The sequence below is a fragment of the Bombyx mandarina genome, chromosome 18 (assembly GCF_030267445.1).
Source record: "Bombyx mandarina strain Sakado chromosome 18, ASM3026744v2".
Lineage (NCBI taxonomy): Eukaryota > Metazoa > Arthropoda > Insecta > Lepidoptera > Bombycidae > Bombyx > Bombyx mandarina.
Window position 1 is genome coordinate 6934729 of NC_143224.1, and position 72089 is coordinate 7006817.

General features: G+C 34.9%; 1 protein-coding gene across 1 annotated transcript; it reads left to right on the forward strand.

Annotated features, from left to right (window-relative positions):
* The first annotated feature begins 5110 nt into the window (after positions 1-5110).
* LOC114249099 (uncharacterized) lies at positions 5111-51721 on the forward strand. The gene is made up of 4 exons (XM_028182577.2): positions 5111-5673; positions 47986-48045; positions 49286-49360; positions 49452-51721. The coding sequence occupies exons 1-4, from the start codon at positions 5542-5544 to the stop codon at positions 50448-50450; spliced, it is 1266 nt and encodes a 421-aa protein (XP_028038378.2). The 5' UTR covers positions 5111-5541; the 3' UTR covers positions 50451-51721.
* The last annotated feature ends 20368 nt before the right edge of the window (positions 51722-72089 follow it).

Genomic DNA, 72089 nt, shown 5'->3' on the forward strand with positions numbered 1-72089 from the left:
TATATAAGTTATTGTAAAAGTCAGATATGTAAAAAGCAATTAGATTCAGAATTTATTAATATTAGTTACGAAATATTTCGTATTTTAAGTTCTATTAATTTCTTTGGCGATTATCAGAATATATCTTCATAATTTCTTACCTAAATCTCCCAAGCTTTTGTTTAAGTGTGGGTGGTTTAGCTAGCTGTGAGTCTATCTGTTTTTGTACCATTGTGTTTTGTATTTATTATTTCAAGAAATAATCTGACGCTCCGATTTGAAGACGTAACTTTAAATTCAAATCTCAAAATGGTATCTACTCGTTCTTTAGTTCGTCTAGTACAAAGTATCTTCTCTCTCTATCTACCTTGTTAAAAGATTAAAGATATACTACAAAACTGTATAATTAAAAAACCAAGTAAAAACTTTTAAAGACATAAACAGGTCTCAGCAGATGAAAAATTCATTTAAATGCTTTCGATCGTCTCCGCTACGAAAAGATCTGCAAAACTCATTTCGTTGCAAAAATAATGTTATAAAAATAGTTAAATAAAGAAAAATGGTTCCGTTCTTTCTTTGGTGTTACAGTTCCATCTTCTTAACAGTACATTTCTAGGCATAGAGTACTGCGACGTAGAAAAATATTCTTTGTACTTTGTAGTGAAGATAAATTTTTAAATTTATTCCGAATCTAGTATGTTTATTAATCAGAACTATTAATATATTTTATTATCTTTTTATATTAAAATTTAAGAACTCAGGTAGGAAAAAACCATGAACATAACGTAATTTCTCATAACAGTAACAAAATACCAAAACATATTTTTATTACAATTTTGAAATTTTGGAAAAAAAACAAGTTCACCATACTATATTTGTGATTTCTTGCAAGTTTAATAAAATTTGTTCTATTCATTACTTCAATGTGTTTATTTTAATAAGTGATAAAACAATCGTATTAATTACATATATAAATCTGACTGGATAATGAAAGTTAAAAATTTTTTTTAATAATTTTGTAAGAATGATAATAAGAGTTTTATTGTGTTCTCTAAAGTATGATGATCTGCGCCAGTATAGCGGACAGAACGGGTAAAATAAAAATGCTGAGTCTGAAGAAATAAACGAAAGTATGCATTATTATGATGACGATGTCGAATAGCAAGCCTTGGAGATGGCTTAGATTAAAATTTTTGGAATGGTCTGCTTTTTACTTCAAGGCAAGATGAAGCTTATGCAAGTTTAAAAGAAAATTAGTTGAATCGCATTGAATTTAGGTCTCAGAGTGTAGACGATTTTGATAAAATATACTATATATTTAGAGGTTTCAAAATAATCTATAATTCTCTATTTGAAAATAAATATTTAAAAATCAAAAGTAACACTTTTAATTTTAAATTTCAATTTTGAATAAGGTTATTGCATAGTGTACAGTTCGGAGAATGTCAACTGTCATCAATATTACAAAATGATTAAACTCATAATACCAATATAGGCTGATAATGAAGTAACATAGCAATTGTACCATCCTATTTGAAGGGTGGATGAGTCATACTAAAGAACAATAATATAGACGGCATATTTCAAAATACATGGCAGTATTCATGATGCTTATCGGCTCTAGTACCCGCTTTTCACCAGGTGGGCTAAAAGTTCGTTCACCCATCTACGTTGTAAAAAAAGACGTGTGGTGTCGTGGGACACCGGATAGGAACATAGTTCCTTATTATAAAAATATTAGTTTTAAGTTATATTCGAGATATAAAGAAAATAATTATTCGGGTATACATTTTTATTATGATTTTTTTATTGATAAACATAAATAAAAACTACTTTACAAAGTTATCAACTTTAGTTTATTCACAATGATTTATAAAAATATATGATAAAAATATGTTATTGTTTGTACGTTATTACAAAGTTAAGTCGTACACTGTGTGCATTACTAATAAAAATCTTACGTTACGGACGTTTTGTCCCGGTTAGGGTACCCCTCCGCATCGCCCCATAAGGAACCTCGTTCCAAAAAAGAACAGATCGCACTTTGTCGATGAAAGTCGATGAAAGTTTTAATTGTAACAGAGTGTCGGCTCGCATAGTTTCGCAGTTCTCGTAAAATCAATGGAGAAGTGCAGGATTGCGGTCCTGGTTCCTCCTCGGCGTTAGTTTTGTGCATAGGAAGTGAGAGAAGGAAAAAAACAACAGTTAGTTATCTTTCAATTCGAATGTAGTGTAATCTTATTTAGTGGCACGCTCTTAGGTGCACGCTACAAACGCTGACAAATATTCTTATGACATTAAATTCATAGTTTGTTCTATCGACGAGATGTGTTTTTTAAAAACTCATTTTTGCAGTATGCCTACAGTATGCATATTACTGATTTGTGCATTATATTGCACTAACAAATATTTTAAAAGGTAGTAGGTAACAGTTAAATTTAAAATTTAAATTAAAAATTATCTGCGTTGTGCCTAACACGAACCAACCATGATAAATCATGACAGTTTTGATAAAACGGAGTATTGCATTTTTACTTCAAATACATTCATTCCGTTCGTGTTTGCGAGTTTCGCTTTCTGACGCTACTGATACTAGAATACCTACTTTACCAAAATCAGCCTACAGTGATCCTATGCATATCTTTTGTACTATCTCACTTTCTTTATTTTCCTCCCTAACATATATTTAAATGACCGGTATTTCTGTTAGTCAGTATGGCTGAGATTTTCCCGTAGGCGGCACAGTTATCATTGTGGTGTCTTTTAACTTTGGTAGCTTTAGTGCACACATCAGAAAAAGCATAAAACAAATACACCCAAATTACATGTAACGGACATAAATATATTTTGCGTGCTACAGAAAGACATGATTTATAATCACTTAATCTCAATAAACTGCTATCTATCTGTACACGGCCCGAAAACGACCTTCGGATATCGAATTCTCAGTTTTATGAGACCGCAGTACCTTCCAGCAATCGACAATGCGGCGGTTGTCATGGCAGGTTGTAAACTACAGAATTCGGTCGTCAGTTTGTCAACGATATAGACGAGTTTGTGCCTTGTAAGCCCAGACGTTGCAAATAAGGGTTCGTGATTTTGCAGTAGTTTTTTTATTGAGAGCCGAAGCTGAGTGCTGAGATATTGACGACAGTAAAAAGCTTTTGTTCCACGACAATATCGAATATTAATTACATCAGATCTTTCAAAATGACTAATTGTTTTTGTCCGTGCTATCTAGATCAACGGTTAAGATATCGCATTTGAATCTTTATTCGGTTATTGTTGGTACCTACGTATTTTTTTAAGTTTTGGATTCTAATCTGTATATTGTATAATACAACCAAATTAGAAGCTACGAAAAAAAAAACGAATGCATAGAATTTTTTTTTTGAGCAACCTATACTTTGTTCTATGGGTTTCGTGACTTACTTCCAAATATAGAATAAACTTCCTTCCGCGGTATTTCCTGGGTACAGAAACATTTGATTCTTAAAACAAGGTTTGTGGTCTAGGCTTCGGTGAACTAGTAACAGTGCTGATGCTAATGAGCGATGGTGAAGATTTTACTGTCCGCAATAAAAAGTTAAATGACTAATTGCTAAAGTGCTATGAGTGCAGAATGTGTTTTAAGCGTGTACATAAATTTCATCAATGTTGAGCATATTTCGTATTATCGTATTGCAACTGAGGATTATTTTTTTATTAAATACTCCATTACACGTTTTCTAATATATTTTGCGTGGTCATGGTCCAGCGGTACGTATGTACGTATGTCATGTGCGAGAGGCGAAATAATACTAAGCACAGCGTTCCAATACATCGTGAAATTTTCATACTTCCCATGTGAAAATTCAAGAGCGATGAGAGCTAGCTGTTGTAGCCTGTAGCAATATACGGAATGTCAAACATTATTGACAGTTCCATTTATTTATTTATTTATAAATCACGTGGTTAGATCAGCTCTGAGATTCGCGATCGAAGTCTCTTATCTGTGGCATTCTGCAAACTGGAAAGAATGACTACAACGGAACAAACTGGCCAGATATAGGTTCTTTCATATATCAATGCGAGAGTGAAAAAAAAGCTCATTCCGAAGCTGGATGGTACGTGGCATAAAAGATCTTTGGAAACGCACTGTCGATTAACGCAGTGGCTCCAGGTAGTATGGATAAACTCTACTCCGTCGGCGTAGGCGTTATTTAGTAATTAATCCCTTAGTCTCTCTTTTGATACCTATAGCAAGAGATGGAACTTTACTATTAAAACACCAAACAGTCGCACAGCAATTTCTTACTCAATTACATAATAAGAATAGGAATTAAAAAACTTCACATCTCGATTTTGTCGTATCCAAATTACGTGTTCGGTCGGACCCGTCTAGACAGACATGCTGCAGACTGGAAGATTAAAGACAGCAAGATGAATAGAAAGGGCCTAATGTATCTGAAGAAAACGAAAAATGCCGCGACTGAAGACTTTTGCTGTCACGTACAACGTATGCTTATGGTCTTTTTTAATCCTTTTTCTCAGTCTTGGAAGGGCGTTTCTCAGCAAGATTGTTATAAGTCACACAATGTGAGTAGGTACACTTAAAAAAATATTCAATTCGATACTAACTTAATTTAAAAGCATCAAAATATCCCACAGATAAATATAGTGGAATAAACACAGAAAAATATTTCAGTGTCTCTGCGTTAAATTTTATACGAACTTTTATAATCTATTATAAAATTAATGAACTATAAAGACTTTTGTAATTCGGAAAACATAATAATTGATGATGGAACAGCCATTAAGTAATATCGCTTCGTGCTGCTAGACCCATAAAGTCGAACAAACGAGAGAGGCGGGATACTTTTACCACCAAGCTGCCATAAAAACGCGGGCCCTGAATTAGTTTGATTCTTTGTCACCCCTTTTGAACAACCCTAAAATTTTACTACCACCGTCTTTGTCTAACAATAACCACTACATTCCCATCCGTTAAACTGCATCAAAGGAAAAACAACGCGAAACCGCGCGAGATGAAACGAGATAGAACACCGTATATGCAGTAGTAGAGTGGATATAGAGCGGTACACTTAGTAGTAGACATGAATGCGTACTTTGTACTGCGAAGGAAAGAGACAAGGTAAAGCTCCCATGTGTAAGCGAGAGGGCTATAAAAATTAACTAACGGAGGGGAGAGGAGCTGAGCTTCTTCAAGCGGGGTGGTTAGTCCGCATTCGACCGCGGTGGCGGAGCGTTGACTCCCGGGTTTTTACTCGCCGGAAACAATTCGAACTGTGAAAATTATTTTCAAGTGCGTTTATCATCGTTTTTGTGCTGAAAAAAACATTTATCATTGATATGAAAAGTTTGTTACACTTGGAGTACAGTTATTGGTGTCAGGAAAAACTTGAGGACTAATGATGTTATCGTGACGAAGAACAAATAAATAGGGAATATAAACGAGTATAGGGAATCCGTAATGCCCTACGTTTTGACACTCAAGTGACGGATATAATAAACGAAGATTTTAAACAAAACTTGTATTATAAAGAGGGATACCAAAGAAAAATGTGTGCCAAAATGTTCTTGTATAGTTTCTCCTTATTATCACTTGTAATGTCATGGATTGGAGTGTTCGCTGAAGAAGAGGTGTCTTCTCCATTACGAGTGGCACAATGCAGAGCTACTTGCTTACAAAAGGTGAGTTTCGAATGAACTGATTGCATTTTATTCGTAGGAAATCGTCACCGAAACGGCAAATCAGTAAAACATGACTGTTATATTGTAATTACGCCTAAACACCGTCCAATTAAGCAGTTGATTGGTCAGTACAAATATAATTACATTTAAGTCATACGAAACAGTAGTACATAAAAGAAAGATATTCCACTGTGATTGGGGAGGGGGGCTTTTTGAGACCAACGTAGGCTTAATTTAAAACGGCTGTATAATCGTTGCAATTTCAAGAAAAAACCAAAGTTATTTACATATTTATAAAATCCAATTCAGTAATTATTATTATGAATTCAGTGTTTATCGCCGACTAACGTTTGATTTAACTTGTTTGTTATGTGAGATTATAAAACTTTGAAAAAGGTTCGTGTCTAAGCTTAAAAAAAAAAGGATCGAAACTATATCAAATATGTTAGGATTTTAACGAAAAGTACGACGATTTATTAATACATAAAAATGTGTTCACTATTTATTTTGTAGATGAATTTTATTTCGTTACTGAAGAAGCACAATGCCCGTTTTTTTCGAACATTCGGCGAAAAAATATTGGAAAGACGTTTCTCTTTTAATACCGTTTCTCTAGCAATACGTATAAGGAAATTGTTTTTCTTTCTATTATTATTTCTTATAATATAATATTTTTATAAAGGTTCAAAACAAAATTATTGAGTGCTGTTTTTAACGTTTTTTAAATATTGCTTGTGTACTTGTGTATTATAATATTATAATATAATACTATTATATATATATATAATAGTATTATATTATAATTTAATAATAATACTATTATATATATATAATAGTATTATATTATAATATAATACTATATATATATAATAGTATTATATTATAATATAATACTATTATATTGAGAATGTATTTTGTTTTGTATTCTAAATATAAAAAAAAAAGATTTACCTAATCTTGAAATGTACGTACGCTATACAACTTACTTTTAGTATAGGGCATGTTATATTCCCGCATGGATTTTATCCATCATCCTACTTACGTACCGCGAAGCAGTCATACATTCCCGTTAGAAGACATTGTTAGTGGCCATTGGAAGACTTAAATGATATCGGTCCAGCCAAGGTCTCTGTAGACTGTGGGCTGTATGGGGATATAAAGTGAACTCAAAGGAGCCGCAATCATGCCTAATTCTTCGCGAGGTTGCTATGCGTTTCGGCTTGAAGTATGGAACAGCCGTCATAAAATACAAATGAAATTTAGTCTTCATTTCTAAAGATGAGTGACGGCATTAAGGTTTTGGTGTCAATGGGTTTCAGTCGCATAACAACAAGCCAACCATGAGCTCGTTTGTTCACATAAGTTCCATCACTCAGCTTAAGACATGAGTTCTGAGTTTCAGTTCTATAGTACAATGACTGACCCGCGTACGACTCCCCCCGCCCGACTGCCCCACTCGCGGCAGAAATAGGCTGGGCGATGGTGTTTACTCGTGTTATTTTTGATTAACTTGAAATAAATGTGTGGTGTCGTGGGACACCGGATAAGAACGAAGTTCCTTATTATAAAAATATTAATTTTAAGTTCTATTCGAGGTATAAAGAAAATGAAAATGGAGGTTTCGCAACAACCCACGGTCATTCGGTAACGTGCGAACTTATTGTGGTACACTTCATTCATGGTTGTTTGCATAAGAGTTAGTGTATTGCGCAAACGAACGCTCTGAGATCGTGGTCAACGAATGATTAAAAATATGTTATTTTTTGTACGTTATTACAAAGTTAAGTCGTACACTTTGTGCATTACTAATAAAAATCTTACGTTACGGACGTTTTTTCCCGGCTAGTGTACCCCTCTTTTTTTTTCCTAACTAAGCCTTGAGAGGCTATTTCAGCGTCGGTACCCCTCTGCAGCGTACCATAAGGAACTTCGTTCCAAAAAAATTCAACTAATATAACAATATTATCAACATTTTAAAATCAAATCAGTTTTTAAAAATATAAACTCATACATTAAAGATCAAATTATAATCTAGTTAGAGACCTCCTAAATCTTATATGCATAAGAGTAAATAATAAAATATGCTTAAATAAGCTAACAAAGATTTAGGAACATATCAGGAAATTATGTATGCACTTTCTAAATTAATCAAATAAAATTTAGTTGTATAAACCAGTACAGCAATTACGGGTATCTCTGAAATTGTTCGAATAGGAAATGCAATTATGTAAGTCGATCGTACCTCTCCAAAAAGATAAGCACAATTTATATCGTTCAATATTTACAGATAGAATTTATCTAAACTGGTTGTGTTATTTATTTGGACCATTCCAAACAGGTTGCCTGCTGGTTATCGAGTCTGAGCCTCCATAAATGTAATTTGTATCGGCTATCCCTTTTAAATTGGAATAAACTTATTTGTTTCATTTCTAAGTAAGAGATTACACCATAAATCATTATGTTGTTCAAATAAGTCAATATCAATAAATTTTAATTAAATCACTCTGTTAATACATTAGATACAGATTTGGCTACCAATAATTGTTTTACTGTTACGTATTAATGTATCTTAATTTAATTTGGGTCTTGTAAGTAATGTGTTTTATGGTATTAACTTATATAGTGCTCTATAATATACTTCCATAAGCCGTCTAATGTTTCAAACATTCATAGATACAGTGCAAATGGGTGGGTAGCATCGACCTCAAGCCATGGGATCAAAGTCTAAATTGAATGACAATTTGTATCTTTCAAACCAGAACTCGTTTTTTTTAGTTCATAAAAGACAAAAAACAAAGAAATCGACATGATTCTGGAACTATTGAAAAACGCAAATAATTAATATATATATATATTGTAATTTATGAAACAAACATATTATATGCGGTTACCTTTCACGATTATAATCACTTTAATCCGAACTTTTGTTGAAACCTGACCGACAACATTAACCAACATTACCTTATAATCTTAAGTTGATTTCTATGCTGGAATGTTAGATATTGGCTATTCATTCATTCTTGCAACATATTAATACCTTAACAACTGCATTCCCAACTCTGTTTCTAATTATATTTATGCAACATAGAATACCAAATAAGTCCTTAGGTGTAACCTACATTACATTTTTATAATTTCGAAACAACTATAATTGGTGCAGGAAAGGATAGAATGGTGGTAGCAACAGTGCGGATTTGCGACACGCCATCAGTGAAATGTCCTTAAAAAAAGACAACTGAAAGTACTTTTGCATTTATCATAAACTACTTATTCATTTATTAAAGTTGATACAATTAAATAATTATAATAAATTATGTCTTAATTAGCTAATCGAATACCGATGCTTTTTGAAGGTACATACATCTAGCATAAGTTTGAATCAACATTAATCAATTATTTTACTCAAACCGATTTACAACTAGAAAACCTATTTGGTAACTTTAAGGCAACTAACAAATAATACAATCATTGTGAAATTTACTATTGAATATTTATTTGATTTTATTACAAATCACTTTAACAAAAAACATTTTCCTTATTCAAAAATTATTGGTTCGTGTAACTATTTAAATATACAATATGAAAGATTGCCAAATAAATCAGGCACGATTTATTTTTGATTGACAGCCGTATCATGGGCATTATTCGTAGTTATATCAGCATCTGCTGATCCTTAGACTGTTTAGTGCGATCACGCTTAGTCCAATTTTTTGTCCGAGCCGACGTCTACCTGCGACAAAGCCCACAATGAACCGGTATTACGATTTTTTATTTTGTTTGTGAAGGGATATGCGTGATGTTTCTAAGGGCGGAAGGATAGGTAGTTGTTTCTTTGTTCGCGTTATTAGGGTATCGTGAGGAAATGCGCAAATTATCCAAAATGTGGGCGAAAAGGATTTTTAATACGTGATAATAATCGGTTTTAGTTGTGTTGCTCGTTACAAAGATCCCATCTTTTTTCAGATAGTGCCCGATTTTGTATTGTGACTAAATACCAAGGTTCGGAATAAAAAAATATATATTAAAAAACATATTTCAATCCAAAAAAAGGGTTACCGAAGTTAGGGTTTTCTTTCCATTTCGTTCTTTGTTTTGGTAAAAAGAATCCTCGTGTACAAATATGAAGTATCAGAGTTCTTTTAAAACGTGAAACGTAGCGAACTCTTATCGGTTATTGTGGGAGCTCAAATATTGGGCCGATTTATTCAACTATACGTAGTCACAGATGGTCAAATCACCAAATAGTAACTTCATTACTGGTAAAGCGAGTGCCCATAGACAGCAGAGCGTAATTACCGCAACCTCTGTGGAGATATAAGTTCGAAGTCTCAATAAAGTATTCTTGCATATTCTTTAACTAGAGCAAGTAAATTCTGTACTGAAGAAAGAAGTAATGGTCCTAAATATTGTAATACTCGTGGAACGTAATAGGAATTTGATCATCTGCTTTGTTGACATTAATGGTAAATGCTACTCATGAAGCAGTAATGCGCTTCGGTTCGAAGGGTGGGGTAGCCGTTGTAACTATACTGAGACCGTAGAACTTATATCTCGAGTTGGGTGCCGCATTTACGTTGTAGATGTCTATAGGTCCAGTAACCACTTAACACCAGGTGGGCTGTGAGCTCGTCCACCTATCTAAGCAACAACAAAAAAACTAGATAATTTCTTTGATTTATTCAAATAGCAGATAGCAAAACCTTTGCCTCAAATGTTGGTATAATAAAAAATGGCGGCTTATAATGAAACTAAACTAACAAATTTAAAATAACTGACAAAAGTTAAGTCAACATTTTGTAAATTTTAGGGTAGGTATATAAACTTTAAAACAAAAAAGTAAATTGTCATTTACATGCCGTGCTGGTCACAGATCCTCTTCTATTGTATTTCAAACCGTGGACCTTTTAAACCGTATTTCCAGTGTTTTTACAAGACTTTTAAGTTTTTTGGTTACCTTTTATCTTGGAAGCGTGCCTCTGTGATGTCAACTAAGACCGAGGACATGTGATGAATTTTAAAGAGGGTCTTAGTGCTAAGATGTAGATATGGCTATGACTACATTTAAGGCATGTAAGTTGGTTTGTCATGTAAATCTTGTGTGCCGCTCTTTATTTGACTCGTTTAAAATACTTAAATGCGGGGAAAATTATAAAAAGACACGTGATTTGAATTTAAATTACACTTTAAGCCCAATATACTTTGTTTTAATAAACAAAAAACTTTATTCAAATTATCAAACTATTAAAAAAACTACTAATAATAGGGTTAAAGTATGAAATTGCTGTTTTATTATAATAGGTACTTCGAATTGACATAGAACCTTCATGGTTTGAGACTTATGAGTGAAATGTTTTTCAAATGGTTCCTCTTTTAAAAGAATTCATGAGGTTCCTACTTTTAAAAAATGTGCAACATTCGATTATCGACTTTCAGTTGTTTTTTTTATTCAGCTTAGACAAGAAAGATGGATACTTCGAAAATTCTAGTGATTTTTGAATACGAGTTCCGACGCGGAACTAATGCTGCAGAAGTAGCTCGCAATATCAATATTGCGTTTGGAGAGGGGACTGCTAATGAACGCACCAAGCGATTTTGGTTCAAACGCATTCGGGATGGAAATTTTGATTTGAAGAACGAACCACGTGGAAGACCGCCCACACATGTGAATAACAATGAATTGAAAGAGATGGTGGAAGCCGATCCGAGCCAAACTATCCAGGAATTAGCGGCATGGTTTAACGTTACCCTACCAACAATATTGAATCATTTGCGTCAAATCAATAAAATAACATAAAATATGAAAAATGGGTGCCTCATGACTTGACTGATCTGCAGAAAGAAATGCGTGTTGAAACTTTTATTGCCCTTGTAGGCAGACGAGCATACGGCCCACCTGATGGTGAGTGGTTACCGTCGCCCATGGACTTCAGCAATGCCAGGGGCAGAGCCAAGCCGCTGCCTACCGCTTGCCTTGTTGAATCGATACAGAAATGAAGGAATATTGGATCGAATTGTGACATGTGATGAAAAGTAGATTCTTTACGATAACCGTAAGCGAAAAATGCAATAGCTGACGCCAGATCAAACGCCGCAACAGCAAGCCGCAAGGCTTGCGCAATAAAAAGTTTTCTTCCCAGGAGGCAGTACAAAATGCTTTCACACAGTTTGTAGAGTCTAGATCACCAGAGTTCTATCGGAAAGGCATAAATGACCTACCCATTAGATGGCAGCAATAGGAATGGTAGATATTTTGATTAAATAAATATGTTAAATGAACAAAAAACCGAATTCCGAGTTTTCGGTACAAATCGGCAATTTCATACTTTAACCCCTTATATTATCGTTACGATAATACATTTATGTATAGCAATTATTATAAAATACTAAAATATCTTCAACAAAATCTACTTACAGAAATTCAATCGAAAACATATTTCCTTAGATCACCATTAAAAGTAAATAATCAGCGGAATATTGACTCATATTCAATGGTTTAAAACAAAGTATTCTGTTGCTACATTTTGTGAATTTAATAACAACTTTACATAGTAGAGTCCTCATAAAATTCTTCGAAAACTGTATTCACAAAAAGAATAATTGCGATTTCACCTTGAGACATTGCAAAAAGGAGTCCATAAAAAGCAAAGCGAAATAAAATCTCTATTAGAAATTTAGGAGCGTTCCGGCCTTCTCTTACGGTCCCTTTTGGAAGCGGCCACTCGTCTCTGAGCGTTATTATTTTATCGTTGCTCAGCCATGCACAAGAGGTAGAACAGAATTTGTTGTTCGACCAAAAATCTGTTTAAAAAAAAAAAAAACAAAAAACTCAAGGTTTCGGATGCACGTCCTCGGCCACGCAGCGCTTAGAAAAAATAAACGAGAAAGTCAAAGCCGAAATGACCTGCGTTTTTGTCCACGATTTGTTTTCGTTTTTGTTACGTTTGAGTTCATTTGGAAGTAGCCATGTCCGCTGCTTACTGAATTAACTTAAATTGCCTTTTATTTTATTTTTTGTTTCCGTAAATTATTTATGTTTCTTTTGTACGGTCATTTCAAAAGCAGTTTGCGCAATCGTAAAAAGCTACGGTTTAATATCGAACGGTGATCCAATCACGTATTGATGCGGTGCAGGCATCCAACCAAATAAGGGATTCAGATTCACAATGACATTCTTAGCACGGAATCCCGGAATTATTGAACACGAACCGCATTATAGTGACTATGATTAAAACATCACAAGTTCAGTTAATGGTAAAGTTAATTTTCTTCGTCAAGTAAAACTGTAGTGTAAAAAAAAGTTTTGTCAATGCAAATCGTAATTCTTACAGATAAAACAATATTTTTGTTAGGTCTCAAGCTTACTTTTTTACTGGTGGTAGGACCTCTTGTGAGTCCGCACGGGTAGGTACCACCACCCTGCCTATTTCTGCCGTGAAGCAGTAATGCGTTTCGGTTTGAAGGGTGGGGCAGCCGTTGTAACTATAATTGAGACCTTAGAACTTATATCTCAAGGTGGGTGGCGCATTTACGTTGTAGATGTCTATGGGCTCCAGTAACCACTTAACACCAGGTGGGCTGTGAGCTCGTCCACTCATCTAAGCAATAAAAAAAAAAAAAAAAAAAAAAAATTACTTAGCTACCGCAGCGATTCGGTCATGGATGATTCGATGATCAAGGTAATTCGATAAAAATTTAAACTTTGACTTTATGTGTCGATCTTATTGTATATCTATAAAGTCTAAGGGTTCCGGTAACTGCATCCCGCCGTGGCCATGATATGTTCTGCCCGCATACGACAGTAAAAAACTAAAGGATCTCCGTGCTTATCGCGTTAGTACGCGAAAAAGGCAAAGGGATCGCGTTAACCGCGCCTTTAAGGCCTTACCTCGTGAAGGGTGGCTTATCCAGCAAGGCAGTCGTAATAGAGCCGTACAGGAGAGCAGACGATTAATGATTCATGACCCCTCGTAGAGCGGTGTCATCAATATTATTCTGTTTGTATCCAGCGCGTTTGGCCCACCCTCGCCCGCGCCCCGTTCATACATAAATAAACGCGACACGTCGTCTTCTCTGATTACATCGCACCGATGTAGTGAGAAATAGTGTAGTCGGATGCTGAGCCCGTCTTTTGTTCAATATATACCTTAGAGACACCGAATGAATAGTTAATACTGTATGTTCATCGTGCATGTTTACGGTTTCGGGTTTCTCTTAAAGATGTAGATAACTTATAAAGAATTTATTTGTTTGGTGGCAATAAGCTGATCTTACAATCGTCTTTAGTGTGAAGTTATAGGATTCATGTAACAATTTGATACGTATCGTTTCGAACGAATCTACTTGACTTCTTTGTTATTGTACTTATATATTTATGGGTATTCGTGTGGATTTTTTTTTCTTAAACTTGCATACAACGTAATTTTCGAAAGCAACAAATCTATTTCTGGTGGTAGGACCTCTTGTGAGTCCGAACGGGTAGGTACCACCACCCCGCCTATTTCTGCCGTGAAGCAGTAATGCGTTTCGGTTTGAAGGGTAGGGCAGCCGTTGTAACTATACAGAGACCTTAGAACTTATATCTCAAGGTGTGTGGCGCATTTACGTTGTAGATGTCTATGGGTTCCAGTAACCACTTAACACCAGGTGGACTGTGAGCTCGTCCACACATCTAGGCAATAAAATAAAATAAAAAATTTTTGAAATCATAAATCTATGTGGGAATATTAGTGGCCGTCATACCTTAGAACGTTGAACATGCACATCTTAATTTTTAAAGTTAATACGTGCAAAGGATTTTTTTTATTTTACTTCTTAAAAAGTAATTTTTGCATGTTTTCTATATTGATTCAAGCGTGTTTTTGAGGTCTATAGCCGCACGTAAAGCCGATTGCTGGCGTGGTGACGCGTCGGCACTGTATGATAATATAATAATATATGTAACCTCTATATGGTTTATGACATATATCTTAAAAGAGGTTATAATGATATACAGGTGACATAAACGGTATTTTGAATATTTAAGCATTAGAGAAAAAAACATTAGAAATATTAAATCATTTTTGATTATTGAAATACAAAAAAAAAAAAACATAAAAACTGGTGAAGCTATAGCTTTAAATATTGTTTCTCTTTATAGAGCAACTCAGTTTGCGCTACAGTTTTACTAGGCGAATCTTTATTTTGATGTGAATAAAATAATACATTATACAAATATGTATGTCCATATATGAGTCGTCTATTATCAAAGGCGGCAATCTGTACATTTGGACAAAAAAAAATTATTGATATGTCAATACAGATTTATTTGAATATAATCGTCTCCTTCAAAGAATACGGTTCAAAACCTGCATTAAATAAAGGTTAATACTTAACCTGTTATTTATCTAAGATGTCGTTCCGAAGAGTTTTGTGACTGCCAATGGAATACAAAGTCAATAATTCGTTTTTCTGATTTACCAATCATTGTCCAAAAGTCAGATTGCCGCCTTTGATAATAGTCGACTCATATGTATACAGTATTTAAGTAGTAGAGCGTGTCCGGTGTAGCGACGCGTCGCCATTTGTAACTGACTGCGTAGGAATTTAAAATATTTTATATTAGATACATAATAATTTATTACATAATACTGCAAACATTTTTATTATGCCACATGAGTTACCTGTCGTAAGCTATCCGTTTATGCATCTATATTTGTACACAACAATATGAATTTTTCACATCTGCTAGACTTCCCGCAATGCCTCACAATTTTTTGATACCAGCTATAAATACACATTTTATGTTTATGTAAACGCATAGATAACACTGTAATAAGCGAGTGCTATGTGACAATACAAGAAACACATAATTACTGGAAATAACATGACGTTCCGTTAGTCGAAACATTGATGAAAGAGCTCTTGTCACGCGATCTGGCGATAAAGCTAGCTTCAGGCTAAATTAAGTAGGAAATTCAGATCGAATCTGTTTCAAGATGGATTTGTAGACCGACTTACTCAATTGACAGAGGAATATAAATTTCATGTCGTTTAAAAATAATTTGAAATACAATTGGACCTTAATCAATATTTAAGTTAAGTAAGGGTGTGAGTGATGAAATGCTTAAAAAAGTAAGGGACATAGACCACGTTGCCGTGTTAATTTTCATTGAGTGCAACTACTGAATTTATTATAAAATATTTTGTTACATACTTTTTTTTTATTGCTTAGGTGGTTGGACGAGCTCACCGCCCACCTGGTGTTAAGTGGTTACTGGAGCCCATAGACATCTACAACGTAAATGCGCCACCCACCTTGAGATATAAGTTCTAAGGTCTCAGTATAGTTACAAGGACTACCCCACCCTTCAAGCCGAAACGCATTACTGCTTCACGGCAGAAATAGGCGGGATGGTGGTACCTACCCGTGCGGACTCATACGAAGTCCTACCACCAGTGAACACTACATCAGAAACGTAAGGTAAAAGTGTAATGACTAATATTTACTGATATCCTCGACCAAGTATCCCGGAAGATTTGAAAAATGTTTTTTTTCGCATAGGTAATTCTAAAGTTGAATATCTATTGAGTTTAGCAAAAAAAAAAGTTATTTACGACTGAGAACCGTTGGGCGTTAAAGCGCACGGAAAACATCGACTTGTTCTGATAAATGATGTGTCCGCTACCACTACAGCGTTTCGCTTTTAATCCCCAACAACCATTGTGTCGCCGTCCAATTTTTGACGTTACCCGTTTCTTCGTCAACCAACGCCTACGTTGTTTGGGTATTCGTTAAATAAGAAATTAATGGTCGTTTCTACTTTATCTGTGTTTATAATCAATCAACCGTACGTACGGACGATCTAATGGTTCGTTGTACTCGCTTATCGATGGGCAATTCCGTATCGAACGCGAGTGCGTTGTTTTGATGTTATCGGAATTTATGCCCTGTTATTTGAACTTATTCGGTTTATTCTTGAATTAAAAACAATTGTTTGAAAGGACTAGCTGTATAATCCTGTATTTATTTTACAAATTGCTATAATATACCTTAAGAGAATTATGAGGTCGAAACGTAAAAGTTATGGAACAATGTCTGTCCCATTTATTAAACTCCAACGCGTTCCTTCCACTTTGAGGCAGAAATAGGCAGGATCCAGCATGCGGGTTCACAGCTTTCCCCACCAACCATCCGTCGCGCAAAATAAATGCGGGTTTGCTTTTAATAAATCAAATTGTTCCTTCATTCTGGAAGTCACTCGAAGCCATATAGTTAATTATAAAAATAGTTCTCGATACAAACGCTTGATTATGAATACACCGACCAGGATAATGTATCAAGTATAAATGATTATTTAGAGTTTAACTGAAGCTTCAATAATAATAAATAATAATAATAAATAAATATACATAATACGCGGCAGATATGTATACCATCTTACATGTTTCTAACGCTAAGTAGTCCTGCATTATGTTATGATATACAATTGAGACTTTGACCTCATGTCTCAAGCTGAGCAACGACATTAATGTCGTGATGTCTATGAGCACCAATCAGAACAGATCTCCAAAAAGACTATGTTACTCATGCGCTCATCTATAAAAATAAAATAAAACTTATAAATTGCTGTTAGGAACGATCTTTTAGATGGTCACGCTTGTAATAATTAAAGTCGACAGTACCGGACATCAAGTGCCGGGGTCGTTTTCCTTTAGTTATTGGTATAAGCATTGTGAGTTACGATCACTCGTAAACGAAGATAAACAAAACGGCACGGCTGTTTAAGATAGGATATTATGAAATATTTTATTGGCCGTTCGTCTCGTGAGTCCGGCGGCAGTTTTGATTGCGTTTTAATGATTCCGTAAACTATTTAATGTAGTTTTAAAGTTGATTGGGATTCGATTAAAAGCATCTGCCTTCTGTAAAGGCTTAAGCAAAACCCTGTAGACCGTGATGAAATAGAGATAGTTTTAATGCTCGTAAATTTAATTCCGAAACTGGACGCCCGAACGACTAATAACTTTGACCAATGTTTCAGCATAGCTTAATGTACAGAATACTCAAATTTATATCCAGTTTTATGCAAAACCAGTATCTGATCAGTTCTGAGAAGCGCTGATTTGGGACGGAAACAATTTAATGTTAATATTTTTGATTGAGAAGCCGTTACAATGAATCATTTTATTTAGTAGAAAAAGAACGCGTGGCCGTTTTTGCTTGAACGAATGAAATGAAGTCCGCTACTTAACAAAGTTCATTAGGTTGTCAGCGTTGGGCGGAGTTACAGTTTTGCGTACGCGCTTGCTAACATATGGCGGCACTTTGTCGTGGGGTGGGGCAAAGTAGGGGGAATCGTTTTTTGTTTGGACGATTTAAGTATTTTGTTCCAAAACGATTGCGTTATAGAAAGAAGAGCATAATGATCCACCCTGTAATTTTTACGAGCGTAACTTAAAAAAAACAACCATTACTCTTGATCAAAGATGAAGGTATCGCAATTTATAGTGTCCCTTAAATTCCTCTAGCAGAGCGGTCCCGAAACTTTTATCTGAGCATTAATCTTTTAAAACCCATAAAAACGCATCTTTGGATCTTCCCAAATATTTTGTACGAAACGGATGGGGACCGCGCTTTTATCTTAAGCTCAAATCTATAATACGACGATCAAAATTCCTAGAGGTGTCGATACAAGGCACGAGTATGTCACAGATGGTAAAGATTGTCGTTTATTACAGCTTATTTATTCAGTGGTTAAGCAATATAGTTAGTTTCTAAGGAGAATTTTGGACATTTAATGTATGATGTCTAAAGCGAATGAAATCAAATTCAGACCATCCGATAAGTTTGATTATGGAGCTAAATTAATTAAATAAAACTTTTTTTGTGTCCTATTTCATTAATATGTCACTGCTGCATCAATTGCTACTCGAATGTAAGTTAAAACGTAACGCAAAACATAATGCTGAATCACTTTGAAAATTTGTAAGCAATTTCACCTGTTTATACTTGGGGGAGCAGCCGTTGTAACTATACTGAGACCTTAGAACTTATATCTGAAGGTAGGTGGCGCATTTACGTCGGAGATGTCTATGTGCTCCAGTAACCACTGAACACCAGGTGGGCTGTGAGTTCGTCCACCCATCTAAGCAATAAAAAAAGCCATGTAAGTAAATACATATATTTTAAAATTCAGACCATCACTTTACAAGCCGTTTACAATAATTGATTATTCGTGCAAAGTAAACATTTTTCCCTTGCACTTCTTAAGTATCATAGATTTCTTCGTGAAGTTTCTAAAATAGCATAAGTACGTAGATAAATATTACTACCGTACTGCCGCTTAAAGTGTGAAGCGATCAGAGAACGCGTGGGCTGGGACTGAACTTACGCATTCTACGTATAAAAACTGAAGGCACCCTGTTGTTTTAAGCAAAAAAAATAATGAAATATGCTCCCTTGCAGTGTTTTTATTTGAAACGTTGGGAGCTTAGAGCGTTTTTTTATTTTTCAAACTAGTAAGCCGTAGTGACGTGTGTTTGAACTCTTGTAATGCATTTAAGATTTAAATAGTTTCGCTGTTTAAATGGTTTTCATCTCTGTATATATGTTACCGGAAATGTATGTAATCCGTCATTGTATACAATTCCTAGGAAATGTATGTAATTCCTAAAATCGCACGGAAATGTGTGAAATAAATTATATTATACTTACACATTACACATTTCCTAGGAAATCTATACATTTCCTAAATAGCAATCGGAAATGTAAAACATTTAAGATATTGGTGGGTACGCGGGGACAGCGGGACGAGTCTTGCACTACGGTCCGTTGCCAACTTGCAATCCACTGGAACCTGCCAGGGATTTAAGAAGTGCCTTTGCAAGAAAAACTGTGCTACATCAAGATGTCTGTGTTTTAAAAATAAAGTATTATGTACTTCCAAATGCCATTCGAGCTTACCCTGCAAAAATAAATAGCTATATGGACTGACAAAGTAATATAATATAAAGATTTACTTTTATACTTTGACATTTATAATTACTTAATTACCAGACTGATTACTTGCCAAATGAAAATTTGATTTTATAAGAATAAATATAAGTTGATTTTGTGATACGTTAAAAGTTAATAGATAGTTAATTTTAGAAGTTTTAATTAGTAAGATAATATGAATATATTATTATTATTTTACGGTATGACAAAAAAATATAATTAACAACGTGTTTTATTACAGAAAGCATTTACTTTATACATTTCCTAATACGATATTGGAATTATATACAATTCCGAGGAAATTTATACATTTCCTAGGATATCTATACATTAAATAGTTTTTCAAACAATATTTTATACATTTCCTAAATAGTATCGGAATTGTACACATTTCCTAGGATTTGTATACAATTCCTTGATTTCATACATTTCCGGTAACATATATATAAAAACAAATTGCTGTTCGTTAGTCTCGCTAAAACTCGAGAACGGTTGGACCGATTTGGCTAATTTTGGTCTTCAATTGTTTGTGAAAGTCCAGAAAATATGAAAATTTCGGAATTAAATAAAAATAACAATTTTGTTTTTCCTTTGATGTGTCCCCCGTCGGACGGATTCCTTTTATTTGTTTTAATTTTATTTCATACAAAAGTTTAGGTCTTTGATTTATCGATTGAGGCACTACGAAGTCTACCGGGACAGCTAGTCGATATAAATATCTAGGTGTAATAACTGTTATTGGATTATCTTTATATTTTTATGTAATCAAGTATATAAACATGAATGTTTGTGTTTCAAATCGACGCGTTCGCATTAATCGTACCAGATTTATTCGATTTATTAGAAGTTCACAATTATTCTTATTGGTACTTTAGGAAAGTTTGAGTCATAGTACCGTCAATGCTTCAACAAGTGTACGTTTCATACATTTCTAAAATAATAGTACCAACCGCGCTTGACTGTGTCACTCATTTATGTTTAAAGTATCAAAATTAGGAAATTAAAGTTCAGCTTTATGGATTTGATCGTGATTAATTCAATCGTTACCGGGATCTGTTTGTGTATCTAAGCATCCTCATTTCAATTCTCATAAGCATTTGTTTTGGTAGTGGTATACGATAACGAGTATCCCAATTCAATTGAGACTTCGTCGAAGTGAGCACGTTGGGATGTCTATGGGTTCGATGGAGTACAATGATTGGTGATTATTAGGGGGATCGTGAGATTGTCTGGCGGCCTCTACTGATTAGAGATGAAGTTTTACTAGTAGCAGGGGAATAGCTATGGCTAGGTATACTGTTTATTACTACCGCGATCCAATTAATTGCTCTTTATTGAAAATGTAAAGCAGTTTTTATTACAATACGTATAATTTAGACGAACTCTAGATGGGTAGCAAAATTTTCAATATGCTATCTGGTGGTGTGCTGACTCCGGTGAACACTAAAAACAGATCGGCATGGTCTATTTTGATTTTTTGATCAAGCGGCATCAAAGTATGTTGTCGTAGAGAAGAGATTTCGCATTGTCATTTGATAGTACTGACGTAATAAGCCACCTGACAGCCATGCCCAGTAACATATTATATGAAGCGTTTCTTATTACCCTTTTTTTTTTATTTTTTTTTTATTGCCTTTCTAGGCAGACGAGCATACGGCCTACCCCTGATGGTGAGTGGTTACCGCCGCCCATGGACTTCAGCAATGCCAAGCCGCTGCCTACTACCTTTCTAAAAAGATTGCCGTTTTTTCCATTTTTTTATTTAAACCATAACTCTTTGATGTTCACACATTTGCGCAACTATCCTGCGTCTGAATCAACTACATTTAATAAAATTATAAAGCTTATTTTTGTTAAAGTAATAAATGTAACATTTACGCGGTACTAACTCAAAAGTGATTCGAATTTACGGGCAGCATTTTTACGCCTTGATTTCTCCGGATTTCGTGTCGTTAATAAATTCTTTTATGGATGCTCTTAAATCAGAGCCTAATTTTAAAGTTTCGAGTCATCTGCGTAAACATTAACGATTAGAGGACAAATATCGGTGCGCGGACAGAAATACCAGTGGGGTGGATAACGTCTGCAGAAGACACTCGCACGTCACAGCCAATAACACATATCAATGTTCCGTGCATTTGGCCACGTCTTCTCACACATTACGCAGCTAATTTTGGATATGAAATTTTGGGGTTCTCTTTGATTTTGATTTCTTGTTTCCGTTAGTTTATTGTGTACGTATCTGTTATGGTTTTCTTACATTTGAGATATAATATAGCATTATGTGTATTGATGACGCTAAATTTTGATGTTGAATTTTTGATGTAAGGTAAAGTGTTCATATATGAATTCATGTTTTTAAACAAACATATCAAATTTTATAGACTTATTAGGTATTTCAAATGGGACGTAACAATATAGTTAAGTACACAGTGTGATGCATTTTTAATCCAAAAATAAGCATAGCTAATAAATATATAAAAATTATTAAAATGCCATTAAAAACTAAACGTATTTTAGATGTTTTCGCCGATTTCGAAACTATATTCGTTACGACCCATTTGAAATACGTAACAAGTCTATAAAATTTGATATGTTTGTTTAAAAGCATGAATTCATATCACATTTTATTGGTCACGCAATGAACTTACATTTTTATAATCGTGCTCAAGATATTTTAACGAACGCAGCACACGTTGAAAATAAAAGAAAACGTGTTGGAAGAGTTTTTTGTTCATCGGACACGAACGCGTCATTTAAGTCACAATCGTAAATTTTATTGAAATGTCGCAAACAATCGTGGTCCGAGATGTCTTGTCTTCGGGACGAATTTATGCGTGATCCGTTTACAAATTGACGTCCTATACACATTTTAATGGATATTTCGTTTTAAAATTTAAATGTTACAATTTTGGAGGAATTCTATAATATATGTTCAATAATAAATTCACTTCGCTATTTCTACGATGTCTTTGGTGTATTTTCATTGTATTGGTTACGGTACACTTCATATCTGATTTACCGTAAAGTCTGCGCTTCGTGGAAATACATACACCTAAGACTGTTCGTATGGCTTCGTAAGTCGTAAAATAGTATCAACTTACACAATACCGAATAATGTCCTTTATTGAGAATACTGTCTATTCAGCCGCATAATCGATATCTCTTTGCTTGACGTCAAACAATTTTGTTTGTTCTCCCTCAAGATTTGGTATATAGGTAATGATATTTTTACCAATTTTATCTACTGGCAATTCGAAATTTACCGCATTCTATAAAAAAAAAGGAAAGAAATACCTTAAAGAACAATACAGCACATCACTTGTAGCGGCTTTAATCAAGTCAATTTTGTTCCTAAAGTTTTCCAGTTTTAAATTGGATGGGTAAATAATAAGGTTACCTGCTCCCACAGAGCCATGCGGCTTTCTCAACGGCGCATGGCTTCCTGCTGTTCCCTATAGCACTCCAAAAGGCTATTAGCCGCGTTTTACCCGAGATGCACCGCGCGCCCCAACAGTTTAATTCTTAATTGAATTCTAAATATTGCCGTTTTTAACCATTAAGCATGTCAATCGGACATGTTTATTTGAAGTCGTCGGAACGCGCTTTTAAGTGAGCCGTTTGAGTTTACTTTTATAGCGATTTACGGTAGCTGTTCGGCTTCGTGTTAATTAAGATTCGCAGTTAGTTTATCGGAGGCGGTAGTCACAATAATAATTACATCTCGAGCGATCCCGTTTCCTTTACTTATACGCCCGAAGACGTTTCCGAGCTTATCTGATGCCGTACGGACTAGTAGTTAGGGCTATCGACCCTTCAGACATCCGTTGTCCCATACTTATCGCTACACTAAATAAAACTCTTTTTGTCAATCGCCGCAAGCCCTCCGCTTGAGATACGGCTTTAGTATATATTTCCCGTGGCTCTGAGCTTTGTCGCACGTGACGTGACAATTCTTTTATTCTCGACACTTAGTTACCAGATAAATTACATGGCGGCTTCAAGTTTGGGCTACTGCGAGCTCGCATCGCTAGCCGATGTCGGTTCGTTGATTTTTTCCATTTATTCAATATCGTTTTGCATTCCGCCAACTGAGTTTGCTCATTGTCTCTTCGTTTTAATTTTTTTAAAAATATTTTGTTTTTTTTGCGGTCTTCTTCGTTCACGGCTTTATGTGACGTGAACTTTGGTATTTGGCATTCTTATTGTTACACAGTCTTTACGCAACGCGATGCTGCACGAAATACGACTACTTTTAAATTAAATGAGATCTTCTTTTCTTTGTTTTCAAATCTCGTTACAATAATAAATATGAAATTGTTATCGAATGATTCGCGGTAGTCTATCCTTATGTCATAGTCGTTAGTTTGCCATGTTTGATGAACATCTATCCAATCCTATTCCAGAAGCAATTATGATTTGTTGGATAGGATGTTTCTGTTAAGTGAGAGCTGAATGAAATTTATAAATTCTAGAGATATGTACGTATATATGCAAAAAATTGCAACATTTTATATTTACATATAGCCACGAACGACTTAAGCTCTGTCACAGTGTACAGACAATTTAATTTGGGTAATATTTTGGTCTTGAATAAGCCAGCTACTACTATCTTTTTTTTATTGCCAATGTAGGCAGACGAGCATACGGTCCACCTAATGGTGAGCGGTTACCGTCGCTCGGGGACGTCAGCATTGCCAGGGGTAGAGCCAAGCCGCTGCCTACGATTTCGTTCCGTACTACCGTTGTAGAAAAATAACTCGGTTTCCGCCGCAATACTCTAGATAGGCCGCAACTTGGATGTGCTCCTGATATTGGAGATGCTCATAAACAACAAAGGATAGTATAAGAATCATTGTAGCTAGTAGAGGGGTTAATAGAGGGGCTAGTATTGGGCGGTAGACTCATTTACATTAGATAGCAATGAACAAACTGATTCTAGCAATACAATCTAAAAAAAAGTCATTTGATAAGGTTCTCAGATAGTAGAAACTAATATATTTTGTAATGGTATCTGTTAATTTGGAAAAAATCTTTAGTGTCGTAAATCGTTGTCGTTCTCGTCGAATCTTTGGATGCGAAGAGTTTGATGTGGAACTTAACTCGCTTACAGACACTTAGTTTCTCGCCGGATCTTCTCAGTGGGTCACGATTTTGATCCGGCGGTAAATTCAGCGAACCACTGCCCCTGCTAGGGCAGTTGTTAGTAACGTCTCTCAGGCTGAGCCCCGTGAGCGCGCCTACCAGTTAATATGAAATAGCCCTTCAAGGCTGCTGGTGGTGAAGTTAGAAAAAAATCGTTTTGGATAATTGCTTCATAATAGTTTACTAGTACCAGTATTGATCGAAATGTCGTTGAACCTTTGTTGTATAGTTGCTAAGCAAGTTATGTCATTGTCATACAATCAAGGGATGTCAACCGTAGGCACGTTCCTGCTGCACGCTCTGTGAACGCGTAATGTTAACTAATCGAGTAATTTCATCGAATGCGTCCCTCGCCTAATAACTATTCACCGCTTGTCCATATTACGTATTACGCGTAAAGAGTGGTCTACTTAAATCTTACGATAGAGAGAGCGAGAGAGAGAGAATACACTCTATTGCACACCAACACAATTTACATTCAAAAAAACAGTCAAAAAGCACATATGTACAATAGGCGGTCTTATCGCTAAAAGCGATCTCTTCCAGCCAACCGCTTAATTTACAGAAATTCTGTAAAATATAAAAATATAGCAGATATGTTGCGGTGTACCATAGACAATACATTATTATAGAAAATATATACATATAATAAACAGATATATACCGTTTACATAATATAATATATACCAAAATACATACTTACTACATACTAATATACTTACACACACTTACGATAGTCCTGAATGTTATCCTAAAACTCACATACCCAAGCGGTTTGTCAGAATTCGATGAAATTGTCATAGGCTTCATCATCATCATTATCCTGCCCTTCTCCCAGTTATCTGGGGTCGGTGCAACATGTTTTCTCCTTCCATACTCTTCTATCATATACCATTTCTTCGCTCACTGCCCTCTTACCCATATCGTCTTTCACGCAATCCATCCATTTCTTCTTAGGTCTACCCCTTCCTCTATATCCTTCCACATTCATAGTTAACATTTTCTTACCAACCTCATTTTCATTTCGTCTCATCACATGTCCATACCGTTCCAAACGCGCACTCTCAGCTTCTCATAAGCTTCATTGTCAGATAAAGTTTTGTTTATGTCTCCCAAATTTAAAAATACGACACCTGGAATGTCGCTGTAGCTTCACTAAAAATCATTGTTTCCAAAACTCTTGGACATTTTATCAGCTTTGTAATTCTTTTTCGTTCTTGATAATAATAGTAACTACTAAAATTAAAAATGCTTGATAAATAGAAAATTCTAAGCATTTGAAGCCAGACAGAGAACGTGCTTAATTCATTATTGATATCATTGTTCACATACCCCAATGAAAATTTAAAGTTAGTTTCCATGAAATAGACTGAAAATACCGTCTCAATTAATATACTAAATTATTATATTTAAACATAGAAATTAAAATACTCACCTATAATCGAACATAACGTGGAAAATACTGTAAATAGAACATCTGGTGGTAAATGTACTTTTTTATTATGTCAGATTTATCTATAAATAATATCATACCCAAAACAAAAAATCCAATTATTATTATTTTATTTTCTTTTTTTATTGCTTAGATGGGTGGACGAGTTCACAGCCCACCTGGTGTTAAGTGGTTACTGGCCCCATAGACATCTATGACGTAAATGCGCCACCCACCTTGAGGTATAAGTTCTAATGTCTCAGTATAGTTACAACGGCTGCCCCACCCTTCAAATCGAAACGCATTACTGCTTCACGGCAGAAATAGGCAGGGCGGTGGTACTCACCCGTGCAGACTCACAAGAGGTCCTACCACGAGTAATTACGCAAATTATAATTTTGCGGGTTTGATTTTTATTACACGATGTTATTCCTTCACCGTGGAAGTCAATGACAATCGTATTTAAGCATCATTCACTGTCTCAAATATTAAGTGTATAATCTATGATTCACTGTATCACATGGCTTTTCGCAAAAGTTTGTATCTGTACACGTTTTTCACAACAGCATTGTAGTCAAAAATCCGCTATGACGATTGCAGTTCAAGATAACGGTGAGGGTTCAATGACACTGAAGTTATTGCTGTAAATGAGCACTAATAGACGTTTCATATGTATAATGCCATGTCTCGACGAAGGCACAAATGACTTCCTAAGTAGTTACGTGCGGCAAATACTGATTACACGACCCACATATCATGGTGTCGGTAATAACACACTGACGCGTAGAGTTTGCAAATAACTAAATGCTGGTTATGAGTGAAATGACGTTGGTATTTTCCGTTGCAAATTATTATGATACCAGTGCTTTGATTACTACGTGTTAAATGATATTATGATTGACTGCGGAAACGATGTTAAAATAGTAAAAGCCGATAACACAAATTTCACTCACAATAGTTAAGCTAAAATTTATTTTCCTCGTAAAACTGTTTCCGCTCAACGTCGAGTAATGCACATCTGTCAATTTAATACCATATTTAATGTAATTGTCATAAGTAATTTCAATAACAGGAAGAATGACTTCCTTTCATTCCGAATTGTACGTTACATATTGTAACCACGACTTAAGAATGAACATCGATTCTTCAAACGCGTAAGTGACGTAAATTTGTCTTAAATAAGAACATTATAAAAGGTTCGCCATTGTGACGCGGTAACACGAATGTATATCGCGAACGTTTCTATTGATGTTGAACGGAAATCGACGGAATTGGCCGCGCTACATAACAATGTCGGTAGAACCCACAAATAAAATGTTCCCATTCAGTGTTTGGCAGCGGCCACGTTCTAGGATCATTTCAATTGTATTGAAACAGTGACAATAGTGCAGGAAGTGATGTGAGCTCGCGTATTGAAGCAAGTGGACTGTTTATAATTTGTCCATTGTATACGTGTAATGGAACGCGTCCCCTGTTCCTATTCTAGGGAGACTCGCCACCGGTGCCGAGTTAAATTAGTTTTTTTTTACACCAACAAGCCGGACACACCAACGATTACCGACACGTGATATAAAAGGACATCAACCTTTCTCAATAATGACAATTATGAACTGGCTCCGTAATTATTGGGCTCATAATATAACTTTGATGAGATTTTATGTGTCGTAAATGTCACGACTAGTTTCAGACGGACCTCTTGATTAGTGATTTACGAATTAAAGACAAATCGTTTTTTTTTATAATATTTTTTCTATGAGGAATTAAAGATGAGAAAATAATAGATCCATCGGTACGGCTGCGAGTTCTCGTTAGTCATTTGAAATTACTTCGTTGAGTCTTATTTCAGAATTTAAGACTAAATATGCAAAATATTTATAAAATTATTGAGAGTGTGAATGTTAATAAGTAAATTTATTAATAAAAAAATATTGATTTATCTATGTGGGTAGTGAACTCGATGTTAAATCTAATCAATCATTTATAATAACAGAATATTTTCGCGTGCAGCTTCATCCGCGTGAATTAAACTTTATATAACGTGGGTGGAGAGCCGTGCTCAACAGTGGGATAAAAAGTAGCTTATATTCTACCAGCTTAAATTTCTATTTCTATACTGTATTTGGTCTAAATCCATTCAGTGGTTTGGGCGTAATCGCTAATTACTAATGGTGTCCTATCACTAACAGGATTATAGAATCATTTCAATGCGAGTAACATTTTTTTATAACAATATTTTATGTGAATAAATACCTATTCTAGAATTGTTCTAAAATCTTTACTAGCGTCCAAAAAATGATTAAACGTAAAACAGATTAATTATATTTTTAACTACTTTTCTAAAAAAATAAAATCTATCTAATAACTAATGAAAAGTTCGTCGTTATTAATATAAACATTACTTCTCGTTCTTTGTGGAAACAAAGGTATATTTCCTTTCGGAGACAGCTACCAACAGTATAATATAGTTGATAGTATACAGTGATACTCGTTAGCGCGATTCAGGATACGTCCTAAATCCAATCACCTATGCAATTGACACACCGAGATCACTCACAAACGCATCATAAAAGTATAAAATAATAAATACGTCTAATCAATCAACTCTCACAAGAAATATCTCTAATAATCTCTGCTCGGTAGATAGATTACAATGGCTACCGCACCACGATCCGATAACTAATCGCATTAGCTCTTTTAATAATAATTAATTCTTCGATATTTCATATGTCTTGATGGACGTTATCTCGAGTTCCATCTGCATTCTACTACTCTATGCACGAATGTTATGTCCAGTTTACGGGGAACCCTTCTCTTACCGACGGTGTCGTTGTAAAAATAAAGACATAACGCGGTCAGAGAGGTCAACAAGAAACGGAGAAATTTTTAGTGTCGGCTCGAGCCTGCAGACCTCCTAGTGGGTCAATCGTTAACTGTTTATGTGATTTTTATTGCCGTTTGTGAACTATATTGGAGAGTCCTATAAAAAGTTTTTAAATACCTAATCATGTAAGTTTTTATCAAAGATCTACAACGGAGATCGTGCCAAATTTGGCGAATACATTTTGACTTCACAAAACTGAGTATATAGCTGTATTAAAAGCACGTCTTAAAACTAAAGAAGAATACGTTAAAATTGGTATGGGCCATGAAAACCAACATGATAAGTTTAAAGGATAGGATAGTAGTCATCATATCAATGCAATTATGTATAGGTATACATATTATAATCTTTCGTAGCAAATTTAGCTACGGAATCAGCTTTGTAGTGGCTATGTTATTCGATAATAGCTTAACATTAGGTGGACCGTGAGTTCAGCGCACAATATTTATCCAAAAACATTTTTACAGGAACGACCCAACAAAAACGGAAATTTTAAAATTTATGAAGCAACTACTTAAATAGTCGCCATTCCATGAATTTTCAATAAACTCAGCTCTCTGAGGTATCAGAACCATTTGTCAAGCTGAAGTCGATTGCTTATTGGAGTCACGTTATCTAAGAAATCTGGATTTAATACCACAATGTCGGAGTACCGTACCTGCATTGCTGCGAGCGAAGCAAAAGATAGATTTATTAGCTTATAATACGATATTAACGTTTAACATAACCGCATAATTCCATTTTTGTTTCCTGTGTTGCATTTTAATTCGTGTGCGTAACTTTGACTATTAAAATAAGTTTGGTTATCACCGGATTCCTTGGTGGTTAAATTTAAAAAGACAGAAAACGATTCGAAGACTAAAGCTCCGTAGTTACTTTTTATTTATTGCAGTTCTTGTTTTTCTATTTTAAGTAGTGATTGTAGAATGTTTTGTCAGCTTGAATGGTTTTTCGATCACAATCACAAAAAATCAGTGATTGTATGTTTAGTATCTTTTATTTTATTACTTTAGCACGGGCACTAATCTACGATCCTTCTGTCATAAGTCGTTATGTCGTCCATGAATTTTACCAATGCCCGAAAGAAGTACCTACATTCATTCCTCTACCCATTGTGGAGGTATTTTTTCGAACTACGTTTGAAAATTGTCATAGTACTCGCGACATATCTATTTATTCTTAGTGCATTAAAGCCGGCAAGGTAAAATCTGATAAAATTTTTTTGGCACCGATTTTATGTTCATTCTTAGCCGGAATTCGGCAACTTGTGTATTTCTAAATCTAGTACAGGAATTTAATTCTTACTGCGTACGTGATAAGGTCTAACTAAACTGACTTGCTAGAGCTTGTAATACACAAAGTGCTGGCACCAGTGAAAACCGTTTACTTAGCCAGCTTTTGTTTTTGCTGAATTAAGTAGCGTTTATGCTCTAAGTGGCTAGTCGGACTCGGGAAAGTAGATAACCATTTTTTTTTCTTTTGTCTTACTCTAATGCTCCTGAGATTTTCCCAAAGGCTTTGTCAGAGATTGTTTATAACAATTCTCCGAAGTGAAGCTCTATTGTTTCGCTTAAAGCGAATCGGGTCATATTATCGAGTGTTTAAAACATTGCTCTGTTATATTAAAAAAAAAACTTCGTGGTTGTTTTAGTTGAAACATTAAAATGTGGGCTAAATATATTTTGAGGGGCTTTTGGTCCGAGTCGAAATTAGTTTGTGACAATGGAAAATTTCGAAATTCGAAGTAGTATTTTTACATTTGATACTGCATACTTTACAGTTGAACCACACTTTTACAGTTTTAATTTAAGTCTTACTGAATAAGATCTTCGAATTTCTTGAAGACCGCTCTATAGCTCAAACGCTTTTGTACACGAATTTGTTCTCTCTGGTGGTAGGACCTCTTGTAAGTCTGCACGGGTAGGTACCACCACTGCGCCTATTTCTACCGTGAAGCAGTAATGCGTTTCGGTTTGAAGGGTGGGGTAGCCCTTGTAACTATGCTGAGACCTTGGAACTTTCATCTCAAGCTGGGTGGCGCATTTACATTATAGATGTCTATGGGCTCCAGTAACCACTTAACACCAGGTGGGCTGTGACCTCGTCCACCCATCTAAGCAATAAAAAAAAATGTTTTTATACCTAGGACTCATTCACGAAATGCCAACCATTATTCGTTTTCGTAAGTTAATCAGGACGTTATGAGCAGTTTATAAACAACTCATTTTAAAATTACAGTGTTTAATACTAATGGATTCAGACTTAGATGTCTATGATATGCCGATTGACAGAACCACAGAAATCTATACAAATATGTCTTACCAATTACTTTGGTTTTTCAATGAACCCAAATAATCTAGAGCGTTACGTTTTTAGAAACGATTGTGTGTTTTTTTGGTTTTCAATATATCGAATAAGATTTTGAGGACGACGGCCCGGCAATTACATGCTCCCGTTCCTTGAAATTGAACTTTCTAGAATATTGGATATAAAATTGAACGTTGGTATGAATATATAAATGGAAAAAATCGAAACTTCGTACCGAAGTTAATTTTCATTTAATCATCTATTAATACTACAAAGAAACATCTCATTCTCAATACACTTCCACGGAATAGCTTTCAATGCTCTTTTTACAGAGAAGATATCGGTTCTAAAATATTTTAATTAGAAACACCATAAATAAGACGCTGTTACAATCACGGTGTCGAGGCGATGGCGTGACCACGTGACAAAGAATCGGTACCAGCCACTTGGAAAAGAAAATTGGATGACAATCGAACCGTGACTTTTATCAGACAAAAAAAATATATTCAAAAGAGTGTACTGTACAATCTTCAGGTATTTTACGTAATTCTTAACGCACAATAGACTGGTTTTCGGTTTTCTTGATACCGAGAAAAATATTGTGAAGCGCGAACGAGATCTGTCGAAAGATTTCGCACGAATTCGATTATGTTACGGGAATTACTCAATGATTTTATGAAATCACATTATTAAAGGTACTAGTGGTCCCGCAGTAGTCGAAATTCGACTATAATTAAATGGAATTGTAAGTTTGTACACTATTATGATTGTATTTTATACTTCTATAATCACAAATTTCGCCAAGACTATAAAAAATATTAACAAAGACAAACAATATTTAATCTATTCTCAATTTGACAACAGAGGTCAAGAACAAAAGTTTGACAATAAATAGTATGCATGCGTGTGTGCGTCAAATACATGGTATGTAGTGTGTGTAATGTTTTCTTTATTGATTTAATGTATCTTATAAGCATTATTTAAAAAAATATTAGCATTGTGCACTTCTTCTCTATATTCTCTATAAGTGTGGAAAGTTTCATACTCCTCCGTCCGCGCAATGTTCGTAAAAAGGGATACAAAGTTTTTGCTTCACGTATTAATATATAGATAGAAAATATACTATGAACAAAACATTTTTTTTTCATTTTATAACAATGTTATATATGTGTTGGAATTTCTCTGGTATCGCTCAGTACAGTACACGATCTTAAAACCGTTTGTCGTACATCTGGTTTCCGCATTGTAATTAAAACTACTGTGGGATGAAGGAACAAAGCATGCCATCCTAGATTTATGGTGTTGCAAGCTTACTATCACGCTTCCACCTCCTCTGAACTCCCCCATTGATTTATGGCTCGTTTTTTAAAAGCCAACTTTTAAGAAATGCCAGCTGCTTCCAACTGTTTATGGCATTTGGCTCCTACACTTCAACGTACTACTTTTTATTTATTTATTTTTTATTGCTTAGATGGGTAAACGATGTCACAGACCACCTCATGTTAAGTGGTTACTGGAGCACATAGACATCTACAACGTAAATGCGCCACACACCTTGAGATATAAGTTCTAAGGTTACAACGGCTGCCCCACCCTTCAAACCGAAACGCATTACTGCTTCACGGCAGAAATAGACAGGGTGGTGGTACCTACTCGTGCGGACTCATAAGAGGTCCTACCACCAGTAATTACGCAAATTATAATTATTGCGAGTTTGATTTTTATTACACAATGTTATTCCTTCACCGTGGAAGTCAATCGTGAACATTTGTTGAGTACGTATTTCATTAGAAAAATTGGTACCCGCCTGGGATTCGAACACCGGTGCATCGCTCAACACGAATGCACCGGACGTCTTATCTTTTAGGCCACGACGACTTCGTCGTGTGACTTCGGTTTGGTGATTCAAAGAGGACTGTCGACCATATCGGCCCTTAACAGTCACTTCACAAATTTAATTTAAAGTGATTGAAGAACAAACGCACACAGATGAATGATAAATGCCTCGGACGAAGTAATTTAATCAATAATGCAAAGAGTTCTCGTTCTGTTCCAGTGTACATAAATCCTTATTAATCCTCATTTGGAAGTCAATTGAATAAGCAGTAATGAAAGACAGGACGACGAGCCGTAACTCTACAGAGCACTTTCTTGCTTGGTAGCTAATATTATAAATCAAATACTCGTGTACTTGTCATCGGCTCTGCAATATCAAAGCTCCGGAGATAAACCGGGTTATTTGAGAGTTCAATCGTCGCCGGGGATTTCGCTTTAACATGTGCCTACACAAACTAGTCGGGTAAGCACCGGCTTCGAAGGCGGGTATTCTGTATTACGGTTACTTGTCCTATCTGCGTGTCAGTTTATTTAGCTTAACACTAACTTAATTGGCTATAAATTAAGCGACTGGGAGTTTATCTAGTTGAGATGAACGCGAATTTTCAAGCCTTTGAATTAAAATTTCGAAGAACTGTTAACATTGAAATTTTGTCATTGGCCTTAAAATAGATTCAAAATATAACATGTTGTAATTTATATGTTGCATTCGATGTCAAGTAGACACCGGAGCTTAGGATTCACTTGATCTTCAGTTGTCATCATTTCCTATGAACATTACCAAGGTCAAGGACAGATCTAAGCTAAGCTCCTTACTAAGGACTAATTTCCTACTTCATTTGTAGGACATCCCACTGCGTCTAGAGAGCAGCGAAAAAGGGTATTTATTACGGCGCTGAACGATGCACATTCAAAATGATTTCTTGAAACATATCGTATATAAATGCAGCGGCTCTAAATGAACTAGGTTTAAATGGCCAGTGTTGAGATGGAAAATGGAGATAAAAGGATCTGTGCACAATCAGAGAATCAAATACACAGAGATACGCAGAGTCTACGAAAGCTGACATCGTCCAGCCCATTTGTTAATGATTTAGTTAATGTAAGTAAGATTAGTGTAAGCTTAGAAAGAAAATTTTGTATCCCAGAAATGACGCTATAGTTCAATAACCTGCTTGAAATGATCATTTATGAAGCATAGTTATTTCTGAGTAGATTTAAATTCTCTTCTAAGCGATCGAGTGTATTTATAATTATCTTTATTGTGAGAATATCTACATACAAACATACTATCCACTAATAAAAAAACATCTTAGTTTTTAATTGAATTAATAAATTATAGAAAAACGTAGTATCTCTAGTTTGTAAGTTGTTTGTTCAGTGAAGCGAGGAGGAGTCACAATTAGCGGTTGACCTAACAAGTCTAGTATGTACGCCCACTTTCACGGTCTAAGGGGATCCGGGTGCATTAAAGTGAAGTTCTAGCTAGTTTTTTTCTCATTGCATACTTATTTTCAAATAATATTACATTAAGTTTATTTTATTTTATTTATTTATTGCTTAGATGGGTAGACGAGCTCACAGCCCACCTGGTGTTAAGTGGTTACTGGAGCCCATAGACATCCACAACGTAAATGCGCCACCCACCTTGAGATATAAGTTCTAAGGTCTCAGTATAGTTACAACGGCTGCCCCACCCTTCAAACCGAAACGCATTACTGCTTCACGGCAGAAATAGGCAGGGCGGTGGTACCTATCCGCGCGGACTCACAAGAGGTCCTACCACCGGTAATTACGCAAATTATAATTTTGCGGGTTTCATTTTTATTACACGATGTTATTCCTTCACCGTGGAAGTCAATCGTGAACATTTGTTGAGTACGTATTTCATTAGAAAAATTGGTACCCGCCTGAGATTCGAACATCGGTGCATCGCTCAACACGAATGCACCGGACGTCTTATCCCTTAGGCCACGACGACTTCCTTACTTAAAAGTTACTATGGAAAGACATGTTTATGATGTTGGAAAAAACATAACTGGAGTTAGTGAGCATTATCCTCGGGTATTTGATAGGACTTCTTGAGTTGAAAACTTCATTGAATTTTTATTTTTATATTTTTATTGCCCTTGTAGGCAGACGATCACACGGCCCAATTTATGACGAGTGGTTACCGTCGCCCATGAACTTCAGCAATACCAGGGACAGAGCCAAGCCACTGCCTACTGCTTAATACTCTCCACCAGCCTCTTTTGAAGTAGGACATGTCATAGCGCTCGGGAAACACCGTGGAAGGGAGCTCATTCCATAGCCGGATGGTACTAGAATTCTTGTCTCGAGTACTGGCGGTAGCCAGTGTTGTGGACGCGCACGTTTTGGTAAAACTGTCCTGCCTAGCTTATCGACGAACCAATCATGCCATTCAATTTAAAGGGCAGAAATCTCGCAAATTTCTACCTCTTATCGAAAATTAGGCGGTAGTTTTGTATTCTGGTAATTATAATAAATAAACGTTGTACCTTACCACAACAAAAGCGTGGAAACGTTTTATGGGCACAAGAATATGAGAATATGAACAGAACAGTATTTCGATAATTATTTATGTGGCTTATTTTTTTTGTAAAAATACTACAAAAGGTACATAAGTAAGAAACTGTGACGTCATAGTACAGAAATATCCACTTATACCTAACTATATAATCCAATATTTTCTTATTCTTTTTCATCAATTCATTGTTACATTATACTTACTGCCTTTAGCGGGCCATAAAATAGGACTGGTGTGCAAGTATCGCCTTTAACTTACAGCCTGTGAGCACATAAAAAATAATCTTTCGAAATCGCGACCACAAACAAAATTTTCAAAGATACAAAATAAATAAATTCAATTCATGACCCAAGCAAGATTTCTCTCATAGCTTTCATGCCAATATCGGTTTGCTTACCCAAGTAACAAGCGCATGCATATGCAGATTGCATCTTAATCCCCAATAGCTATTCTAAGTGCGTGATTTACATTCTGTAAGCACTCCGCCTTAAAACGTATATAGCGGCGGTACCTAGGAGGGATTACCTCTCTTTACACTCTTAGTCCTGTTTACTAGAAGGGAGAAGGAACTTTATGGTGTTTGTGTCCCGCTCGTGTAATTCTTTCATACTGTTTGTCTTGGATTAAGCGCATGTCTTCGCTTTTAACGCTACTGTTTACTCAGCCGCCTACATAAATATTTGTAAGCGAACGCGGTCATTTACTTACCCGGTTATGAAGCCTTTAATTGCTCTTCTTATTTTATGCTTTGAAATATGGTCTTTGATATAACGTTTTGCCGCAGCTCGTAAAAGTACTCGTTAAAACTCGCTTTCTAAATTAGATTTAAGAATAAATGTAATGTTAATCTCGTTAGTAATCAAGTCACGTTGTTATGTATTATCTCAATTAAAATGAAATATGTGCAGCACATATTTACGTACGAATGATGTGCTTGTAATCTCTATATATAAAAATGAATTGCTGTTCGTTAGTCTCGCTAAAACTCGAGAACGGCTGGACCGATTTGGCTAATTTTGGTCTTGAATTATTTGTGAAAGTGCAGAGAAGGTTTAAAAGGTAAATAAATATGAAAATACTCGGAATTAAATAAAAATAACAATTTTGTTTTTCTTTTGATGTGTCCCCTGTCGGACGGATTCCTTTTGATAGTTTAAGTTTATTTGATACAAAAGTTTAGGTCTTTTATTTATCGATTGTAGCACTACGAAGTCTGCCGGGTCAGCTAGTAATCATTAAAATACGATTGATTTTTCTGTTTACATGAAAACTTGTATGCGATAATGATGTTGGTAATTATATCAAGATGATTTACTTCTATTGAGGGGATTCATTGACACAAGCAAAACGTTTATATTTGACTCATAATTTTTAGCCTGCGTTGGTTCAAAGGAGCTCTCGATCCACAAAACCAAAGGGTATATTCCGTCACAGAGCCACCATAAACAGGAATGATCGCATCTAACTCACTGTAAGCTGCATAAACGACACGTCACTTAAATCAGATACATAGCAAGGCATAACCATTTCTGAATTGTGACGCCTCCACAATTTCCTACAGCTGAACGCGGGCCGTGGATAATATTCGCATTGCGGCAATCGGTTTCGTTGGAGTGCATATGCACCGTTCAGTTTCATAAATGAATTCTGTTTTGTTATTCTATATATATTTTTTTAGCCTGGTTTTATTTGGTCCGCATTGTTAATTGTTGTGTAGCTCAGTTGTCGGTGTGTTACGTGATCGAACCTCGATATGGTCTCGTCACTTGATACAAGTAAACAATCAACTAACCGGAGTCTTTTTTAAAAAATACGGAAATAATTATAGCTTGCTGTTTAGAGGTGGACACTTTTTCAATTTTCAATTTTACTAGTGGTAGGACCTCTTGTGAGTCCGCGCGGGTAGGTACCACCACCCTGCCTATTTCTGCCGTGAAGCAGTAATGCGTTTCGGTTTGAAGAGTGGGGCAGCCGTTGTAACTATATTGAGATCTTAGAACTTATATCTCAAGGTGGGTGGCGCATTTACGTCGTAGATGTCTATGGGCTTCAGTAACCACTTAACACCAGGTGGGCTGTGAGCTTGTCCACTCATCTACGCAATAAAAAATAAAAAGTATAAATGATAAATATATTTTGATCAAATAAGTATGTAGTAGTAAATATTTGTGTATTTAATTATTTGTATGATTATCGGATTTATTATTGTTTAAAATTATATTATACTTTAGTAGCTTTTGTAATTCTTTTTCAACGATGCCCTAAATCCTTTTTTGTACCCCTAAAAACACAACAAAAAATAATTTACTTTCTTTACTTAAATAAATTACTTTCACAACAATAACATTAGTTTGGATTAAAATGAGTTTGAAATGCATAATTTTAGAGAAAGAGAGAGAGAGAGTACACTTTATTGCACACCAAAACACAATTTACATTCAAAAAATAATCAAAAAAGCACATTTGTACAATAGGCGGTATTATCGCTAAAAGCGATCTCTTCCAGACAACTGTTTAATTTACAGAAATTCTGAAAAATATTAAAATATAACAGGTATGTTGCGGTGTACTATAGATAATACATTATTATAGGAAACTAGCTGTACCCGTCCGCTTCGCTGGGCATTTAAAATTAACATTATTATTTCTCACCCTCACAAAGATTCTCATCATTAACGCCCCCGCAACTGGTGTAGGGAGTCCAACACTCATATAAATATTAGCCTCTCCATTAAGTACGTGTATTTTCTACATGGATACCAAGTTTCAAGTCAATCGGGTGCATGTTTCAGTAGTTATAACGGAACATCCGTAAAAACCACTGTAGATTTATATATTAGTACTAGCTGAACCGGCAGACTTCGTAGTGCCTTAATCGATAAATAAAAGACCTAACTTTTGAATAAAATAACTTAAAACAAACAAAAGAAATCCGTCCGACGGGGGACACATCAAAGGAAAAACGAAATTGTTATTTTTGTTTAATTCCGAGCATTTTCATATTTATCTACCTTTTAAACCTTCTCTGGATTTTCACAAATTATTCAAGACCAAAATTAGCCAAATCGGTTCAGCCGTTCTCGAGTTTTAGAGAGACTAACGAACAGCAATTCATTTTTATATATTAGTATAGATATATACATAAAATAAACAAAATATAATAATTTTATTATTCTGCCGCGGTCGAACAATCAATGATATGATTGATACTCTAATCGAATCATGCCTGGTTAGGACCGCAGCCAAGCGCGCATCTGTCACATGCTTCAAAGAACATGTCACGCGAACAAAAAATATTGGAAAAAAGACAAACATGCATGACATTCTCCGCTTGCGAACGAAGGACGGAAGATACTGCGACTGAATTCAAAACTTGCTTCCAGTCCAGTGACTTTTTAAGAAAAATCCGCTTAGTTTTCGTTAAGAGAGTACTAATCTAATTTCTACGAATTACTCGTAATAAAATCGACTAATAAATACTAAGGTGATGGATAAGAGGAAGGAATACAATGCTACTGACGAGGATGTCAAGGAAAGAGCGAAATAAAGGAGATAAATAAAGAAAGCTGACCCACGACCATGAGGGATAAATATATAGGAAGAGAGAGAGTAATAATCTAATTTCAGGAGCGTGTGGCTGTGTGAGCGGGTAGCCATCATACAACGCAAGATATTTGAAAGATACCTGAATCTCGCATACAACATTTTCAAGATAAGCTTCCATATATACAAGTTCCAAACAACAACAACCGGAACGTCGGTCTACCGACCAATATCACCCGCTCGGTGGAAGATCTTCCCTTTGTCGTATACCACCACAAGCGTATAATAAATTATCTACATATTATTTACTATGTGAAGATTTAAAATATTGAAACTAATTATTATGCTACGGCTTGTTAAATAATTTCTGATACTTGGTTTGGATTTTGATTCCACATCTTGTTAGTTTAGCTGAAGGTTCATTTTGTTCCAACGAACGCATAGCTAATTCCAGGCACTGTCTACTGAAGTCTTCAGCCTGAAGACTCTTCTCAAACATCGACAATGGGAGTTAATTATACAGTCGGTCCGGCTGGATTATAACTACTTGAACGCACTGGTTCACAAGTAGTGAGGACTTTTGGTGACGAGTGGTCCAACTTTTTTGTTTTTGTGATTTGGTGCCTGGACGACTACGTTCACGTAGTTGAATGGTTACCGGAGCTTATAAACATAATACCGTGGATATCGCAACCTTAAAACTTAAGGTGGAAGTTTCTATATTGAACGACCTTATATTCTATAGTTCTACCCTAAGTTATATAAAGTAAACGATAATATAACTTCAAACAATTCGTCAAAGCACTCCTCATCAGACTTATCGTCGAACTAGAGATAACTGAATTCACTTATGAAACTAATTTTCTTTAATTATCAAACAACTGTATTATCAAAGAAACAAAAGGTTAAAGCTAATCCTTTATGTTTCTACCAAATACAATACAAACAAAGCTACAACTTAAAGAACGTAATATTTCCGGGACGATGACTATTATAATTTGCGTGACTGTCTGTTTGTGTATCTTTATTTTTGTAATCAGGTTATTAAAACGTAAGTCTGGTGAACTGTGATTACTAATTACTCATTATTTTTAACAATACAGCTTTTTAGGTGTTAAATCAAGTACTTCAGAATTTGAATTTTTATAGCCCTCTCGAAATATTGTTTTTGGACTAACTAATTTCAAAACATTTTACTGCATCATAAAATCGCCATTTTATTTTACATTAAGCTGTTTAATTTATAGTCGTTGTTTCGTTTGTGACAGTACGACGTCGCCTATAAAAATCAAGCTTCCAAGTCTTTATGTTGGAAATTCAAATAATGATATCGTTTCGAGGTCAAAGCCATAGATTTTCATGGAGAATCCGTTACATAAATCAAAGATCTTGTCAACTCGTTTCGAAGTATAATATTGACTTAATAACATAATCGAAGCTCCCTACTCTTCGAAGTCTACTGAACACGGAGCCAGTTTTGTAACTGAAAACGTACGCTATTGTCTCCGACGAGATATAAAATACCGATATGACCGTACGACGTCTTGGTTGCAAGAAATATTCAAGGGATACGTCCCACACTTTTAATAGCGGTTACATCATTTCCACACAATGAGAGCGCCGTCCACACCCATTCTCTGTCCGTATGATTTGAAATTATAGCACCGTTTTATTTGCTCTCCGCACATTTATATGCGGTCGCCGAGCCGCACAATGTGCCACAATATTATATGTTAAGGCACCTACATACATAACCCGACGGCCGGCTGCGATGTCGCACATGTGTCGCAACGCCTGTGCGTGTGGGAGGCAGAATGAAACAGTAATTTAATCCTTGATTGTGTTCCCATTTAATTTATTCGCGGCATGATCAAATTTGGTGTGTTTGTGGCCGTTTATATTATTGTAAGACTAACCCTAACTGGGACAGTTTGATTTAATTTTCTTTCTCAAGAAGCGTATAACTTCAGCCAGTAACGTTGCCTGCATTCGCATGCGTATACCGGCTCTTGCAGCTACAATTAGCACGATTATAGGGTTGTCGTAAATAAGTACAGGCGTAAATATGTCGTCGTATTATTTTACATTTTTATAAGTGTAATTTTATTTAAATGTGTAATTCTGTCTTAGGCCGTAATTACACCGATTTCCATTCAATCCAGAAATAAATTTTAGTGAAGCTTTAATTTATGACATCGCAAGTACCCATCATGCTATTCGATTAATACACGATAATGTTATTGAAAACAGTTAGGGTAGTCCCGGTATAATTTAAATGTAGCTTAAGGATCGCAGCACAGTATAATCATTATTATAGGCGGTTCGACGGAAAGCCAATGAATCTAAAAACTTAATGATACTTTAATAGAACATCAATAAAGTAAATCAGAGAGGGTGTGGAATGAATAAATGGATCAACATCTTCCTTGTATGCAATCTAAAATTTAAAATTTCGATTAAATTAGGTTTTTTTTTTTTCTCACAACAGAGTACATTTGTAAACTATGAGAAGAAATATTTTATTGATCCTTTGTTTCGAAATGTACTAATGAATTCTGCATCACGTTCCTCGGAGACTACGAGAGATGTTTTATGGTTTTGTCGTTAAGCGAAGATAAAATTGTTGTGGTCTGTCGAACGAGCGCAAAAACACAAACCGAGACTGGAACCGATGGAAGTAATAATGGTTTACTCGAAGCAATTTACAAGATCTATAAGAGGTTATATTTCATGAAAAATTCATAACGTGGTCGGGAGCTAATGATGACTATGTCATTTTTTACATGAGATAATATAATATTTTTCATTTGTCATAAATTATAAAGTGCATTCTTCTCAAGATCGTATCATTAGTTCGTTTAAAAGGCCTTTGTGTACGTTTTTTATTTAGTGTAATCAATTAAGTCTGGCATCTAAATCTACTCTAAATTTATAAACATAGAATAAAGCTTCAGTTTTTATTTGTATTATTTTATTTTGGTCTTCATCTATTGGGTAAGTTGGTTTTCAATAAAAACCTCGTAATGGAATTCAATTTCTACTTGTAAAAACGTTTCAGTAATAGAGTTTACTTACTGCTGATCAAATAAAATAACAACTAACGTACGGGACTCGCATTTACTTTGGTATACGGGTTTTTCTTAGAAATTCTGTGCTACCTTGATTAGTTGCTTGATATTGGCTCGGAAAAGTAAAGATTTTGTATTAAAAGAAATGTGCTGTGGTTTCTTTATTTGAAAGCAAATAATAATTAAACTCGATAATACAGTTTTTCATACGAGTAAGTGCTTTAAAATTATTTTAGTTTTTGAAAGAGTTTACTCGTGAAGAATCGATTGTACTTAAACATCAAAATTTATTTTATCCAATTATCCCAACAAATTTTAATTTAGTAAAATGTCTAATGGAGTTATTTAAATTTTACAACGTTTAACCTATATTGTTGTTGTTAGTTTACCAAAAAATGGCATAGTATTTAATAATATGAAAATTATTACATTAGTAATTTAATTAGAAGACGCTAAATTCCCTTAGTGTTTTACGGGAAGAAAATTTCAAAATTAAATAAAACTAAAATCAAAAATAACAAAAAATTATGTATAATATATTATCGAATCATGATAAATAAACTGGAATAAAGGTATATACCATACAAGCTTTCGGTATTTTAAGAAATACGTTTATTTTCCTCCTTTCCTTATTGTATATTTAGCCGCGCGTCATAATTGCCTAACCTATTTTTTTAATTAATGTTAAAATTAACCTGACTATGGCTACAACGTCTTGCCAATTTGAAGTGTCTATAGTATGTATAGTATAGTCTATATTATGAGCAGTAAAGCATCCATTTCTAAACTCGAGTAGTAATGTTAAGTCAACCACCCTGCCTCTTTCTGCCGTGAAGCAGTAATGCTTTTCTTTTTGAAGGGTAGGGCAGCCGTTGTAACTTTACTGAGACCTTAGAACTCATAATTCAAAATGGCTGGCGGCATGTACGTTGTAGATGTCTATGGGTTCCAGTAACCACTTAGCACCAGGTGAAATCTGAGCCCTCCTAGTGTTAGGTGAGTCCACCCATCTACGCAATAAATAAATAAAAGTCTTGCTACAATTCCATACAATAAAATAAGTTCGGCTGTAGGTTTCTCGTTGTGATGGATATGGACGCCGGCTAGCCCTTAGAACCGCTAGCGCGTCTATCTTTCTACGAGATTAAAAACCGAAATTGCAAAGATCTGAACCACGAGTTGTTTTCTTATTTTTTTACTTCAAGAAAAGTGAAACTCCCATAAATCTGAGGGTCCATCAAATTAATCGTTACCCACATCAGGCACACTATGCTTGCTCTATTTCTTGTTGAATCCTCAGCGAGAAGGATCTGCTCTCTCGAGAAAATCTCATTTTTTCTTCGCCATTTGGCGCGCCGGCTTAGATTGTATTTTATCTTTATGCGAAATCATAATTCATGCTGTTTTTGCTTCGCTCTCCATTGGAGGCTGTTAGGTGTTTAATGTTTCCCCCTATCTACGTTACATGCAAATGTCGCACTCACCATTGTTTATTGTTGTTGATAAAATCACTATTTGTGATAGTATTTAATTGATGCTACATTCTAAATAGCGCATTGAATGTAATGGACTTTAAAGTGATACTTCAAAAAGCTTACAAAATATTTACGTAGTTTAAAATCTTTAATAAGTACAGTGCATTTAAGTTTTGGAGAATTCGATTTATCGATCATGCCGATAAATACATTCGTAAAATAAAGAAATCCTCTGTAAAATTAAGGCCATTCAAAACATCATATTCGTTATTCGATTTCATAAACACACATCTGACAATACAAGATTGATTAAGCGCCGTTTGATTAAAGGAAAATATGTTTACGTATCGCGTTTCGTAAGTTCGTGGCATTTGTTTTGTGAGAGCCTTTCATTTGACCCCCAAGAGCGTCTGCGCGCTACCCAAAAAAAAAAACACGAAATGATAAATGAAGATCATCGGTAGTTGCGCGTTACATAAACGCTGATGGATTGATTGTAAACGAGCATGTGTGCTCATCGATCGATTAGTTCCTGCCTTGGCCCAGCCCGGGGCTCATCTCGCCAACGATTATCATTAATGGATTTCGTAAACGTCTAGGCCGGGGCATCCAAGATCCTGCTTCATTAAAAATGAACTCAATCTACGATGCTTCAATTTACTAAATTCAAACGTTTTGAAAGTCATTAACATTCCTAAGCCTCACATTTTAATTCGTTTTGTACTCACAAGTAGATTTCACTTTTGAAACATACGATCTAGTTCATGATAAACAACATACGAAGTCAAATACGAATGATTAATTAAATAATATTCAATAAACGATGTTTGATTAACAAAAGGTTAATCTGCGGCGGCATCTACCACAAATAATGTACCACTGACTGGCTATGTTTTCAATCACAGTCATTCATTATTCACTCACTTCTCTTTGCTGTTGCCGAAGTACACACATGACTTTGACTTTGTTTTGTTTTACTATTAATATTTGAATCTTCAATTGTTTCCGGATAAAAGTGAATCTGACTGTCAATCAGAAGATGATAGTATGTTACTGTTGTCACTCCTTCCTCCAATATCTGTCTGTAATTATGATATATTTCTAATTTCCCTACGAAACTATTCTGTTGATTGTTACATCTTGTACGACGCTGGTGAATGGTTTGGTTACTCCGTCATGTCCGTATCTGTAGCGAAGGATTTGTGCGTCCTCGTTTGAAGGAAATATTTAAATTATATTTGAGACCTCGATTTATCCAAGGCAAATAGAATACTAGTTTGTAGCCAAAAGAGGGCGAATAATTTGACCCCGGCCATTTATTGTTTAATGTTCACGGTAGGCGTAGACACACTCCTTGTGTTTGTTCTCTATGATAAACTGCAATTTTACAACAATTTAGAATCAGATGAACTGTAAAGCTGCCCAGTATAACGTCATTGCCGTTCTGTTTAAATGATAAAAGTATTTGTTTTAATTGAAAATATTGTATGGCATATCGTGTTAAAGGAAAGTAGAACCGACGTCCCTTATAAAAAAGGACAGTAAAAGATTAGTATAGATCAGTGGGGTCTTTGTCTTTTTTTCTCTCTTTTGATTCATGACATGCTATTTTTAGGGCCTGATTAACTGTATGGGAATATAGCGTGTGCTTTTATTCGACGTTGTACGCAATCTTGAGTGTATTTTTTGTTGTCATTAGTTGACGTGAAATAACACTTCTGAGCTATGGCATCATGGTCCAAAAAAATAAATTGTGTGAAAAATTACGATGATTACATCTAATAACGGCTGGACGGTCGGAGTCATTTGATGGCCTCTGCCACAGATTGGCGTCATTAGCCGCAATGATAGTGACCTAAAAGAGTAATTTTGTTTTCCTTTGCTACTCATTACTTATAACTACCTGCTTTCTTGTAGCGCTGTCTTTCAGTGCTTTAGAAAAGCAAACACGATTGTATTGTTTGACAATTTTGTTGCATACTACGATTAATTTCTGTATGCTTAATCATTGGTAAATAAGGTTTAGTTAAAAGTGCGAATGGTTACTATTTCAGCCTCTAAGCAGTTATGCATCTTGGACTGAAGGACAGTCTGTTATATACTATATTATAATTAGTACTTCAACCTCACCTACACCAGGTGAGCTGTGAGCTCATATGTCCGACCAGATCAGTTAAAACAATCTATAGCTTTGTTACTTAAAATTTCTCTGAACTAAAAAGCAAACAAAATAATACCGGATACATTTAAAAGAAAGATAAAACGTTTCCTTCAGTATATAATTTTAATATACATTTTCTTGAAATGCCACACTGCACTGTCGCATGACTTAATCTTGCCCTATTTTCCGTGCCAAGTAACTCACTAGATAAGCCTCACATACACAGACAAATAAAGAACGCTTTATTTCTTACGTTCGATGAATACAAAGCCCAAAGAGACGTGCCAATGACACTTGACAGCCACTCATCACAAGGCGTTTGACATTTGAGCCAATTCGTGTTCCCAGCACTAAGTCTCCATTGGCGTATCAGGCAATTAAACCGGCCATCAGACGGACGGTAAGCAGATGCCTGTCACTTTTATCAAATACATTAAACTGGCTGCTTGAATCGAACATTTATTTTCTTTTTTTTTTTTTTTCTCATCCGGGCATAAACCCTCTCAACAGTGTAACAGATAACGAGTAATGTATTGGTTCTCTGTCGAATAATTAAACGTCCCTTTTATATTGAGTTCGGTTCTGTAAGTGCAATGTTCAGGAGCTAATTAATGTAAAGTTTTATTTGTGTTTAGGAGCGGTCGTCGTATCTAAGGCAAAGTTTTTATTTTTCTTTATTATTTAGGAACTACTCAAAGGATTGGCTTGGATATTTAAATCTATACTTCTATACTAATATTATATCTATACTAATATAAAGAGGAAAGATTTGTTTGTTTGTTTGTATTGAATAGGCTCCGAAACTACTGCACCGATTTAAAAAATTCTTTCACTGTTGGAAAGCTACGCTATCCCCGGGTGACATAAGCTATATTTATTATATTTAAAAAAAAATAGGGATCCTTACTGAAACTCCAATAATGTAACCCAATGTGTAAAAAAATTACCTAAAATTCTTTACATCGCGTACGCTACTTCTCAAGCAAAGCCGCGGCGGGCCGCTAGTATTAAATAAATTATCAGTTAAAAGGAAATAAGTGTCTTGAAATAATCTTTTGGGTCGGATTCGGGTGGAAGCGTTGGACGGATTAGAAACATTTAATCTGTCAAGTTGTCGCTTTTGAAAGACAATAGCCCAGACTACAATCAGGCACAGTTCAAGCGCTTAGCAACCATCTAGAAACGAAATAATAGACGTTTACTGAACTACAAATTTAAACAAAATTATTTAGTTTGGAATTAAGAATAATAATTTTTTTAACTAAATATATTTAGTATACAATACGCTCGGGATTATTGAACCTTGATTCAATTAAAAATGAGTGATTTTGGATATTGACTTAATTACTTAGTCTTCTTCTTCTTCTTAGTCGAATACTTCATTGATGAAGGTCGTGTCCCTGAAAGCCCTTCGTGGCTCTTTGTACCATCAGCTTACATTTGCTTCGGTTTTCGGCTTCTCTCAGGGCGGTCGAAACAGAGAGTCCAGTGAGCCCAGTTATCTGATCTGACCAACGGTTTGGTGGCCGGCTGGCGGATCTTATTATTATTAAATTACTTTATAAATACAAACCCTATGTCATGAGATGCGAATCTGCTTAAGTTAAAATCGTTACCCAGTTGGATCGTTACATACTCACAACCGAACAAGTATTACAATAAAAGGTCTTCAAGCCAACAAAACTCACGCTAAACTGGTCATTTGAAATGATATTTTCTACTATAAAATTGGAAGCACAATTAAACCACGTGAACCTCGTACCTGATTCAGACATTTATTACTATTTACAGCACTTACGCTATTCCTAAACGACACTTACGCATAACCAAACTTCGATTATCAATAAAATTCGTATAAACAAATTTTAAATATGGAATTTAAATGCAAATTTTCATGTTTTTAACGTATTTGGATCTGACATTGTGTCTGTTTGTTCACAGTTTGCGGCGCCGAAGCCTGGCGGGGAGTCATCGTGTTTGCAAGGCCCCGACTGTTTTATGGTGAGTGTATAAGAGGAACGCAGGCTACATAGGCAGTTGGACAACCCGACCCAAACAATTTAAGAGGATTGTTGTATCTCTTTTATTTTTATTCGTAATACAGTACCGTATTGTATTGCAAATAAAAATACTTTAATTGAGCATAGCAAAAACGTGTACGGAATGCGCTAAAATTAGTGATTCTTTAAAATTAATGGAATACCTATATAACTCAAATTAAGTTTCCGCGTTTTCAGATAAAAAACAACAGTTAGTCCAAAATGAGATTGTAATTTCTTTTCGAAGTATAATTTTTGATTTCCATTTCTGCTGTGTTTTAAAAACGTTGTTCACTTTTTATATCCGTGTATCAAACTACATAGCTTCCTTATTAACTGTTAGACTTTAAACGTTCTGAATTTTTATGAAGGAAGGAATTGAAAGCTCTCGTAAAACTTGATTGTTGAAACCGTCATTCAAACGAACATTAATTTTAGTCACGAGGGCCTTATTTTTAATAGCTATACGGATTTCCTCCGTGAAGAGTTATTTTAAGAAATCACATTTTTTTATGAACGTGCTTGTGTTATGAACGATTATTTTTTAAGTTAAATTTTGAAATATTGCATCAATATGTTACTTCTTTTAAAATAATGATATTTTGAGAATTACTTTAATTCAGATATATTGCTGTGTTGCTGGTTGAGATAAAATTTGATTACAGCATTTTAATTGATCAATTATATTTTTAATGAAAACCAAAAAATTTTACATAAAACACAAATAAATCTAAATAAACCATTCTATCAATACCACCGGGTCATTAATAATCTGCATTTCTACTGGTTCTTGTAATTATTAAAGCTTGCTGACGACAGAATCAAGTTAACGTCAACTTTAACTAATGGGTGTCGGATGCGACAAATACTCCATGATAGAAACTTTATTTAGGGTTTTCACTTGACAAATTTTGTGAAACCCGGCCTTTTGCAGATAAATACGAACGCCTTTACTTTTTTGGTTCTTTTGTCTTAAATGTGATTAAACTGGGCCATATTTCAACCTTCAACGTCAAACATTTTCTTGCGTAGCTTGTTATGTGTTAAAGCATTTCACTTTCACATTTGTTTTAGTCACAAACTACTACTCATTTGTACTAATGATGTGACTAGAAATAAATCAACGTGTTCAAAAGACTCGTTTTTAATCGTGACAAACTCATGTGTTGATCATTCTGAATGGAATGCGTTTGTTGTTGCAGTGTTGGGAAAACTGTGAACTTCTCCAGTCCAACTACCAAGTATGGGGAGCAGTGTGTGAAGAAAAAGACATTTGTGTAAGTTAATATTTTTTAATTCTCGATTTTGTTTTAACCGCGTTATTTTATTATACTTTTATAGTTCATTGATGGAAACTCTTTGTTATAGTTTCCGGGTTGCAAAATTGCTTGCGAATTTCACGCGGAAGCTGCAAGAGCTGGGCAAACACAGCCCGTGATACACACGAAAGGCGAAGGAGTGATGCGTGTAAGTGGAGCTCTCGCTCGTTGGCCCCCACCAGCGCCGCGAGCATCATCTCGACCTGTTCCCCTGGTGTACGTTGTCATGCGTCGAGCTGCAGACGGACCTTGGCGTCAAATCATACAAACGCAAGCACTCGCTACACGGGTGCCTTCAAATAATGAAGGTGCTCTTCTCAGGGTTCTTGTGGTGGATCCACAAGGCCTTGTAACGATCTATAGTCCAGATGAAAACTGGGTCGCACACGACGCAAATACATCTAACCACGATGAGCACAAGTGGACTTTAAAAGAGATATCCCTCATTCACCAAAAAGTCTTAGTTATAGGGGAAATTGCTTGGGAGCCAAGAATAGCACGTGGCGTTTATCTTGTTACATGGGAAGTTGATGGCGGAGGGCTTAAAGGTAATCTTTTCACTGACTCTACTAGAGTTACCCTGTCACTCTGGCCTGATACAGTGTATCACATTCAAGTAGAGTTAGTATCTCGTACTCCTGGTGTTGATAACGAAAGGTCCGAAACGATGACAATTGACACGAGCCGAGCTCAGAAGGTTTCAACTGAGAGTGTTCAAGATGTTCAAGTCAGTGACGGTGACCGTCTTATGTCTGTGTTGGTTAGTTCAATGAGAGGTGAACGTGTCACAGACCGGGCGCCTGATTCAGAGTTGGTACTGGGGTGCCTATCAGCTATGATAGCTTTCGGTCTAGCCGTATTAGTGGCAGTTGTTTGGAGGCGACGGCGACGAGGTACATTTCCAGGGACCAATGTATATGTAGGTTCGTCTTCGGTTTTAAAACGAAAGCTTGTTGAAGATTTTGTACCAGCGACGCATTGTTTCCAACCAGTCTTGGCACCTGAAGCTCCCTCTAACGAGCAGGTGGCACGCGACGTAGTTGTGTGACGTCACAGCTTTGATATGCTGTCCGTGGAAGATTGTCTCTTCAGTTCCTAAGTTTTCAGACGTTATTTAAAATGTTAAAGACATCAAAGTGAACAGAAGAAAATTGTGATAATAAGATACTCAATGAAGTGAAAGTTAGTAAGTGTTTTGTGGATCGTGCATTTTTAGTTGTGTTGCTATTTACTAAGCGGTTTGGATTATAAATTGTAAATGCTGATTTCAAATTCGTCATGTTATTTTTGTTTTTAGGTTAGGTGATTGTAAAATAAATTAATTATGGATAGTAAAAATGTATTTATGAAACACAGTAAGATTAACACCACAAAAATTAGTGTTGTACATAATGTCAAGAAATATTAGAATTATTAATATTATTTCCGTAACTATTAACTGATTTGTAATGCTTGTAAATAGTAAGTGATTAATTATTACAATAAACGTTATTGGACTTCTTCGAATAAAATCATCGAAAGAGAAGCGAAATGTTTTTGAGCACTCGGAAATAAAACGTATTTTTTTACAAAAGTATTTAGCCGATACATTGAAGTACGAGCAACTCTTAGACGTATTCGTTTCCAAATGTTCTTTAATGATGTCTGACAGACAACTAGTCCTTGTAACAGTTTAGTTAATATATTAGATGTTAGCCATATTTTAATAAAGATACATATAGTTTCCAAAAGATTCTTAATCGTTGTAGTGAATTAATATGTCTTCTTGAGCAATAAATTACAGTGTAACTAATGTAAATATACGAAACATTTATTGTAAAAAAAAAACAGAGAAATTATATTTTTCTTGATCTTCGACAGTAATATCTCTTATTGGGCGGGTGGATATTACTGATGTTTATACATCATCTATATTATAATATTAATTTTTGAAGGGGAAATATTATAATTCTTCAATATTTATTTCGAAAGTAAAACTCGTTTTAAGAACTTCTATTGTGCCGGCGCGGCATTCCCCGCTTAATTACATTTGTAGAGTAACAACAACTAAATTTGTCAAAATGATATTAAGCTTTTAACAATGTACTTAATTTTATTTTTTAGATTTCATCTAAGTGACAAAAGACCAAAACAATTTTCTTTTTTTTCTTTTTGGTTTTCATCAGCCAAAATCCAATTAAATCGTAAGCTAAGTGTTTAATATTAATTTATTTTTGTGATTAATTTCGTACCTTCTTTCCAATTTGTAAATAAATTATAACTTGCTATAAATGGCGAAGCTGAAATTTAACGAGTATAAATAAATGTCTGCCAAATTAAGTTGTATTCTTATTTTATTCATTGACCAATAGAAAAGTTTTGAAATCTCGGAAACTGTTCTCACGCTTAGATTCATTTTTATAAAAATGGAAATATTGACAATAAATTTCTCGTATTTGGCAAAAACATAGAATAAATAAAAAATACCAAATTATTATATTATTCTGTGAAATATTTTTTCTTATCGAACGGTTTGGTTTTGCCACATTTGCCAGAATCCCTAAGTTTATTTATTTCATTATCGATACTTCTCGATCACGTGTAAGTTAATCTATATCTATACTAATATTATAAAGAGGAAAGATTTGTTTGTTTGTTTGTTTCGAATAGGCTCCGAAACTACTGGACCGATTTGAAAAATTATTTTCCATTAGAAGCCGACATTGTCCCTGATGAACATAGGCTACTTTTTTTATTTTTTTTTTGATTTATTTTTTTTGGTTTCATGTGTGTTTTAAAGTTTCCGAAGCGAAGCGAGGGCGGGTCGCTAGTAACTTAATATACTAGTCAATATTTTTTATTCAAATATTCGTTGCTGACTTTACATGCTGCATTAATATACCTATTAGAAAGTTTTTTCTGTAATTTTGAATTAATGTTTTCAAACTATTTAGTATTACTGAGTCTCGAAGTCACGGAAGTATACAGTGAAAAAGCAATCATTTGAAACGGCTTTAAACAAATATTAACTCACAGATTTGGCTTAGGTCAGAGAGGATGCTGGGTCGATGTTTAACTCTGTCCCCGAATGAAATCGTTCCATTGTCTAAGGATTAGCGTCAACGAATTTGTTGTCAACAAACGCCTGATCAAACAAAAAGATTTGTGCGTCACAAAGCCCCAAAGAACCCTTCATTTCAATCATTGTCGACATTCCAAATGCGCAAGCTTAAATACTTAACGTTATTTTACCGGAATAACGGATCACAATAATGAATTCCATTATTAAATTAAAACACACAAAAAAAAAAACAATCGAAGTAAAGAAATATTTTTCTGAAGCATGAATTCATAAATTCGGGGCCTATCTTTTTAAAAGCCAATTACAAAGTTTGAGTTTCATTAAATTGAGAAATCCATTAAGCTAATCGTCGAGCTGGGAGCCACCGACGTGACGATTATGAAAAGGTTATTCCAACATGCAAATGCGAAGGCTTCTTAATGTAAATTACGTGTAAATGGAAGACAGTCTACATTCTGAACTATAATAGACGGCCCTGCCCATGGAGACCCGTAATTCACGTCAAAAGATTAGATATGGGCTTTTTGTTTTTGAATCGTTAAAATCGAATCATAGTATTCTATAAAAAGCCAGTTAAGATAGTTCGCTTTGACGTCGGCTTCCAGTTTTCTCATACATTTTCATTAAGAAATAAATAAAAAAATAGATATGTTTAGTTTGCTTTGTAAATCTGTGATTATGGTAACGTACGATCGTTTATTTTAGTTACCCATTTCATTCTTGGCCGCGGTACTAGTATAAAGCATAGGCTCATAAATAACGGGAAAATAGAAGGTGAACGCTTCCACGAGTATCCTTTTGGGAGCGGCCAAAGCATTCTTTTAAGATTTATTACAGAACTTGGGCACATTACTTATTCCTTATGCGCCTTCCGTTCCGATAGTCCTTTCGATGTACATATATTTTGACTGTTACCTTACTGAAATTCGATACAATATTAGTTATTTTAGATTTGATAATTATAATTCTATAAAAAAAAAAACTACGTTTGGTTGAATAACAATAATTACAGCTATTTTGTTGGGATTTTCACATTTCTGTAGTTTAGACAAAATGATCAATAATTTTCAATTTCGTTTCTTTATTACTATTACCGTGTAAGACAAATCTCTTTAGTTTATAGCAAGGCCAAAAACTTAAATAACTACCAAGAATTTTGTTAAATTTCTGAGATACGTCCATAATTAGGCAAACGAAGCGCTATAATATTATTATAAAATATATTCAAGATTGTATATTTGACTTAAGCGATACAGTTATGGAGGCGATGATAGGCAGCTTTTGTCTTTTAACCAGCTTTACTAAGTTAAGATGATAAAATACTAAAGACTACTATCTTTACTATCAGATGATTTTTAATTATAACTTTATTTTTATATATTTTTATAATTTTTTGTTTTTTTTTTATCAGGTTCACACCACTGGATGAAATCTGCACACATAAACATTGAACTTATTTACATAAAATAATACATTATAGAATCCACCCTTTTGGGTGTGAACACATCTTGCTTAAGAGCGTTTGTGCTTAAGATAAAAATATCGTTATCTAATATTAAATTAAGACAAAGAAAACAAAAAACTGCATATACAAACTTACAACAAAAAAAACAATGAAAATAAAAAATTAAAAGAGGGAAATTAATGTTCTATAGAAATCAAAATAAAGGTTGGTCTACAGGTCGGTGTGGATCACGGAACTTAAATTTAAAGAGCTTATATTATTATTTATATTAAAGAATTATATTAAAGAACTTATATAGAATATTTAAAGAACTTACGTACTGTTTTAGCAAATATTAAAACATTTTAGTGCATTTTTTGTAAAAAAGAACTACTTTCTCGACGTCATGCCTCGAGGGCCCTACACACTTCATTACAGAACCACCCGATCCACTAACGTTGTTACTAGATGCCTGCATCTATAACACTAGGAGCAGTCATAGTCACCCTAGCAAAACCGTGAATTCGCCAAATATTTCGACGTGAAACCTCCATGCATCAATCCACCATGTTTCTCGGCGGATCTTCTCAACAGGTCTCTTTTCCAAGTCCAGTGGTACCTAGATACTTTCGCGAAACAGCTGCCCTTGTGCTGCTAGATCTTCTTAAGCTGGCTTAAAGTAGCTGTCAGCAAATCTCATTCTCCCTGTCTGCGTCCATACTTGTCCACCTGGTCTGGTGAAACTGGAAAGGCGTCCGGGCCACCAATAACCTTAATTCCGAAAAAGTTCTCGAGGTTGGTGGTTCTCACAATATGATGGTAGCCCCTTAAGGTCAGGCCAGGCATGAGGTCGTGCAGTTATCTAGTAAAATAAAAGTTAAGCACCAAAATAAAATCTATCAATACTCATCACATTCTTCTCTTTTATAGACAAAGTTATAGATTAGATTATATAAGTATATAGATATAGAATACTGCTAACTTACAAGACCCGGTTGCTTTGCACAAACTCGTCCCGACAAAGTTTTACAACGCCTATCTTTAATAAAATTACGCATTTCTGTACACCTTTGATAATTTCTGCAATTGGAATATTTTAAGTAGATCCTATCTAAACTGCCAATGCAAAGCGAATGTGTGGGACAGTGTTTCTAGTTAACGACCACTTCGTACAGCCGTCTTACGTAATAAAAAATGATAGGGGTTCTTTATATGTATATCTTTAAATATTAAAATATTTTTATCTCTGTCTTTTTAGTGTTAATAATAGAGATATCAATGCTTTTTCTTAAACATATTTCAAGGATTCAGATTAGAAAGCTCATAATTTATTTGGTTAGTGCAAAAATTGGGGAATCGAAACATGTGAGGAGAACAATATTATAATATTAACAATTTATTGCGGTTCGTCTCAATTTTTATTATATATATTTTATTGATACGCTTTTATTAGCTTCAGACGTATGTAGGTTTGTAACGGAATCTTTGAACATGATTTTGACCCGGATTATCTCTAAATTTGGTACACTTATTAAGGACCGATGACAATTAAACTTTAAATTTTTTTTAAAATAAAATTGTAAAAATTGAAATTCAACTAAAAAATGAAAAATAAATAATAGTTTAAAAAAACACAACAAAATACGCTTTTACAGAAAATCTTACTAAAAAATAGAAAATAAATTTTAATAAATTTGAATTAAAAATAGTGTCAATAAAATCATTCTTTCTTACACTATTTATTAATTCAAATTTATTAAAATTTACTATCTTCTATATTTTATTGGAGTTGACAATAGAATGAAATCAGGCTATCATAATAACAGTAAATCGTGGTAATAAATTGTGAGCAGACATCATGTCATTAACAGTAAGGATGAAACGTCGGAAATTCACTTCGCGCAACTACTACAGCGTAACAGTCAGCTGGACCCTTCACACAGCCAGCGAACTCCTTATCTACTGTCGACTGCGCATTTATCAAACATTTCACGCCTATTCCTAGTTACAAACAAGAATATAATAAATTACTTAGTGCAATGTAAATTTTTAGCATCGTAGCAAAAGTCACATCACTAGATTTTCTTCGTGTAAGTTTCGAACACTTCAGCACAACACACAGTAAAGAAATTAGCGTTTTTAATAGTACTAGAGGTCCCGCAGTAGTCGAAATTCGACTATAATTAATTGGAATTGTAAGTTTGTACAGTATTATGATTGTATTTTATACTTCTATAATCACAAATTTCGCCAAGACTACAACTATAAAACTATAAAAACTATAAAAAGACTATAAAAAATATTAACAAAGACAAACCATATTCTATTCTCAATTTGACAACAGACGTCAAGAACAAAAGTTTGACAATAAATAGCATGCATGCGTGTGTGCATCAAATACATGGTATGTAGTGTGTGTAATGTTTTCTTTATTGATTTTATGTATCTTTTATACATTATTTAAAAAAAATATTAGCATTGTGCACTTCTTCTCTATATTCTCTATAAGTGTAGAAAAATTCATAATCCTCCGTCCGCGCAATTTTCTTAAAAAGGGATACAAAGTTTTCGCTTCACGTATTAATATATAGATGTATCACTTTCGATTCCATTTGCCTCAAAACAATATTTTAGTCTGTCAATATAACTGTCCCAATTATTCGATTTTACATTAAATTCTTGGAATTTGACTGATTTACGCTCCATATTAATATCTTACGATCGTCGCCAATATTATGTTTTATTATTTAATAATGAACCTAAGCACATGTGTTCGATAACAAATCAGTTCATTGTGTGTCTGTCTTTATGCACTTAGCAATCCTTTTATTAAAAGGAGAACAAATACCCTCACTAATACACTACACATTTCTTAATCTCGATTTTGGAATAATAATATTGAAAATGTTTATGGCAATTCTGTTTTGTTACCATATAAAAGTAAAAATTTACATTTATTTTTCCAAAATATAATATCGTTTTAATAAATTCCAGACACCACAATAACAATTGCCGCAAAATATCACTATAAATGTATCCAAACTTCAATTTTCAATATATTTGCACAATAAAAATGATTCAACTAATTATTATTATGCTTATGAAATTGGTTTCTATTAAATTAAAAGTGTATATTGAAATTGTTTTGATAGTCCGTTTGCGATCTGCTAATGTGGAAACGCGCAAGCCTCAGGGAGTAACGTCAGCGCGTAATAATCGGTTGTCAACGCGTCGTATCATCGTCTTGTAAATGCACGATAAATGTTTGCCTTCAATCTAAATACTTATATGTAGTAATTGTTTTCTGATTCCCTTCGGTTGTTGAGAGGTTTCACTAATTTTGCATCAAAAACAATAGGGTCCATGTTTATTGCCGTCATGCTTGGAGAAAGCTATTTATCTAATAGCTATTTAACTAATAATTATTTTAAAACAACACAAACAAATGTTATTTTTCTACAATTTTAAGATGACGATAAAAAAAATAGAAAGCCGTGTTTATTTATCTTTAGGTAAGGCACAATAACTTAAGCTCTCTTACATTGTAAGAATACAGTTGATCTGATATTCTTCTTATCTATGGAACTCAGCGCAGAAGACAAAGAGTACTTGTATGAATCCAGACGTAAACTGCAGATACCTTATCGCATAAATACATTTAGATTGATAAATCAAAGTAAATACTAGAAACGAAAACCTGATTCACAAATGAATCTTAGATCTAGCTGAATTTAATAATAAAATACAAATGGGGCCACAAATTTTGTCTCAAATCTATGTTTGCTATCTCGAAATGTCATTTAGATAGCAGCACTAAGTACAATGTAAGCAAGTCCGATTGATACGGTCCCGAGATTACGAAGAAACCTGTTCAAACGACCGACAGTTCCTATACAATTATTCGAATACATATTCATGTGCCTTATGGATAAATGTTATGGTGCATATTGAGAGTTATAAAGTTACAACAACTTCTAGAGTTGATCTATCTTCAGTCTGTTGTACATTGATGTATTCAATTTCCATCTATGACTATGATACGTAATTATTACATGATAATTTTGAAGTGGCAGTTGAATCATTATGCAGATTTAATAAATAATTAAACCATAACATACTTCAAAGATTTTTACAGTATTGCAAACTAGTTTTGTTGAGATTGGTTTCATAATATTAAGATTGATACAATGTTAAATAAAGAGGCTGTTTCTATCAGAAGTAGGACACTAAATGGAATTAATGTAATTTAAAAAGTTTTGGATAAATGTTATGTTTATTTTATTTAGCGGGGAAGCGTGCCGTGGGCTGAACACCAGCCTGATTGTCAGATCTGATAAAGGAAGTACTTAGTGGTACTTAGTCTATAACAGGCGACCATGCCATCCACGATCGAACACTGTGGAGGAACGTCACATGTGATCGCAATCCTCAGCAGTGAGGGAACGATTTAGAAGAAGTGTAACACCTATCGCCTAAATCCCATTGAGGACTCTGGCTTTGTCTAAAACTCCAAGGATCATTAGTGCAATTACAAAAGTAGCTTGTTCATTGAAAACAACAGGTGGCGTTAGCCGTTTGCCATTAATTAGAGCTGGTTACAAACAACCGGTTATAATAATTAGTGAGGGGCGTTGTGGGCGGCGCTCGCGCCTCGTCGTGTCGAGGCGTGGTCGCTTTTCGGCGACTTCACCTCATGTATAATTTAACACGAGACTATGAAGTGTCACATGTCTGTGGGAGGCCTTTCGCCTGGGTCACTGATATGTGAGAGCTGTGCATATTTTATTTATAATATTCAAGTTTTCAGGTCCGACAGTAAAATCAAATCATAATAAATAGCGACACAAAATGGACACTGCTCAAAATAATAAAATATCATTTGAATCTTATTTGTTAGGTACTTGAATTCCAATATTTTTTTTGAACTCTTTATGAGGAACTCTTTAGGAACTTGAAATTTAGATGTGTGCAATTAATTCTTCATAGCATTTGAGCTTTACTTCCAAAGTAAAATAATAATTCCACATCACGTAGCAATCAAGCTGTAATTTCCTAAACTCCACTTTGCTTGCTGCGCGCGTGCGCATTTCGTGCGTACTGCGCGTGACCAAGTCATTGCGGCTTGGTCGTGTGTGCTTTTGATGTTGGACCAAATGTTTGATATTTTAATAGACTGCGTACAAAAATTAAGAAAACATCAACACAGGAGAGTTAAACCTGAAGTCGTAGTTTTGTTGTTTAAAAAGAAAAAAAATTGTAATTAAACAATCACAAAACTAAAAATATTATAATTTTATTTTTATTATTAACGTGATTTGGCCTAACTTTGGAGGTTTGATATAAATATTATTTTAGTATGCAAATCCCCGGTATTAATGTGACAAGCGTCTGTTCGTGTTTCAGTTTTAGGTTTCATGGTCTACATGAGGATTCACAGACAGAATGCACCTGGGTTACTTTCGAAAATTTTGTAAAGTAGCAGTAGTTACCCATCACGATAAATTAAAAAATAATAACGTTCAAAACATTCACAAATAATTATTGCATTACGTGTAATGGGACACTATTAACAATCACCCGAACAATTACGGTACCCACGATCTAGAAGTAAACGTGTACAACGTTTATAAAACAGAGTTACCTATTGCAAATTCGCAAAATATGAACAGACTAAAGGAATAACTTATGTATAATCGCCACATGTTGATCACGTGGAATAGAAATGTGGAAATCAAAACGAGTTAACTACACAATCGCGTAATATACCAACCTTAACGGCATACAGAATACAACAGTATACAGAGCCCTTGTTTTTCGGCATCACGACTATCAGCCCTTTTGGTAGATAAACTATCCGGACATCGGCTTAGACAATGCAAGACAATGCTTGGAATACCTTCTGGTTCAGAATCAACATTGTTGAGGAGTGCGGCCTGCCATCACCTGGTTGCTTTTATTGATGTATCACCATAGAACAACAAAAACGCGTTGTCTTCAAAAGCACTTTCGCTGGTCCCAACTTAAGAGCGGGCTGAAATCTCTTCTCCCGCTATCAGTAGCGGGTCGATACGAAGGAAAATGAACACTTGCTCCACCGCTTTGTGTCCATTATGAGATAGTATGGACTCACAATCGTCGCTAAAGAGGTCCAGGTAATATCACCTGTCTCAAGTTATTAGACCGGCATCCCAGCAAAGGCACGCATCTGTTACTGCACATCATCGGCTGATTCTGTAAGATTTCTGTGAGCTTATTCTACATTTTAATCACTTTATTGAACAACCGAATCAAGTGTTACTTTATTTCTAACCAATATTTAAGTATTTATTTCTATTCTATTGTATTTATTTCTAAACAGCATTTAAGTTATGTTTCATGATTTAAATTATTTAAATTATATTCCGTTCTCTCTCTCCCGTTTATAATGAACAGAATAAATTCGACCATAAATAGATCAAACCTATCAATGAGCCGACGACGAGGTGCCACTATTGTGGAAACACCTGGACATAGCGCAGCATACGCTCGCTCTCTGCCCCGCTTGGGAGGTGTAGCGCCGTGTCCTTGTTACAAAGATAGGACCGGACTTGTCGAATCTGGAAGGCTATGCTCGATTTCTGCGGCTGCACCATCTTGTGGAAGGAGGCGGCAGCGCGAGTGAGGCAAAGCTCTCCTCACTACGTAGAAATCCGCCGCCGCCGAGCAGCCCGATCCCGTCCGTGACCCGGCTCCCCAAGAGCTTCGGGGTCCACCCGCTTTGTACGAGGTGGAACCTAGGCGGTGGAGTGGCGTGCTCGGCACGCTCGCCCGTAATAGGAAACCAGGTGATGGTAGGCCGCATTCCCCCGACCTCTCCGGGGGAGGGTATAGCGTGGCGCCATCAAGGGGGGCTCCCGGTCCGTTGACCAAAAGAACCAGTGGTCGTGTCGCCGGTGGCCGTCAGTTCGGCGTTCGGGTGAGTGGCAGGAGTTTTTAGTGAGGTTCTACTCCCACATACCCGGGCTTCGGTGATTTTCTTCTGTGGAAAAAAATGCCAATCAGTATAATCGCAAAACAAGCATCGAACAAAAGAATTTTCAAATTTTCTTGCAAAACAATATTATCAGTGATTGGCATTTCTCTGTAGTCTGTACGGTAAATCATTTAATTTTCTTAATAATTTTCTATCGTGATACGCCGCGGGCATTTCGTACCGGTCTAGCCTTGCTTTTGTTTTAACTCAGATACGGTGCAATTGACCTTTTTGTACGGACTCCCGCGTGTTTTTGTTTGTTGACTGCAATGTTTTTGACATTTAATCAGTTTCAGATCGCGAGTCGAGAATCACTGTTCGAACAATTTTCTTTTCTCATACAAATTTAATTTAGTACAATTAACAACCGCGTAATCAATAAACTTGACTAGTCATGATTTTTTTAGACAATTTAAGATTTCGGTTCTTATAATCCCAAAAAATGATCAAATATTTTTTTTATAATGAGGATAAAATACGGGTCACGTATACAGTGTGTGTTGCTCAGTATATCGACTCAGTACATCTACATATGAGTTCACCCAATATCCTGGGCGCATCCATCGCCTCCCTGTTTACTGTGCCGGTAATCTGAATCGGTTGCGGCCGCCAGTGATTTATAGGACGTGGCCAACGTCCCAACTAAAGGACCAGTTTCAATGTTTTCTCTATTATATAACTTTTTAATTCCCATCACTACTAGCACACTTCTATCAGCTCCGTTTTATCTATGCTTTAATACAAGAACTAAATGTATTTCATAAATAAACATGACTAAATAAACGAATATCCTGAATTAACAAATACTCATTTTGGATGCTATTTACAAATTTAGAATGCCACAATTACATTTAAAAAGTATTAAGGTTATACCGCTGGTCATAGGCATTAAAAATCATCTTGAATGGCGAAATAATAATATTATAAAGTAAAATAAGCATTACTCACTACTACTACTTTATTTTATTTTATTTTTTATTGCTTAGATGGGTAGACGAGCTCACGGCCCACCTGGTGTTAAGTGATTACTGGAGCCCGTAGACATCCACAACGTAAATGCGCCACCCACCTTGAGATATAAGTTCTAAGGTCTCAGTATAGTTACAACGGCTGCCCCACCCTTCAAACCGAAACGCATTACTGCTTCACGGCAGAAATATGCAGACTACTGTGGTTGTTGTTTTATATAAATAAAAAACTTAAGTCAAATGGCGCTAGGCAACACGCTTATTAATGTCGTTAAAGCTGGACCTTAAGGTACCGCCTTGTCTCGCCAGCTAGCAATAAAGGTAATTTCGATCAAACCATCCATGTAGCTTGATGTTCACAATATCGTTCTAATAAAACTATCGCCCTCTCAACGGTGTTTTTAATTTTATCAAAGTGACTAGTAAATCTGAACTTTCATGTCATACTTTTTGTTGTTTTACATTTGTCATATTTCGAATAACAATTGAGATTATAAAAAAAAAACGAATACTAGAGCCCAAATATGAAAAAATTTAAGGTTTGTTCTCGATTTCACTATAAGAATTAAGTCTTTGTGAAGTTTTAACTGGATCTAAGCTGTACGAATATAACGTTCGTCAAACAAGAAATAAAAACTTTGAAGAGGTTTAGATTGATTCCTATAATTGCTCAAGTTCTTTAGAAACAGGAATCATTACGAGCACCCGAAGTACTACAAATACCATTATTTGATCAACTATATTGATGTTAAATTATAATGTTTCTTCCCTTTCATTATTGAAATAAATTTATACAAAAGCATTTTAGAATAATTTATAAATGACTTTGGCTTTATTTTATGTAGAACCTCTAAATAATGTTCTCAAAACCAAAATAATACCGAAACATTAATTTACGAAGCACTAATGAGGACTTATATACCCAATTCACTCCTAATAATCGGATAGTACATATTTGAGTTAAAGCAAATTATTGTGTCGTATTTGATACCTTGGAAACTAAATTCAAAACACTTATAATATTCCTTGAGCATTATCATATTTATCAAAGACGCGTGGGTTTTAGCACATCGAGTTGAGTTGTAGCAAAATAGGTACGTGTCCAAGAATAGATTATCATTCAGTTTCATTTTGTAAGTTATGGAGGATTACAAAAACGTGGTAGTGGTAATATAGGATACATACATGTCTAATACTTTAAACGTATTGTTAATCATTTGTTCGCCTAGTTGATTTTGTAATTAATGAATCAAACTACTGCATCACATGATCAAGGCTCGGTACCTTATTAAAGTCAGTACCTGTTGAAAATATTTCAATTATACTTGGTGTCGGGGTGACCTAGTTCTTATTACCTAACTCGAAAATATTAATTTGGGACCATTGAATTTGGAACGTTTTTTTGGGTGTCGCATCAAAAGTGGATTCTTCACATTACAATCTACATTATATGTAATTAGTTTAGCGTGCTGATTTAAAACTAAATAGAAAATATTTGCAGATGCCGTGGGCCGCACGGTTAGGACAACCGCTGCACAGTGTTGGCTATTTCTGCCATAAAGCAATCATGCGTTCCAGTTAGTGGGGTTGGATAGCCGTTATTCGTATGCAATTGGAACTTCGAACTCACGTCTTAAGGTGGACGGTAGTATCGCGGTCTCTAATTTGCTCATGGACGTAGAATATAAGAAATATACCTATATAAACCTTTATGACAAATTGTTATTTAAAAAAAATCGGATTAATGATAGGTAGCGTCAAATCAGAAAACCCGAAATTTTTTATCAAAAAGTTAGTTGATTTGTGAAACAATCAAACCACATGAACTCCGATTAAATGAAATTACCGAAAAGGAGTTACTTTTCGAAAACTAAAGTATCGGCTAGGCATGGATATAATAAGAAAAAAAAATCCATTTATAATAAATATACCTAGTCAGGTCATAAATTCTGACACATGTTTAATGTAAAATAATTGAAACAAGTTTATTCATTATGTAACCATTCATATACCAAAATGAACTTAACAAAACATAGATTCTTATGACACTAAAGTTTATTCAAAATGACTTCCGTGATTTTGAATACAGGCCTTCAATCTGCGCGGCCAGTCGTCTATCGCAGCACGAACGAGGTCCATGTCAATATCGGCGGCTGCCTTATCAAGGATGTCTTGAGTGACTCCAAATTGGGATGAGGCTTTGAGCACGCCTTTTCCTCCAAGTGTTGCTATATCTTGTAATCTAACGGATTCAAATCTGGACTGGAGGAGGGCCAGTCTTCGTGCCGGATGAAGTCGATTTCACGCGCCGCCAGCCAGTCTTGTGCGCTCTTCGCTCTATGAGCTGGCGCCGAATCTTGTTGGAATACCCAGTGCCTGTTATTGAACATGGTATGAGAAACAGGTTCCACAAGGTTCGTCAGGACTGTATTTTGATACACAACTGCATTCGTTTTTACACCTTTCTCACAAAAATGTACCTCTGTTAAGCCCCAATAAGAAACTCCCAACCATACCATGAGCGACGATGGAAAATGACCTCGTTGGACACGCGGAATACGGTTGCTCGCTTCTTCACTACTGTGTGCGTACACCTTATCATTTTGTTTGTTGTATCTCTCTTCTACGGTAAAAATTTTTTCATCCGAAAAAAGAATTTCCCGATATTTTTTTCCCGCGTACCGCTTCAACAAAGCGCGGCATCTCTTCAGTCTCAGGTCCATTAGACGAGCATTCAAACGATGTCCTGTTTTTCTTCGATATGCCCGAAGCCCTAAGTCTTCATTTAACACCCTTTTCACCGTGGTTCTGCTTAACCCCATCTGAAGGGCCAACAGTTTCTTTGAATTGATTTCTTTGAATTCGCTCCTTCACAGCTTTTATAACTGCTGGAGTCCTAACAGACCGAGGGCGACCACTTCTTGACCTGTCATCTACACTAGAGTCTTCATTGTATCGTTTGATGGTAGATAAACGAATCTTTTGGTTATATTCAAATTTTTCAGTATGTTAAAAATTTGAATTGGCGCGTAACCGCAACGATGCAACGCAATAACTGCAACACGGTCTTCTTTAAGCGTCCACTCCATATTTAAAAATGAGTAAAATTCCAAAAGTATACATTTTTATTTTCATGAACAATTCGAAATTCGAATTCAATAAACTTTTTTGTGGCCAGCATTCTAAAAGAAAAGTTTTTACTGTGTGACAATACTTATGACCTGACTAGTTATAACTTATAATAAAAGTATATAAAATTGCTACCATCTGCTCTTAGTCTAGCTTAGTTTTAGCTTAGGTTTGACTTGAAATTGCTTTCAGACATCAAACATTGAAACCCTCATATTCAAGAGACCATAAGTTCAAGGCTGGAGGCGTAGAACATTTTTTTTATTTCTTTTTCTCTCAAAAATATGTTAATCAGTACTCATGAAATCCATTAACAATATGACAAGGCTAACAATGGCCATCGACATCAATTACATAAAACCAAAATGTAACGTAATGCAAAAGAAATACAAAAGGACGCTTTAATGAGAGAGAAACGTAGACTTCATTCAATGCAATGCGATTCCCATAAGCTAATCTTAATTGGTACGATTCTTGATCTAATTGACATTTAAAGATTGATAGCAACCGCTCGCCGCTTCGATATACTTTTCTACGTGTATCCCAAGTACTACTTAGCATAAATGTATACACGAATATACTTTGACATTTAATAGAAATTTATAATAGCTAGTCGTCTACTAATGGCGCAAAGATCAAATAAATTTCTAAGAAAATATAACAAGTCTTACATAAACAATGTTTACTCACATTGAGGGTGGTTTGTAAGAGATGAAATAAATATAATTACTTCGTCTGAAAGTGTAATTTTTTTGAAATCTTTTTTTTTTATTGCCCTTGTAGGCAGACGAGCATACGGCCCACCTGATGGTGAGTGGTTACCGTCGCCCATGGACTTCAGCAATGTCAGGGACAGAGCCAAGCCGCTGCCTACTAATCATAATCATCATCATTTCCAATCCATCATTTCAAATCATAGTCATTTCCGCTATTGATGCAGAAGAATCGTTTGCATTCACTCATAGAGTTAAATTATTGCTTCACATTTCCTTTAGCTTTTAAACCTCCTTTGGGCTGATTTAATAAAAGAATTTAAACACCAATTTCTGGATAAAACCTAATTAAAATTTATCAGGAAAGGGCTTACAAAATCGTCGACAAATTGTTAAAAGGTACAATGGGTATGGCATAAAGGAAGTATACCTTTACTAACAGTAGATGGTATTAAAACGACTATAATTAACGTTCATAATAATTAAGTGTTTCGTAAACGGTAGAAAACGTTACCCTGTAATTACCGACGCCCTTGGAAACGGTTTCCACTGGATTACAAAATTTGAATTTCTTATAGAGGTGATTGACATGTGCTCATAATTCTGGACAATAAACCCTTAATCGAATTATACCGTGGAAGCTTCGGTTCTCTAATAATCTATGAATTTCAATGCGGTCCGTTAATCAGTCAAGAAATCTGATCTTATTCTAGATAATACGCTAGCGACGGCTTGTTTGTAGCTGAGTCGAGATCTACTAATTTATTCCGGCACTTTGTTCGATGATTCGTCATCGTCATTAGATAAATTAATGAGATAAGTTGCTTAAAATTGAAAATTGTTCGTTGTAAAACTTTAGACTAATTTGAATAGCTTGTAAATTCGAAATTTAGTGGAACTTACCAGAGTTTGCTTTGTGTTTGCGAGCGGTGAAAGTTTCAAATTACAATAACAGTTCGAAGCGCTACTTATTTCGATCATTATTAAAAACAAACGACGCGACGGAGACGTAAAACATAAAAAGTAAATACCTAGCACAACAAAAAAAGGAAGATGATAAACGTAAAATGAAAGGATAAAATAACAAAAAAACAAGAAACGACGTTGGTCAAACAATAAAATTTTGTTGGCACATCGAAAAGCACGTTTTCCTTTGGATTCGTTTCAAAAAATAAAAGATAGGCTGTACGGGCACGTGACGGGGCGACAAAAGACCGGCCGACAGGTATTCGGTAGGTTCAAAATTGGATAGTAATCGATGCGTGAAATTCTACTTACAAAAACTGACATAGTGTGTTTTTGGAAAGACAACAAAAGTTATGTTTAGGGGATTAGATGTAATAGATATTTTTAATATTTGATTTTTATAAATTATTATTTTTTGATGAACAAAACTATTGAATCACAAATATTTGCATTTAATGTCAAATCAAAATTAAATTTGTTACGAGTTCAAAATACATATAATATTGTTTTCAACAAATTGAAAGACTAAATTGTAATATTTATGAATAATCAAACTTTTTTTGCATAATTTCCGTAGTACAATTCCGAAGAACATTAAGGACCAAGGAGATATTTATTTACTGTATCCACAAAAAGTTTGAAGTTTTTCATTAAATATTACCTCATAAAAATTCCTTTGAATATTAATTTTATTTAGTCTCAGTCGGAGTGGTGTTTGCAAATCGATTCGTTTCATCAAAACTTTTTTGTTTCATTAAAACCGAATCCAATTTTTCGATTAACATGATAATTTATTCGGTGTAATTAGGTTTTACGGTGGAGAAGGCAGTGTGTATCGAGCGTGGGGTAATAAGAAATCGGTCGGTATCCGCCTTCAAGTCGCTTTTATGCACAAACGTTGGTCATTATGATCGAATATTCAATTTAACATAGCGCTGATTCAGCAATAATTTATTTTGAATCGAATTGCGACTTTCGCTTAATAGCTTTATGCCGTTCTTTGTTTTATGAGGGCCGACACATAAAGCGGTAGTTAATTGGTCACCCTATAATTGGTTAGGATTCACATTAAAAGTGTTGGTAATGAGCTTTGAACTTTATTTTTAATGGGTAATTCCCATTAAAATTCAAGAGCAATTTAAGTGACTAAATGTATTTATTTTTGGGTATTCCGAATTACTTTTAGTAATTGAATACAATAGAAAAAAATATCCCAAGTTAAAATATTTATTTTCTACTAGCTGACCCAGCAGACTTCGTAGTGCCTCAATAGATAAATAAAATACCTAAACTTTTGTATAAAATAAACTTAAAGCAAACAAAAGGAATCCGTCCGACGGGGGACACATCAAAGGGAAAACGAAATTGTTATTTTTGTTTAATTCCGAGCAATTTCATATTTATCTACCTTTTAAACCTTCTCTGGACTTCCACAAATAATTCAAGACCAAAATTAGCCAAATCGGTCCAGCCGTTCTCGAGGTTTAGCGAGACTAACGAACAGCAATTCATTTTTATATAGATTGGCATAATTGAGTTAAAGACATACCCCATAGCCCTTCTGTAGAACCATTTTTACTGGATACGAGTACCTAATAGTCTTCACGAAAATATCGTCAGTCACCGTGATACACGAGGTTGAGGTCTCAATAGCTTGAAAAGCAGCCGACCTAATAGGAATCTATGACTATCTGCAGTAGTTAACAGAATAATGATATATTTACAATAGCAGTAATTTTGCAATACAAGTCATTACAGTCAGGAAATAGTTTAAAACGTTTATTAGCCCGGCGTGAGTGAGGTGGGGTATGTCATACCCGCGAAGTTTTTAAACGCAAATTATTTAATGTTATTGTTGCTATGTGAGTCCCGCCGTTGCAGTAGCTGGAGGTAAGGGTGCGGGGAACGAGATGCGACATCGAATTCAATGTTATAAACAAATAAATTATTTATCATCACCGATTTCTACCCATCGTTTATTTTTGGTGCTATGTTAGAAACCTTTCCTATAGTTCTAATAACAACTAACAAAATTCTCAATGCATTGAGCACGAACAAACAAACCTACTAGAAATATTAAATGTACAATAATATTATTATTTAAATCTTTAAAGTAGGAATATTATGTTTTATCGAATGTTAATTGGAGTTCTAATATAGTATATTCCGTGAAGAGGGTTGTTTTAAAGACAAAGCATTGAAAATCTTTTCGCAAAGTGTTATTCAGATTTTCAACAAATATAGAACGCATTATAACAATATAAATGAAATGCACGACATAAATCGATCGGTTTTACGACATCAGTCACCGGTAAACTTCTCAAGTTTTGCCGTTTGACTAATTTTAATTGCTTTCCGGTTTTTGCACCCCAAGCTCGATCGAAGCACTGTATTGCAAGAACATTTTATCGTTTTAAAACTCTGCTCGTAATAATTTACAATACGGCGAGGCTTTCGATGTGGATCGTAAATAAACAAAGATTTAATGCAAAAGCCACTTTGCAATGTTTGATTTCACTCAACTTGTTTTTCAATCCGTACCACTGAATAAGCATGTACTTTTAGTGTCATGCTTACATTAATATAATTTTGAACAAATTTAATATTAGTGTAAAATAATGTTTTGTTTGAAGTTAATTAATTGAGTCTACTCATATTATATGCCAAGCGTTAATTTAGTACATACATACAACACGACAGTATAATCCAATATTTATCGTTTTCATCAAATAACTAACATAATACAATCCGCTCATATATTGAAGCTGTTCAATATGTATTTTTTGTCACCTAATTTATTTCAATATGGCGCAAGAAAGCAAAAAAAGACCCTGCATTTTAATGAACCAAAAGAGATGTCAGGCGCTGATTTTGAGTCCCAATTTTTAATCTCGTCCGATAAAATATACAATTATGCGCATACATTGTCTGTGCTTGGTGTAACGAGCAAAAATGGTACTGGGCCTTTGTATAAGAGGTGTGGCTTATCCGTGCTTTATCGATCGATACCATTTTGATATGACAAATTCAAAGGAGCAATTCATATTTTATGCATTAGGCGTGTTCAATACACAACGCTTTCGTTTTGTATCGCGAGAAACGTTACTATTCTCAAAGCCATAGATATCACGGAGATAGTTAAAAAACGTGACTCTTTTATGTTCGTTCGATTTCTTTATAATATATTATACTTACTGTTCATACTATTACTATGATAAGATCACATCTAATATGTGATACTAATAGAGGAATCATTACGTTATTGGTCATAAGAAGAACAAAACTTAAGCTGTGAAATTTAGAACAAGATGTGTAATCATTTTGAGGTTCAACTATTAATATTTGTATATGATTGAATTCCTTTTGTAAGATTGAAAATACAATTATTACTGATAGCTAATTAAGTATTTATAGATTACACGAATTTAATCACGGAGAACTGTGATTAAATACTTCAAAATTATTATCCGCAGTTATCAAAACAATCTATGTACATATCTACAGACTTTAAGATAGGTAAGTCACATCTCTGTTTTTATAGTCTTTTATAAATTGTTGTCTCACCGTGATTTATTGTTTTGAAAGAAAATATGTGCGTTGGTTTCTGTTCTACATTATTTTACATTTTTATAGTGCTCGCCAGTAGTGAGAGAAGTCAAACTGTGTACACATATGAATATTTTAAAAAATCTGAATAATGTCTTGAACGAAAAATAACATTTAAAAGATAAGTTTATACTTTAATCTTTTTTGGGTAAAATTTAATATTATGCAATTCTCATTTACATCCGTTCTGTGTACGAAATAATAAAATCATAAAATCATGCATGGTTAGTTCTTAAGTCTAAAAACATATATGTACTTCTTAAAACTATTTTAAAAATAATCCTTAGCGTTAGACTTTATTCCTTGTTCCCGAACATAACAATTAAGTCTATTCAATGTAATATGTATTGTTAGAAAATATTTGTTGGTAATATTACACATACGTACAAACATAAAATAACGGCAATGGTAGTCATATCAAAAGAAATATGAATACATTTGGAACTACCGCTCTGGTCTTTGTGTTGCATATCTGAAGCATCATTTATCATTGATTTATCAAGAAGTTTGACGTTTCTGAGTTTGATAGAGAATTCAATCATCATTCTCTATGGATTTGTTTTATTTTCTATTGAAAGGAGAACATTTGTGATATGTTTTTTAGTAAATTAGAAACGGTTAATGTACTAAACCGGTGCTCTTTTTGAATTTTAGACATAACGATAGATTACTGGCATCTCTTCTGTTGTTACAGCTGTAGTAAAACATACAGTATAAAAAGCCTTAATGTATGAGTTTATTATTTAAAACGGTACACATGTAATGTCTGGTGTAGGTAATAAATGTTTTTGCTTCGTTTAAAATGTTTCAAACTCAGCAATAGTGTAAGGCAGTCACTAGAGGCTGGGCATCTTCTGAGCTCGCATGGGTAGATCCAGCATCATACCAGCACCATACCGATTTTTGCCACAAAGTAGTAATGCGTTCCGATTTGAAGGGTGGGGCAGCCGTTGGGCTATCGCACTGAGACTTAAAAATCAGGTATCAAGACGGGAGGCAGCTTTTATGTTGTTGACTTCTATGAGCGCTGATAGTCACTTTATACCAAATGATCATGAATTAGTTCACCCGTCTTAAAAATTAAAAAAGTTATCTTTCTGGTAAAGATAGATAAAATAATCATAGAAATAAACGAAGGACTATTCCGACACTGAGTTCATAATTTGAGTTCATTCGAAAGCAATAATCGACAATAAGGTCCCACTCACGTAGGGCTGAGTCGGTGGAAAGCACGTATTTTTCGCATTATCGGCTAAATTATTATAAAAGGAACAGACGTGTTGCTGCCAGTAATTCTTCGGGAAACTCTGTTGCGACGCGAAACAATAGCCACGAAAATAGCATGTTCGATACTTCTGAAGGGGAAACACGTCGTTTCTAGAAACTAGCGTTAATTCTCTTCTATTAATATTTCACACATAGACCAATATCGCTTAATTTTATTTGTACGGAATAATGAAATGTTTTGAATAAAAATTTGTAGATACCAAATACAGAGAAATATTTCGATATCTATAGACAATGGAACGAGTGAACAACAAGATTTCCATATTGTAACACGAATGTGACAAGACTGAATTAGAATTTCATGTTAACAATCACTCGATGATGTAGACACCTCACAACCTGAGGGTCAACCGAGAACAATGACTTGTAAATAATACAATTTATTTCGATTCAATACGGAACTACAATGCTGTGGTCGCCTTATATCAAATAAAATAAAAGTGAAATATTCTAGTCACTAAAACATGGAATTGAACAATTTTTTGAAATTTTAACAAAATT

Excerpts from the sequence above, each read along its gene's own strand:
- LOC114249099 (XM_028182577.2), top strand. The coding sequence starts at position 5,542 with ATGTGTGCCAAAATGTTCTTGTATAGTTTCTCCTTATTATCACTTGTA. Across the intron at positions 48,046-49,285 it reads AAGGCCCCGACTGTTTTATG|TGTTGGGAAAACTGTGAACT; the intron begins GTGAGTGTATAA and ends TTGTTGTTGCAG. Across the intron at positions 49,361-49,451 it reads GTGAAGAAAAAGACATTTGT|TTTCCGGGTTGCAAAATTGC; the intron begins GTAAGTTAATAT and ends TCTTTGTTATAG.